Source organism: Oryza glaberrima, chromosome 11 (genome assembly GCF_000147395.1).
Source record: "Oryza glaberrima chromosome 11, OglaRS2, whole genome shotgun sequence".
Taxonomy (NCBI): domain Eukaryota; kingdom Viridiplantae; phylum Streptophyta; class Magnoliopsida; order Poales; family Poaceae; genus Oryza; species Oryza glaberrima.
The window spans coordinates 19073671-19145025 of NC_068336.1; the positions used below are offsets into that span (position 1 = coordinate 19073671).

Consider the following 71355-nt stretch of genomic DNA (forward strand, 5'->3'; position numbering starts at 1 on the left):
AAAATATATCGAAGCAGCGTCCGATTTTTTTTTGAAAAAAATAAAAAAATCGAACGCTCGATTTGTAGACGCCTCGTGTAAATACTGTTCTCACGGGCATTCACAAAAATGAATTCCGAGCAGAATCTGATGGAAATAACATGCTTGGAAACATTGATCATTTCATGAATTTAAATGCCTAATGCTTAGCCGCACGATCAGCATGTGTTGGATGACAAGATGCTTGCATACAACAACCTCTGCTGATCGAGTCAATCACCTGAAGACTTGGTTCTCACGTGAAGAGAGAACATGCGCTTGTGGCCGTTTGGCGGCTGCGTTTCTCACGGAGCCGATCCGGCTTTGACGCGGAGGAGCAACGGATTGAGCGTGGGCTACCGTTCAGTGTTAGCTCTATATAGGAGTCAAGGAGACGTCTTTGAAGGACACAGAACACAATAGCCATCTACTCTAAAATTCCTCAACTGCCGTCGTGTTGCGTCGCCGTCGATCCAAGCCGGCCGTGGTGCTCGTCGTGCAACGAGCATTCCGGCGAGCGGTGTCTCCGAGCCTTCGCCACATTCGCACCTGCACGGGGGCGGTGTAAAGGTTTCTGGGCAGCGTATTTCTACACGGCCGCTCGACATCATCGATTGACTGCACTGCTTCAACTCGCTGATCTCCGTCGATCCATTCAGTGAGTGAATTCTTTCGTTTACAAAGGAAAGTAACCAGTGCATTTCTAATCTAGTTTTTTTCGTACATGAGTTTTGTATATGCATGGTACTGTTTATCTAGATTAAAATATTGCGGCTAGATTACCATTGTGATTAGCCTAATGACCTACTTGGCTTGGTTATTTATGCCTTGTTTGATATCTAGCATGATAGAATTTATGAGTTTTTCTTGTTCTATCATGTCGCAAGTAGGTTATGCTTGCTGTATATGCTTTCAAATAATAATGCTTGGAATAAAATTAATGGCTAAGTATGTATTATTTCCAACAGAATCATGATTCGGACGCACGTGCTAACTGCGAACACATCTGAGATTGATGTGCATGTGCAAGTACACGGTCGAGGATATGACCAAAAATTAAGAGAAGAAAAACGCCTTGCTTACGCCAACTAGACACGTGGAGGGCGATCACCAACTCCAACTACACTTACGTGTACTCTAGCTTTGATTTTGGCGCATCCGGATCGGAGACGACTGGAATCAATTAATTAATCAACGTGCATCTATGATGCTAGACAACATGTACAGTAGCAGCTTAATTAACAAAAACAACAATTAATCACAGGCTGCCGGCTAAGCTAATTAAAGCTAGGGCCTGTGCAGGATCCTCTTGGCGAAGACGGCGGCCTCGACGAGCGACGTGATCTCGTCGGCGACGTCCGTCACGTTGCACTGGTTCCCCTCGAACGTCCTGATCCTCGCCGCCGGCGACCTCACCGCCGCCACGCAGTCCAGCAGGCTCTGGTTGCACAGCATGTTGAGGTAGTCATCTGCACACATGCATTAATTTCGACAGACACATCCCGTTATCAGTGTACACCGTATTAGGGGGTGAAAACGATCGGAAACGATCGGAATCGTTAGCATCTCTTTGAAAACGATGCTCGATCGGCCGGTAATTGACCATATTTATCATTTAAACTACTCAGTATCGATATTAATACGATGATGTAGAAAGAAATTAGAAAGAAACAAAATTCAAAAATAGTCAAAAATGATACAATCGAAAACGGTACCCGTTAAACGGAAACGGCACTTGGTCGATCGGGAATTTTCGTGACTGTTTTCACCCCTACACCGTATGTCGATAGGTGCGGATCCAACATGAGTGCAGGGGAACTCGATCGAGTTTTCCGGCTCTATTCTATTGGATCACTGTTGATAGAAGAAAAGAGGGAGGAAGAAACAATAGGAAGCTGAGGGAGAAAGGAGGAGACAAGCTCCCTCTCTCTAATCTTATTTTGGATTTGAATTTGTCCCTATGTGTAGATGTTCAAAATGATAAGTGAAGAAACGATTTGGTGTGGGATACGTACTGTCGGTGGCCTGGACACAGGCGTCGTGGAGCATGCAGCAGGCGTCGAGGGCGTCGCAGGGGGCCTCGCCGGGGCACCCGGTGTACGACACGCCGCAGTACTTGCCGTACCGCATCAACGGCGCCTCTGCACACGCAACACGCAAATCGTACCATTTTCACGTCAATTAACTTGTTCACAACATCATACTCACTCGGTCCAAAAATATAAAGAGTTTCAGTTTTATTAGAGAGAAAAAAAAGTTTTGATCCAATGAGATGCATCATAATTAATAATATAAATCTTGATATATTCTCTGTCTAGATTTATAGTACTAAAATAAATCATATCTAACTAAAATTTTTTATATTTTAGGACGAAGGGAGTAATAAACGCCCTATCGTCACACACACAAAAATTACACCTAAATTACACCTAGAAAAACTGAGAAATTATAATCGGCCGGCCAGAGAGAGTAGTAGAGGACGTCGTGTATACGTACGTACGTGCATACGTGCCCAGGCAGTGCTCCGACTCACACGTCCGGCTGCACTTCTGCATCATCGATCAGCCCAAAGAAACAAGAAAAGAACATCAGAATTAGCCAGAACGATCGACCAACGAAATCGCCGGCTTTAACCTTTCCAGTAATTAATGATACTATGTCTCTCTAACGTACCTCGTCGTTGTCGCCGGCGGCGGCGGCGGGACCAGACGCCGGCGGCGCGCCGCCGAAGAAGCCGGCCAGCGAGTGGTCTGCGGCGGCGGCGAGCATGAGGGCGACGAGGAGAAGCTGCCGCCGCTGGGCGTCACCCATTATAATTTGGTACGTTTGCTTCGCCTAATCGCTGATCAGCTCGCCGTGATTCGCAGGAGAAAAGAGGCTAATAAACCGCGCGACGGGTGCGTGCAGATAGGCATGGTAGGTGGCAAATTGGTTGGGAAAAAATGGGAGCAATTCAAGTGTGTGTCAAACAAAAGACTTCCAAGAACTGACCATGATGTGCTCTTGCTCACAGCTTCGGTTTAATTTCTAAGAGGAAAAAAAGGTTTATTTAAAAGAAAAGTGTAAATTATTGCCTGCAGATTGAAGGTTGTCAACTGTCATTGTACTTTGGCTGCATGTAAACAATGGATTAATCTGGCGATCATCTCGTTTCATCATTTTGTTAGCTCAACCGCATGGACGGATGTATTCATGTATATGCTGATTTGCATCATTGCATGCATGGATGTGGGGTCAGCCGGTCGGGTTGGTGATCGATCTCTCCGTGGGACCATTAGCCATGCTTGCATATGCATGTTGATTGATTAGGGTAGCATTGTTCATGGATCATGATGGGCGTCGGTTTTGACAGGAGATCGGATGCTCCGGTCCCGGCCGGCCCTTTCTAGGCCAGGTTTCTTTCCTGGGCCCATCCATCATCTTTTAATCCAAGAAGAAGAAGAGGAATAGTTTTGTTTTTCATGTGGATGGCAGGCAAGATCTTGTGTCCACTTTGGCTCATTCATCCTAGTAAAAATTCTGTTATAAAAGTCAGCTTGTGTCCTTTAGTAAAAGATATATGAAGAGTACAAACTCAGAACTGTGTTTTTATGGTGCGGTCCATATAGCATATTCTTTCATTTTTGTTTTCAAATATGACATTCTTTACTTCTTACTATCTCATAACTTCGTTTGTGGCATCGCCAAACATTGATGTTAGCCGATGTGGTAGACTTTTCCACCACGTCAATGATATATAGGCGAACACAGCTACTTTAAACATGGGGTAAATTGAATAGTTTGAATAGCTTAGGGGTGTTTGATATCTGATTTTAGAGTTGAGAAGATTGTTTTACACGGACACTAGAAAACAATAGTTGGCTTAGTTTTAGCTATCTTATCTAAAACAGTGAATCACTAAAGTTTCTTGCAAAATTATCGTGTCACGTCATGAAACAAATATGCATGAGCCATTCCATTTTTATGGAGATGTTGCAAACCTTCTTTTACAAACAGGCCTGGGCTCCTACTCTCCCACGCCCCTGTTGTGAAAACAAAAAAGCTGCAAACCGCCTCATCTTATCATCATCACGCTGTCCACGGCACTGCCTCCAAGGACGATAGACTACTTCACCTTTTACTCCCTCTTCCTTACGGCCAACACGTCTTTCTCCTCGCCCTGCCTCCTCCTCTTAGTGGTAGATATAAATAAATAACTCAGTCTACTTGAGGTTATGGAAAATTAACAAGCAAGGAAGAAGCCATAAGCCAATCTAACGATAAAAGGAGCAAACATAATAGGAGAGCCTTCCTACTTCCTCCGTTTCACAATGTAAGACTTTCTAGCATTGCTCACATTCATTTAGATGTTAATGAATCTAGACACATGTATATGTGTTTAGATTCATTAACACCTATATGTATATGGGCAGTGCTAGAAAGCCTTACATTGTGAAACGGATGGAGTATATTACAAGCACGCATGAAGAAAACATCCTACTATACATAATATAAAGTTTATGGCCAATATTGCAATGGCGTTTTAAGACAATCACAACATAAATTACAATTTCACCAACATAAAAGTTGTTATAATTGTAGTGTTATAAAACAACTTTTTAAAAAATATACATATACATTTGCACTAAATGAAAATCTAAAAACAGACTTCCAGCTAACCAGAACTACAATATTATCTTTTTTTAAAAAAAGAGAGATAGCAAAAACCCCAAATCACCAAAGAGCAAAAAAAAAAAAAAAAAAAAAACCCCTAAACCTATCTTTATCACACCCACACCGTCCACACACAGCAAACACCATTCCCACCCACTAAAACCCCTCCACGTGTCCCCCCCAAACCCAACCCACCTCCCCCCCAGCCACACGCCCGCACCCGCTCCCCTCGCCGCACGGCCCGCTCCCCTTGACCGCCACGTGTCCCCCCACTGACATGTGGGCCCCACCCTCCATCCACGCCCTTCCTCCTCCTCAAATGAATCCCCACCTCCCCCTCCCCACCAAAGCCGCGTTCGCATCCGCCGCCGCAGCCGCAGCCGCCGCCGCCGACGCCGACGAGGAGAGGAGGAGAGGGAAGGCGAGAGGGAGGTAGGTAGGTAGGCAGTCGTCAGCCATGTCGCCGGCGGAGCCGACGAGGGAGGAGAGCGTGTACAAGGCGAAGCTGGCGGAGCAGGCGGAGCGGTACGAGGAGATGGTGGAGTACATGGAGCGCGTGGCGCGCGCGGCGGGGGGCGGCTCCGGCGGGGAGGAGCTCACGGTGGAGGAGCGGAACCTGCTGTCCGTGGCGTACAAGAACGTCATCGGCGCCCGCCGCGCGTCGTGGCGGATCATCTCGTCGATCGAGCAGAAGGAGGAGGGCCGCGGGAACGACGCCCACGCCGCCACCATCCGCTCCTACAGGGGCAAGATCGAGGCCGAGCTCGCCCGCATCTGCGACGGCATCCTGGCCCTGCTCGACTCCCACCTCGTCCCCTCCGCCGGCGCCGCCGAGTCCAAGGTCTTCTACCTCAAGATGAAGGGCGACTACCACAGGTAAGATTCGATGGCCTTGATCTAGTATGTGCGCGCGCGCGCGGCGGGATCGAATTTGATTGCCTTGATCTAGTATGTGCGCGCGGCGAATCGACCAAGAATTCGAGATAGTAGGATTTGTTAGGTCGGTGAAGGTAACATGTAGGGAGTTTTTGGGGGTGTGATTAACTTCTAGGATATTCTTTTTTCCTTTGTTTATTATATGATTGGTCTCTGGGTTAATTAAGGTTGTACGGTAGGATTTGATTTGAGTTGTGCAGGTCCAAATTTAAGATCTAATGGTAGTTTTTTTTATGGGTTGATAGGTGTATGAGATCCCTTGTTACTGTACAGGTCTATGTTTAAGTCGTGGTCTTTATATATGATGTTAACATTTCCTCTTGGCGGTGAAAAAGTCAGAATTAGATGTGATGTCTGTTAATGGAGCGGTTGAATGCTAGTTTTCTTCATATTCTTGGGGATCTTGGCGCTGCCTAGGAGTTTGGTACCGATTAAAGGTGTGAAAATTTTTCATCTTGATGGATGTATGATTTCTCTTGGTGACGATTTGTGAAGGTATCTTGCGGAGTTTAAGTCTGGCGACGAGAGGAAGCAGGCTGCGGAGAGCACCATGAATGCATACAAGGCTGCTCAGGTTGGATTTGTGATAATATGTTTTTTTTTTGTACATGTGGATGCAATGGTTAATTGGTTAGTCTCGTGGTTTGAATTTAGTTTTTTGTTTTGCGTGTGTTGGCAGGACATTGCTCTCGCAGATTTGGCTCCGACCCACCCCATAAGGCTTGGGCTTGCACTCAACTTTTCAGTGTTCTACTATGAGATCTTGAACTCCCCTGACCGTGCCTGCAACCTCGCGAAGCAGGTCTGCTTACTCTACTTCTACATCCACTTCCATTTTCCCCTTTAATTTTCTATTCTGTTAGTTGCATCATGCATCTTCAATGTACATTTCTTTGTATGATATATTTTCATGCCAAGTATTTATCCACTATTGATTTTGTACCATTAAGGACCTGCTTTCTACTGGAATACTGGTTATACTGGAGGTATCATGGTGGATGAATGGAGCTTTTTTTCTTTGCTTTTGATAAGCATGAAAGCTGACTTTTTCTAGTGGAAGTTGTACTTTCATTTCTTTTTATCGAAAAGGCATCCATGTTGCTCATTCTGAAGATATATGCTACTTTGTGAGTGCATGAATGATAAATTAATTTATACTAGAAACTTAAGCTGCAATCAGGTTGTTTCTGTAGCTGAAATCCCAAAACGTACTATTCAAATCCCTTGGCACCTGTCGGATGCATTTTTTGGCTGATTTTCATGATGAGATACAGTTTATGAATGATGTATAACTTATATGTTACATTTTGACTGTAAACTTTCAAGGTGATGTTGATCAAATGGTTGATATTTTTATTTCTTGATTCTCCTGATGTTCATTCTTGTAATTTGTGTCTATATAATTTTCATTTGCCATATACCCATGTTATAATTTTGACAGAAATTTCGCATGTTCCATTTAGACTTTGCATCATGTTGAACCTTCACGATCTTAAACCAAATGGTTAAAGTTAGTGTACCTTTGTTTTGGAGCTTGGAACGGTAAAGAAGTGAGAATTATGCCATTTCTGTGTGCTGATAGAATTCTTGTGACTAACTCGTTCTAAGTGCTGATACATTTCTAGTTGCTTCAAATAAGTAGAATTAGCTATATAAGATGCGAAGGTTGTTTCTGTTCTTAAGTAATAGTGTGATCATATTTTGTTTGACATTCACTTAAAAATCAGAACACGGAACATATGATTTGAATGAATTCATGTTTCTTGTAGGCGTTTGATGAGGCCATATCAGAACTGGACAGCCTTGGTGAAGAATCCTACAAGGACAGCACTTTGATCATGCAGCTCCTGCGTGACAACTTGACTCTGTGGACTTCAGATGCCAATGTGAGTTTCCTGAGCCATTTGATCGTTTCTGTCCTATCTTCGTGGTTCTGATATCAGTTTTTTTGTTTTCTCTTTTCTGCAGGATGATGGTGGTGACGAAATCAAGGAAGCCGCAGCTCCAAAAGAGCCTGGGGATCAGTGAGATGAATTCGGACGCCAGTGAGATGAATTCGGACGCCAGTCTGATGCACCATCTGTTGTTGTTGGGGCAATGGACATTGATGTCTTCGGCTTTCAGTAGCTATCTTCTAGTACACGAACTGTCGTCGCACCATCGTCGCACCATCGTGGAGGAGACGATGATGTTCTTAAATTACTTAAGTAGTTCTGGGTCACGCTTTTGTTCAGTTGATAAATGATGGCTGGATCCTGGTTTTCTTGTTCCACGATGCCAGCCACAGGAAAAACCCTACTATTCTGCACTGTTAGAATGCTGTTATATTAACCATGTTTGACAAGACATTTTCAGTATGTTTGTATGACCGTCTTGGAAGTGTTTGGTTGAACCTGTCTCAAGGTCTTTGGTCCAAGACATTATTCACCTGGCTTGCTTAACTCGTTTTAGAGAACAAAAAAAATATTGTCTGTATGGTGACATGCTTGAGTTCACCGTAATCTCATGACATTGCTGCTTCTGTTAATTTGACCAGTGGGCTATCTGCCAGCTTGTTTCGATGGTGACAAGCCTGGAATTGTTTGTAGCAAAATCTTTCCTACTCTTTCTGAATTCTGGTGGTGATCCCAGTTCTGGGCTGTCTGCCAGCTTTGTTTCGAGTATGAGATTTAGGCCCTTTCTGATGAACGGATGAACAGGTTGACACGTTTCGTGAACTTTATATATAATATTTTTTAAATACTGTTTTAAATCTGATTATCAACTTTATAAATTATAATAGTTAATTCTTTCGATTTTGTCCCTAACAACATTTACAAATCGTTAAGCCCTTGAACACCAAAGAGCATCATGACCCGGAGGAAAGCTCGGGGCGCGTTGTGCACCGAATCACCGATTCTCTCTTCTTTTTCTTCTTTCAGAGACTTGAGATAACATGATCTGATTTTCTCCTCTTTTCTTCTTGCTCAGAGAGAATCACAGGATCTGATGAAGCTGGACGTCGGTGGGGTGTGGTCAAAAAAAGATGTCCCTCTCCATTGAAAGCAGCACACATATGCAGCCTTCTGTTTAGCAGTAGAATCTGATGCCCACAATCTGGGGGCGGCACCTCGCTCGCCGCACGCTGGTGTCCGTGATTCGCTGCATTTGAATCGGAGACCGAGATAGCAAACGCCGCAAATATATAATCTGCACATCGGATACCTCATACCTCTGCCTTCTCCTTTGGTACCTGCTTTTCGGGCCGCCTCGACAAGCGCCCAGAGATGCTGGTATAGATGTTTAATTACTACAGGTAGCAGCACAGAGTGTACACAAACCTTAAGTTTTATAAGAACAAGATTACCACACGTGTGGCATATCTCCAAGCAGGTTTTGTCCTACAAAAGTCCTCGCTAACTTGTACTTGAAGAGAGATTATTTTTATCTATAACCGTCCAAGAATATGTGTGCTTTGGAACAATGGAACATGTACTAATGGGTAGTACATGCATTGACACAAATTGCATCAGAACATATGGAGCAGAGATATGCGCAAACTGAAGAAAAAAAAAAAAAAAACTAGAACAAACCTTTATTTCATAACTTTTTTTTCAGATCTTTTTCCTAACTTCTAAGGATGAAAACTACCAGTAATCCTCTTTTTGTTTCCTTTTTACTACTATTACATAGGGTTGTGACAACAACAGATATCAGTAATAATCATAGGATCTAAATAAATAAGAACAAGCAATGGAGTTGGGAATCACTCATCTTCGTCGGGCCTGCTCGCGAGGCACAGCTCATGGAGCTCATTGAGAATCCACTCCTCCCCAGTGTGGCCACCCAGGACAAGAACCCTGGTGCCGCCAACCACGCATGTGCTATGACCCCAGGCGAACTTGGGTGGCTGGCCAGGGACGTTCAAGATCCTCCATGTCGGCTTCTCCTCCGCTGGGTCGAGGAGGAACAGCTGTGAGGGCGAGTGCAGCCCAGCGATGGAGCCACCGAATATGATTATCCGTCCACAGGGGAGGCTGACCGCGACATGATCGAGCCTCGGAGGTGGACCGATGCTCGGGAACCCGGTTGTCGCCAGTTGCCTCCATTGTGGGCTGTCTTCACCAGCGTCCATAGTGTAGGCATCACAGGAGCGCAGCCGGAGAGAGCCGCTCTTTGCCAACCCACCAAACATGAAGAGTTTGGTCTTACCAAAGACGGACAAGGTGTGGCCGAGGCGGGATGGTGGTGACCAGGATGTTGGGATCTCCTTCCATGCTGGTTTTTCCTTGGTGAGGTCAAGCAGGAATGTGTCACTGAGGAGCACACCGGATTCAGTGCACCCCCCTGAGACAACAAGCTTTGATCCATCCAGGGTACATGAACTGTGCCATGACCTCGGCAATGGTGGGCCCTCGCTTGCAACCTCCCTCCAGGTGGGCTGCTTGGCATCAAGGTCAAGGACAAAGACATCATTGAGCAAACCTTGCTGTCCACAGCCTCCAAAGACCACTAGCCATGAGCCATTCAGCCATGAGAGAGTGTGCCCCCACCGGCCGGGTGGAGAAGCTAAAACTTTGACACGGCGCCATTCAGGCTTTGCAGATTCCAGGTTGAGCACAAAGGTATCATCCATTGGCTGCATGTTGACTCCTTCACCTCCAAACAGGACAAGGCGATTACCAACAGCACAGGCACTGAAGTTGCAACGGGAAGGCTCAACGCGACCTCCAACTGTAAACTTCCTCCATGAAGCTGCCTCAAGGGTTGTAAGCTCTCTTGCAAGACGACCCCATCCTAACATCTTGGTGCTCATCTCAAGCCTCACAGTGACGTCTCTTCCCCACGCGTTTTGACATACCATCTTTCTCAGGTGATCATTCTTGGTCAACTCATGCATTCTAGTGCAGACTGATCCGATGGATGCAACATCTCTTGGCGATAAGCGAGACAATATGTTGTGCGCCAGAACTTCATCTGAGAGCTGGAGGATGCCGCAGTACTCGGAACTTTGAATCTTAGGAATATGTTCATGAGAAGCAGGGTTGATCTCTTGAATGTTGGGTCTGTGGTTGGACTGTTGTTTATACACTGGATATGATACATTGCTAAGATCAATGTTAGCTTCAGAGAACAACTGGATTCCAATGACGTGAGTCACAAAACCATCATCCCCATGCATTGGAATGAGCCTTAGCCTGTTGTACAGTGGAGCACCGTCCTTCCGAAAATTCAATAGCTCACCTTGGAACTCAATTCCCTCATTCAAGCATCGCCGGATCTCTGAAACAACCATGGGATCAACAAGCGGATGTCGTCTTTGGGCACGTGGATCCCGGAATTGTAAGAATCGGCTGAAACAAGTTTGAGTCAACAGAGTAATGTGAGAAGCTTCTCTAGGCCCTCTGTCAAGTTATGTCACTGTTAGCTTGATGCAAATATGATACAGTTGAACAACTCGTATAAATGAAAAATGATAGTAGAATAACAGCAATTCAAGCATAGAGAACATGCATTTGTCTATTAGCTTTGTCGCAGACAACGAAGAAGAATGTGGCTTTTTGTTTGGTTTCAAATGTATTCTGTTAAACTAGTGCTAATTGCTAACATTGCTAAACATTAGGCAGAAACTAGTCCAGCTATTTTTTTATGCTTTGTTGGACTTTAGTCGAAATGCAAAAAAAAAAAAAAAAACCTACATTGAATATATAATTATGTTAGCCAATGCCTAGAGCTTATGCTGATTGCTGAATGTCCAAACTACTCCCTCCATCCCAAAATATTTGACGCCGTTGACTTTTTTAAAAATGTTTGACCGTTCGTCTTATTCAAAAAATTTAAGTAATTATTAATTTTTTTCCTATCATTTGATTTATTGTTAAATATACTTTTATGTATAGATATAGTTTTACACATTTCACAAAAGTTTTTGAATAAGACGAACGGTCAATTTAAAAAAGTCAACGGTGTCAAACATTTAGGGAAGGAGAGAGTACTTATGATGGAACACAGGTTTAACTAAACTCATCCAATGAATCTTTTGGAAATAAAATTAATATGTTTGGAATTGTTTGTGATGGCATGATATGTCAAAATGTAATATAAGAGACAAGTTCTTGCATCATGTAAGCAATTCAATAAATTGTTTTTCAAGAATTTTCATAATCTGACAAAAGAGAGGCTAATTGTGCAGACTGCACACAAGAATATTTACCGTTCGACGTGGACAATTAGAGCAAATCACCACAAAATGGTAAAACGACATTTACGGAATGAGTCCCTAAAAGACTTTCCCCTTCTTTCCCAACTCACATCCCTCGTTTTCTGCGCGCACGCTTTTCAAACTACTAAACGGTGTGTTCTTTGCAAAATTTTCCTATAGGAAAGTTGCTTTAAAAAAATCATATTAATCCATTTTTTAATTTTTTTTAGGCTAGTACTTAACTAATCTCGCTCTAATCGCTTACATTGTTTTCCGTGTCAGGAGGTAAACCTTGCCTCCTGAAGACAGCCTTAAGCAGTACAGCACGAAAATCAAGTTCAAACATTTACAACCCAAGTCAAATTTCTCAAAGTTTATCTTCATATTACATCCAGAACTTCCATTTATGCTCAAAATTGAGTTCCGAATTCTGAAACTGACCATAGTCAGCTACTTGTCAACTGAAAACCCTTGCAGGTGTAGTACTGTAGTACACTTATAAGGTTGTCACCAATAATAGCTTTCCATATTGTTAATACGGATCAAATTTCACAGTTGGTGTCCAAATTCAATGTTAATTTGTCATGTGAATACATTCATAGTTAATTATTTTCCAGTACCATCCAAGAGAGGAGGAAAAAGTCTTACTAATCCAGTATAATATATCCTCCTAGAGCACTAGCAGGCGACCACTAAATATGATATATGCCAACGGAAGACTAAAGTTACTAAGTATTAATTGGTAGCCCGGTGGTAAAAAATAAAAAGGCCTGGCTAAAACCGTGATGCTCCCTGTTGTAAATTTTTGTACCCACATGCTACAGACAACTGTGCTATATTCCAATTAATGGCCTACCCATCTCATTTTATATTCACAATATATGCTACAGTTTATTCTTCCATCATCCCTTTTTCTATGTGCAAGTGGCTACTTTAGTAGAGCAAGAGAAGAAGAAGATATATCAGGGGAAAATATCTAACGGGTAGCCATCACCCTTGCTTGCCCAGCCTCTTCCCACCAGAAAACAAAAATGACCCAGAGCCAGAAAGAATATATGAACATTTCGTTGTTCGCCTCTAAGGTCCAATGCAAATATGCAATATAGAACTTCCATACACAAAATTTGTTTCAAAAGCCATTTCATAAATTTAGCAATAACATGAATATATCCAAACTAGATCGCATAAGCACCTTTCAGGCTTTTACTGTACTTGAACAACATTATCTACAATTTACTTCGATTGTTGGCTTGCTCGTGCTGTGCTTAATGTGTAGATGAAAAATCAACAATGTCACCATTACTCAGAGATTGGCTCTAAAATACAGATGGTCTAACAGAAACAGTACACTTCGAATTCTGGCTAAATCTCATATTGGCATGATACCCATCTATAAATTTCAAAAAAAAAAAAACAACCAATCAAAAGTGAGGATAAAATGCTAAAATTTACAGCAACTAGTCAGGAATCACGCATCATCGCCGCAATTGCAAGCATTAAGGCAGAGACAGAGTGGTGCGCACTCTGCACCGTACGCCTGTACAGGAACCCCCTAATTCTAACAAATGCGCATTAAAATCTCAAGGTTTGACTGCACGGCAAAAGCTCATTAAATTCAATAACACAGCCATCCACAACCACCATCAATCTCGCCAACATATCGAGCTGGAATCGAATCGAGAGCACCAAAAAAAAAAAAACAAGCAGCATTTCGCCATCCCCATCCAACCACACCAGATCAGAGCAGAGCGGCATCGATCGGGGAACAGCTAAGAGCAGGGCGCGCACGAGGGCTCACCAGTTGCGGCCGAGGACCTCGTCGGCGCGGTACCCCGTGGCGGCCTCGAAGGCGGCGTTGACGTAGATGACCGGGAAATCCACCTCCACCGCGTCCGACACCACGATCGCCGCCGCCCTCCCCTCCCACGCCGCCGCCTCCTCCTCCCCCGCTAGCCCCCCCGGCGGCCTCCACACCCACCCCACCTCCTCCTCCTCCTCATCCACCTCCATCCCCTCCTCCTCCTCCTCCTCCTCCTCCTCGCACAGCTTCATCCTCTTCACCGCCACCACCCCGCCGCCTCCGCCGCGATCCCCCGCATCAAACATCTCTCCTCTCTCCTCTCTCTCTAGAACTTTCTCTCTCCTCGATGTGCTTCGAAATGGCGGAGTCAGAGCTGAGCTGAGCTGGGATGAGACGGTGGGGGAGATATTTTCGCGGCGGGGTTTATATCCGCGCGGGGTGGGTGGGGGAGAAGGGGCAGGGAGTTGGGGGTTAATTACGTGATCTGCCACCAAAATATCTCGCGGGGGGTGGTGGTGGGGTGGGGCCCGCGCGGGCGGCAAAAGGACGGCGCACGGATGGGGGCCACTTGGGGGGGAGGGGGAAGCATCCAACGGCGCACCTTGTTTTGCTTTTTCCACTCGTGAGAGAGGTGGAGACGTGGAGTGGAAGGGAGAGTATCTCAGATTGTCAGCTTCAGTACTAGTGTAATTATTTTTTTTCTTTCCCTCTCCACCTCTCTCTTTTTTTTATAGGAAAAGACCAGATATTAGGGGGTATAAAAATCTAAGAGCTTTAATAGTAGAGCAAACCACTATCTATAAGTTAATCTAAGAGTTAACATATATATATATATATAATATATTAGGCACCTATCGGATGTCCTAATCAGCCAAGAAAAAAAAATCAAAATTTAAATTCTTAAATTTAATTTTGAGGTATTTTCAATGTAGTTTCTTTTTCAGCATTGACTTTTAAGTCATCAAAAACATATATATAAAAGTTTTGTCTAAAAATTTATATTTATTCTCTAATAAACTGTTTTGGCTTATCCATTATATACTAAAAGTCCATTAAACTTCCTACAAACGCTCCTAAACCGTCATGTGGCGCTCCTATAAACGCTCCTAGATTGCCACGTGGCGCTTTAATAAATCCTAGAAATTCTAAGAAAAAAGAAAAATATCTAGCCATCGATTTTCATTTAATCTGGTGGACCCACTATTTTAAACCATTAGATCTTTGTTAAGAAAAAACCCAAATCAATCTATAAAAAAATCGCACTTTACCCGCGCGGTGTCCCCGTACGTGGACCTGTACGTATGTACGTACATACGTACGTACGTATCCCCTGTAAGTCTTTTCTTTTTTTTTCTTCTTATATTCTTAGATTAGATAAAAAACTATGTTAAATTAAAGTTGTAAAAATATATGCTATTTCAAGTTTTATTCTAAGTAGCGCATCGCATCAAAACATCCATTAAAAATATTAATAAATTAAAATTGTAGATTATATGATTGTATATCTCTTAATAACATAGTTAAATTATTGGACTTATATTTTCAAAAAATAAAAAGAATTTAAATTATGAGCAGTGTTCTAAAAATTTACTCACTCCCTACTGTATAATATTGATATGCCCAAATGACATTATTAAATTATCATGAATATGTTTTCATATATTATATGTTCCTTTATTCATATATTTTTGGAAAATTAACGATCATATATTTTTTTACACCATGTGGATGTATTTTTTTTATTTCTTAGGCTTCATTCGGTCTACCTCATTAGATGAGCTTATCTAGGACACGCGAAAAAAAGTATGTCGTCAGCGTAAGATTAACTAAGTATTAAATATTACAAACTTGAATATGGTTTTATTTGATATTTTAAAAAAACTTTGCATAGAAAGTATTTGAAAACATGCATCATTTCAAGAAACATCTCACCATAAAGGGAGTAGCCAATCCGATAAGATTTTAGAACTCAACCTTAAATTTACTATAAAATATATAGTATATAATATATTTTGTCAATTAGAAATAGAGCTAAATATATCAATCATATATCCCTACTAATTCCTATGTGTATAAGTTTCATATACAAACCACTATCCACCAATTATCAAGTCATATTAATTACTTATGAGACTTCCGTGCTTAATACACCTAATAATTAGATGACATCTAATATGCAGTGTGTTATCAAGTACTGATAATGGATAATACTAAGTGAGAAACCATCAACAAATGATAGGTAAGAATTGATACTACCAAGCCACAACAAATAATACTTCCTCCGTTTCACAATGTAAGTCATTCTAGCATTTCCCACATTCATAAAATGTTGCATGTAACCACATTATATCTTTTTAATTATATCATTCCCATCTATATAATAATATGCTAATTATTAACATTACATATTATTCCATCGTATATTACCCATGAACATACATAGGTGAATCAAATATATAATAAAAGAAAAGAAAACAAAAAATATATTAAACAAAACAAAAAATATATTAACTCATATGTTAGCGAACGATGGTGATAGATGAGTTTAGATATAACCGGAACAATTCGCACTGTCATTATAGTTTAAGGGTGTAATTCAGACTATTTCCTTTAAATAAAAGTCACTTCCACATGATAAGGATTCATAATACAAATTTAATCAATACTAATTTAATTTAGTAAAGTGCCCACGCATATGCGCGGGCCACCTTCCTAGTTAGTGGAAAAGCCAAATGATGGGGCCGTTAGTTACCAGGTTGTATCTAATGTTCTTTTTACGAGAATGTGTATAGCTAACTCTTGCATAATAGCTGGGACTCATCATTATCCTTGTTTTCTCTCCTTCACATAAGTATAGTTAGTTTATAGTCTACTATTGAACTTGCTCTAGTGGGATTAGTGAAAATTTGGTTTCTTCTTGTACTAGAGTACTGCATAGAGCATTCAATTACCCCTCAAGAAAATAGTAGAATCTAATAATTGCGTACGCTAAATAAAAGACTTAGGGTTTGTTTGGGAAGCTCGAAATTCTGGGAAGCAATTTTGAAGCAAATGGTGGATAACTAATAGTTAGAATTAAAAAAATAGATTTATTAGCTTATGATTTAATATCTACAAATTTTTAGAATCTAAGTGAAAATTTGAACGGTTTAAGCCAAAGATTCCAGAAGTAGCTAGCGGTTATATGCCACTTGATTGAATCTCGATATGTTTTTTTACACATGCAGAGAAAATGTGATAAAAGAAGTAATTGACGTTTATTGGACACGACTAATTCAGCATCGAAAATACAACACAATACCTAAATATTAAGTTTATAACATGTACACTTATTTTCGTAGTTTGATTCATCGAATATAAGTTTATTGTGTGGATGTTTCTTTTAAGATGGAACATTTTGATCCTGATTCCATGCAGATACATCTGTACGCATTCCAGCCAGAACTAATGCAGAATATCTCAACCATCCAATCTGAAAGCTACTCATCCAAACTTTGGAAAATATCATGTACCAATAGCGCTAGCCTTGTCAGCAACCAAAATATCCTCTCTCTCTTTTTCCCAATTAGATTTCCAAGTCTACATCGGAGTCACTGTTGGGAGAAATCATTTATATATCATTCATTCTGTGGCGTCCACTTGTGCACCTAAACGCCTAATGAGAGGACAGCCAAACCCCAGATCTTATGTACATGTGGATGGCTACCTTAAATTTTAATTAAAAAGTTTTTTTTTGTTGTTGTCGTTGTGATCACTATATATCGCGTAAAGTTATTAAAGGTAACACAGTGTATTATAATTAGACTGTAATATTGTTTGTCAATTGAGTAATATAAATATCAAGCATCATATAAAAATGCTTAACATACAAGTTAGGTGCAGAGTCTTGTCATAATCTGATAATAAGAAAAATAAGTAACATGAACAAAATTAATTAATAAGTCAATGTCGTAAGCAATTCAAAATATTAAAAAACCTTAGCAAACATGATAAACCTATATCACACGTCATGAATATAAATCTAATATCTTCCTAGTACAATGTGATTTGTCTCTCGGTAACAACTAATCTAATAAGAATCTATTCTACGTCACTTTCATAGTCTTTTATTGTCCTTTATTGTAGTCTTGTAGAATAGTAGTAGCTCATAGCAAACACATGGTATCTCCATATCAACATAGCTTGTCACCTGCTCAAATCAAAATTTATTCACAATTTTCCCCCTTTTGCTAGGTTATGCACCTAGTTAATTACCCCAAAGCTAGGTATAAGATTTCATTATTACGAAATGGGCATGTAACCTAGTGGTTACAGTGACATGAGTAGTACTCTAATTAAGATCCTGAGTTTAAATCTCCTATAGAGTGAATTTCATATTGGGTTGTTTGCGGAGCTAAGTTCCCTATTTCAATGGCTGTATATATTCGGTTGGATGTAGAGGCCGGGTAAAAAAATACCCTTCTCTAAAAAAAAGATTTCATTCTTTGCTAGATTGGGCCTGTTCGGCTGTCTGTTATGCGGCTGCTTGGTAAAACAACTTTTCCGGCAATGTAACAGATATTACCACAACATTTGGCTGGTTACCACTTCCAACTATATCAAAGTTTCACGCCACGGCAAATCTTATAGTAAGAAAAATAGCAAAAAAGACGCATGTTAGATATCACACTGGACCAAAATGTATCCATAGTAGTTCCTAACAATTTCTTCACATAGCTTTTGAAAAGCATTACATAAAGTATCAATTATCAAAAACTATTCCTATTATCATGTACCATCAACCTGCCAACCTTTGCTAATAAAAGCCTTCTCACGTGGCTGCAGCTGTCTGCTGCCCAACACCAAACCCCTGAAACGCAAAAAAAAAAAAGAAAAAAAAAGAAAAAGAGAGGGACGAGTGACCAGAACCTTCCAAAGGCCAGTGGGTACTGGGTACTGGTTAGGCAGCAAAATATCCAGGATGGCAGGGGTCCGTAAATAAGACGCCTAACCCAGGGGCAAATCAGTCCACGCGCTCTGACGGGGAACAATAATATCGTGCGCCGCTGCCGTCCTCCTCCACGCGCACACGCGCTGTTCAGTTGCGGCGCGCGAGAAAAGATCTGCGGCGTCGCCACGTCATCACTCGCGCTCGCCGTTCGCCGATCAGGCCCCTTTTGTAGAAAAACCGGAGAACTTTTAAGGATTTAGATCGGATAAGAATAAAAAAGAATATATGAGATTATTTGGATCGAAGGATTAGATCCTTTGATTCTTTGAAATTCGTATGGTATGCCATGTTTTTTACTCCATTCAAACGGTTTTCCTACTATTTTTCGTCCATTAGGATTCAGACATTCTTTTTTTCTTTTACATGAGGATTCAGACATTCTTTTTTCTTTTACATGAAAGAGAGAGCTTTATTAATGATTAAAACAGGGGTTATATTCCTGGTTTAGCAGGTCTAGGATCTTGCGTTTTAACAGGGGTTACCCTAAACCCTACAACTTTACTATTTTTATGTTTTAAGAATCATATGTTACAAAGAACCCTCGATAACTTTACTGTATGCGTTTTCCTGCGGCATTGAGAATTGTCGTTAAATTATGAAAAAGAAAAGTACTCAAACCCCAAAAACTTGCCTATCTTGATTCCAGAGACTCAAAACTCTGAGAAGGTTGCATTGAAAATCAAAACAACAATATTTAGCCTCCAAATTTATTTGACAAGAACTTGCGCAACAATGGGTGGGTGCCTGAAAGCACATTGAAAGAAGTAGCCAAACATAGTCAGCAAAGAAAGAAGCAAGATACGATACATATACACACTGATTTTTGTTACTAACGCAAAAAGAAAAAAAAGGTGCACAGCAAAACAACCAGTGGTCTTAGGTGTATGAATTTTGGTGTCCACAAATATTACGCATATACAAACTCTCAACATAATTTTAGTGAGATTAGAGATTTGCAGTTGGTTTTCATCTCTTATAGCATGTTTTATGTGACATATTTGTGAGTATGATGTTGTGTATAGGTGTGGGTCTACTGTGTAATTAAAAAAAAAAGAAAAAGCGCACAGACCAGTCGGTTGATCACTCGATCTCGCGTCTTGGAAATTGGAAAACAATGGCCTCAGGTTTGAGGCTTGTGACGTGGCGTTGTTAAATAAACTTTTGTCAGCTTCATGTAGTGGGCTTAAAATCCAACCAACTGGTCGACAGAACAAGGCCACACGAAAAAGGAATAAGTTCACTCCAAGTCCCTCAAAATTGTCGTAAAGTCTAAAATTTCATATGATGCGTCTCTCAACTTCTAAAACCAGTATAAATAAGGTCCCAAAATGATTTGGATGATGGTTTAAGCTAATGTAACATCTACGTGGTACTTATATTCAAGGAAAAACTGTGGGACCCAAATGTAAGTCGGTATCAAGTTAAAAATAAAAAATATGCAGTGGGTCCCACCTTCCTTCTTTCCTTCTCTTTTTTGCTTCTCCTCCTTCTAGGCATCCGGCGGCCAGCCGCTAGGCCGGTGTCCGACGAGCCACGGGGTGGGGGAGGGGAGGGGACCTCGGTCTGACGGGAGCCGCCACTGCCGGGACCTCGGCTGCGTAGCAGCTGCTGCCGATGGAGGCGGACAACTGGCAGTAGACACGGCGGTGGATGCGGAAGGGATGCTCTTGTGCGGGCATCGCTGTGCTGCGAGGACCGCCCGGATGAGAGGACATCGCCCGAGCGCTCGCCGCGCTCTGGCTTCGCGCGCGTCGGGCCGAGATCACCATGCTCGATCGGCCGCCGCATCCGGAGCATGATCCTCATCACCGCCGACAAGCAGCAGCACGAAGACGATGTCCAAGCCATCTTCTTCATGGGATGCATCGGGCATCGCCGCCGTCAGGCAAAAGCATCGACAAGATGACAACTACAACAATGGCGAGTGCGTGACGTCTCACCGGAGGGCGGAGGCACGAGTGCATGGCACGCGTGGGAATTTCGGGCGGTGGCAGCTGCGGGCGCTTTGTGCTGGTTGCGGGCGCTTTGTGCTGGTCTCCTCGGCGTGGTTGCTAGAGGCATTCATCATCTTCTTCATCCTCTCCTTCTCTTCCTCTCGCTGCCTCTAGCGCCGGCCTCAGGCGCTTCCGGCTGCTGTCGTAGTAGAACCTCGACGCACCGGTCTCAATGCATCGTCCATCTAATCTGAAAATGCTACTCCCTCCATCCCAAAATATTTAACGCTGTTGACTTTTTTTAAAAATCTTTGACCTTATATCTTATTAAAAAAATTTAAGTAATTATTAATTCTTTTCCTATCATTTGATTTATTGTTAAATATACTTTTATGTATGCATATAATTTTACACATTTCATTAAAGTTTTTGAATAAGACGAACGGTCAAACATGTTTTAAAAAGTCAACGGTGTCAAACATTTAAGGAAGAAGGGAGTATTTTGTTATAGAGATTAGTCTCGTATACGTACTGCCCCCCCCTCTCTCTCTCAGGTCTGAATTCTACATGTCGATGCCATAATTAAGGCCCTGTTTCTTTCAGCTTGGGATTATTATAATTCAGATTATTGAGTCAGATTACTATAAGCTAGATTGTTATAATCTGTAGTAGAATAAGCGGTTAGTTGTTTCTTTTCTAAATTATTAGAGCCTAGATTATTGGGTATGCATGTCTAAAAAGGGAGTGGGGTGGCATGGTGGGTAATTTTTCATCCAATAATCTGGAAAAAAACTCACCTAAATGAGCTTATCAGATTATAATAAGTTGGGCTCCAGATTATAATAAGCTACTTCAATAAGTTGTCTGTTTCTTTCAGTTTACTCCCAATAATCTGAATTATAATAATCCCAAGCTGAAAGAAATAAGACCTAAGGCATGGTTGTTATCATAATCCTACTATCATGGCATTGCGGTAGTTTGTCACTTTGTCTGAGTTAACACGATGGAATTTTCTGTAGGAAGCGAAGGTATTTTGCACGAGAATTACAGCACTGACCAATCATGCATCCAGCGAAGAAGATGGCATGGACGAGGCCTGGACGTCGTCGTACGTTGCGCTGCTGCTCGTCGGCGATGATGAGGAGCACGCTCCAGGCGTGGCCAAAGAGCGTGGTGATCTCGGCCCGGCGCGCGTGGAGCTGAAGCGCAGCAAATGTCCGGGCGATGTCCGGGCGGTCCTCGCAGGACAGCGACGCCCGCACCCGGCACCACTGCGTCCACTGCCAGCTAGCTAGTCCCTCTCCGTCGACGGTAGCTACTGCGCCGCAGGAATTTCGGTCCCCTCCGATATGATATTACTTCTGTCGAAATTTTTCAATTTTTTAATCTTTTCATAAATTTGGTAATATTTGTTCAAATTCAACTAAATTTTGTTCAAAATTTCAGACCGAAATTTCTGAAATTTCGGGATTTTGGGATTTCGGTGACCTCCGATCAAAAGCCCTAAATCGATATAGTGAACCCTGCTGCGCCGCCGAGGTCCCTAGCATCAGCGGCCATGGTCCCGGCAGCGGCGTCTCCCGTCGGACCAAGGTCCCCTCCTCTCCACCACCCCATGGCTCATTAGCACGGAGAAGGACGCTAGCCTGGCGGCGGCCGACCGCTGGATGCCCGGAAAGAGAAGAAGCAGCAAAGAGAGAGAAAAAAGAGAAGGAAAGAATGTGGGACCCACTGCGTATTTTTTATTTTAATCGGATACTCACTGACATATGGGTTTCATGGTTTTTCTTTAGGACATTTAACTTTTGGCCACTTTTAAGATGTGGTAATTAATTATTTGCCACTTGCTGCCTATGATATATGGGCTCTCATGTGTCTATGACGTGTGGGTCCAATGGTAAATCATTTAGCACCACTCGTAAGAATGACAAATAATTAATTATTCCTTTTTCAGGACTTTAAGTGCTATGTCAATGTCACGTAGGCGCCACATCAGCCGAAACTACTGCCCAAACCGTCTTGGGACCTTATTTACGCTGGTTTTAGAAGTTGAGAGATATATCATATCTGGTATTGTGGTTCAGGGACGAATTTCAGATTGGATGACAAATTGAGGGATCTAAAGTAAACATATTCCTCGTTCTTCTCCATAGAATAAGTCTACTTATCCTCCCTCATCTCTTTGTGCTATGTCATATATGGCTGGAGTAAATCTATTTTGCTTCCCTGTTATCTTTGGGCTGTGCCTTATATGGCCGATTCAAGTCTATTTTGGGTCCCTCAACTATTTTTCTTTGATCGTGGCGTGCGAGTCCGACTCATCGTGCCAAGGCATTGGCCTAGGCACGACCCAACTATCGGGCTAGGCTGGCACGGGCCCGAAACCAGTCGTACTGTGCCAAGCATGGGTCGGGTCATCGGGCCTCGGGCCTTATGGCCGTCTGTACTAAAGATAATAGAAGACATTCTAATTTAGAGTTGGACCTGATCGAGAAAAAAAAAGTACGCTATCTGAAAGATATTAGGAGCTTATGTGGCATTGAAATCTCACTTCAAAACACTAGAATACACAGCATTGCATTGAAATTTTCTAGATTTTCAGTGGTAGTGCGTCACCTTTGCGGTGATGCTCTGCAGCCACTTGACAGATAGATAGACCCAACTCAAAAAGAGTCCAAAGTGGACTAATAGCTAGCCAACATATGAATGGATATTGTAAGCCTTGTTTAGATTCCAAAAAATTTTAGCCAAAAATATTATATAAAATATTTGGACACATACATGGGGCATTAAATGTTGAAAGAAAAACCAATTGTATAGTTTGCATGTAAATTGCGAGACGAATCTTTTGAGACTAATTACGCCATGATTTGACAATGTGATACTACATTAAATATTTGCTAATGATGGATTAATTAGACTTAATAAATTTGTGAGAATAAATTTGTCTTACAGTTTACAGACGGAATCTGTAATTTGTTTTGTTATTAGTCTATGTTTAATACTTTAAATATGTATCTGTTTACTTTAAAAATTTTACACCCAAATAACTAAACACACCTAAGCAGTTCAATTTCCTGCCATGCTACACTAGCTAGTTTGACCAGTGACTCTGGGAAACAATTTTTCGGAAATCCGTCAGTCCGAAGGATTATCCTCTAGTGGACGGAGACTTCGCAGAGTGGACTCGACCAGAGGACGGAAAAATCGTACAAATCACAAATTTCCTCGATCTTTCTGACTTCTGAGGCTGAGCTCAGATCGTGCAACCGCTGAGCACAGCTCGTACGTGTTGTTTGACACCGTCACGTCACTATTGCTGGCCATCCGCAACCACCCCACTCGCATGTACAGTTGCACTATAGGAGTAGTACTTTGACGTGTTGCGGTGTCCCCGGTGAAGAACCAAACATCTCTCATGAAGTGCTAGCTCACCTCTGCACACGTACGTACGTACGCTAGCTCCGGCCATCTCAAACACTTCTGCTGTGTTCTTTTTTCAGCGTGTTCTAGACTATCTCTCATTTTTCACGTGCACGCTTTTAAACTGAAAACGATACTTTTTTTTGCAAAAATATAAAAGTTCCTTAAAAAAATCATATTAAACTATTTTCTAAAAAACTTAATTAATCATAAAAAAATGCGTCACTCCGTTTTATGTGCACGGAGGTGAGTTTTCCTTTTTCATGTACATACTTTTCAAACTTCTAAATAATATGTTTTTGAAAAAAAATATACGAAAGTTACTTTAAAAAATTATATTAATCATTTTTATAAAAGTAAATACTTAATTAATCATAAGTAAATACTTCGTTTTACGTGCGCGTGAGGTGAGTTCCCAACCTCACCTCCCAAACACAACGTGGCTATCTATAGCCTATAGCTATTGTTATCATGGTGCCATCATTCTCCTCCGCGGCTATCCTCCTCTTGCTCTTCCTCGCGTCGTTCGCATCAGCCACTAACTTCACCTACACTGGGCCGGCCACGTGCCAGTCCGCCATCCTCTGCACACCCCCCGCCGCCACCGCCTACATCGAGCCCCTCACCAGCTTCGAGAGCACCACCCTCCACGACCTCTTCGGATGAGGCTCAGTGTCACTGACATGTGGGCCCCACACCTACAGGGCCCACATGTTAGTGACAGTGTCCCTCTAACTTTAAGTTAGAGGAGCTCCTTCCCGACCTCTTCGATGCCAACGGCCTTCCGCCGAGCACCCTGTCCCACACGGCCATCACCGACACCGTTATTGTCACCATCCTGTTCCACTGCTCCTACGTCACCGGTGCCAACTGGCTAGAGAGCCAGCCCTTACACATCATTCAACCAAATGACAACATGACTTCTATCACCGTGCAGTTTGATAACTTGGTGACCTACCAGGAGATTGCCGCCGCGAGCAACATCTCCAACCCTGACCTTGTGAAAATCGGGCAGGAGCTATGGATCCCGTTGTGCCGGTTTTCCGGCCGGCACCAATTTGTCATTGGTGTTGTGCTAAAAAAAAAAGAGAAGCCGTCTCCAAGTCGAGCCGATGCTTTCGAGCCAACCCATTCAACCCATTCCCTGGTCAACAACAATCACAAATCAACGTAGACCAATCACAGGTCAACAACAATCCATCATAGATCCATCAGGAATAAACAATCCATCAAGAACTACACGAGTAGGAACAATCCGTGCACGAACTTATCGGTGATGTCGCCGCCGGAAACCCTTGGCCACCCGCCGCTGCCTCCCTTGGCCACCGCCGCCAACCCACCCCAACCGGATCTGCACGCCACCGGTTGGAGGCTGACGGAGAGGGAGAGGAAAAGGTCGCCCGTGCGGAGGCCACCCGCCGCCTCCATTGGCCAAAGCCACCCCACGTCGCCGCCAACCCACCACCCTGACCACCCCCTCCCTAGATCTGGCCGACAGAGAGGGAGAGGAAGAGGGGACCGGATCTACTGAGGTGGCGCCGGAGGGCGATGGCTGCGCAGGGAGGGCTTAATGTATGCACAAGTCTTCACGCAATCAAATTTGGTATTTTTTATTGGGATGCTTGGTATATTTCTATCTAATCTAGGTATGGACCACTAGAAAGTAGTTATGAAAGTATTACGTTATTTGCAAGGAACTAAGCATTACATGCTCACATATATAAAAGGTCTGATAAACTTGAGGTCGTAGATTATTCAGACGCTGACTTTGCAGGGTGCTTAGACACTAAGAAATCCACTTTGGGTTATATTTTCACTCTCGTGGAGGGAGTTATTTCATGGAAAAGCTCAAAACCGACGCTCATTGCATCGTCAACAATGCAAACGGAATTTGTGGCATGTTATCATGCAACAGGGCAAGCTGTATGGCTTAAGAATTTTATCCTGAAATTAAGAGTGGTTAATAGCATAACCAAACAATTAGTAATATACTACGATAATGAGGCTGAAGTCAAGTGAAGCGGTTAAACACATTGGCATTAAATTTCATTTTGTGAAAGATAGAGTTCAGGATAAAAAAAATAAAGTTGAGTACATTAGTACTAAATTAATGCTCGTGGATCCATTAACCAAAGTCTTAGGCCTTGTTTAGTTCGCGAAAAGAAAATTTTTGAGTGTCACATCGGACGTTTAACCGGATGTCGGAAGGGGTTTTCGGATACGAATGAAAAAACTAATTTCATAACTCGCCTAGAAACAGCGAGACGAATCTTTTTAGCCTAATAAACCGTCATTAGCACATGTGGGTTACTGCAACACTTATGGCTAATCATGGACTAATTAGGCTCAAAAGATTTGTCTCGCGATTCCCCCCTAATTATGCAATTAGTTTTTATTTTTATTTATATTTAATGCTCCATGCATGTGTCCAAAGATTCGATGTGATATTTTTGGGAAAAAAATTGGAAACTAAACCGGGCCTTACCTCCCAACTTATTCAAATAACATGTAGTCGGCATAGGATTAAGTCATTGCCTTTCATTAATATCCTAGAAATAGAGAGGATAAGCATCAATCAACACCCATTAAGTAAAGTTAAGTTTATTTAAGTACTACAGTAAACTATAAATCTTGTCGTCTCAATAAGGCTTAATGTTGTTGTGATAGATTGTTTTGGGGAGCTATGTTTACTTAGTATATTTGTCAGTTAGTCTTAAAATTAAGGGGAGAATGTTGGTTGATTTATTGGCTAAGTCCGGTAAGTTAGAAAAGGATAAATCCCACAGCCCGATTCTAACGAGAAAACAAAATAAGAGATAGATTGGTTCTGTGTTCGGTAAAACTCAATTTTGAATCCTAATTGGAGAAAAGCTCCCGAGCCCCACAGTGCTATATATATAAGGGAAATCAGAGGAGGGAGGACGCTCAATTCGCTTCTGATAACACTAAAACCCTAAACACCACCGATCAGTTAAGCACTGGAAGGGGTTCATGTTGCTGTATCAGGATAGTGCCAGTGGAGACCTGAAGACCAATGCACAGTGTATAGTGCTAGTTGAAAGGAAAAAAAAAACTCTTAATCCCTGTAAAACATACATTGTGGATGCTATTACAACACAAACTCAAAATAACTTTTCTATTTATCAGTTGCCTAGTTTTGTATCTTATCCATCATCAGTCACCTAATCTTGCACGAGCTATATACTAAACTTATACAATATAGAAACTACCTAAGTACAACTTAATTTTTAGTTTGCTTATTTTTTTTAATTTTCTAGACTAGAATTAGTATGCTTATATATTTCATATTTATAAGAATTTACACCTAAGAATATATATTTTCTACCTTTAGGTTAGAACACTATATATTGGCTTCACCACATGGGAAATAATATGCGGAAGTGTGAGTTGTTGATTTGAGCTAGTGCTAAAAAAGTTACTGATAGATAAGAAAAATCAGACACTTGACAAATAGATAGCCCCAACTCAAAAGTAGTCAAAATTAGACTAATAGCTAGAGCCAATAAATGAATAAAGTATAGTCTAGGAAAAGTTGGTCAATTTTATATTGCACGCTGCACTATTTTGACCACTGACTTTGGGAAACAATTTTTCGAAATAAAAACCATCAGGTCCAGACGTCCAGTGGATGGTAACATCAGACCTCGGTTATCCAAAAGCTTATTATAAACCATTACGACTTATTATCTTTTTATATATGTACTGTTAGTGTGATTTAAATTCCTACGCTGAAAAAGAAAGTTTGTCAAAAATATATTAAATAAATTTCAAAGGTAAGTTTTAAAATTAAAATTTTAGCTTGGATTTAAGCAACCATATCGGGGCTCTTCGATCGTAGAATTAATGGACTCGATGAGACGACGGAAAAGACGAACAAATCGCAAATTTCCTCGATCTTTCTGAGGCTGACCTCTGTACACATCAAACCGCAGAACACGGCTTGTGTTGTTTTTGACCGCCACCCACCGTCACACGTCACACTACTACCGGTCATCCCGCCACAGGCACATCACACTTGCCCTATGGTTTTTGACTGTTGTGTCCGCGCGCACTCCTCTCTCATGAAGCAAACGCTCACCTCCGCAAACTCACCGGCCATCCCAAACACTTCCCTCTTGCATAGCATAGCTATAGTTACCATGGTACCATCATTATTCTCCTCCGTGGCTATCCTTCTCCTCCACCTCTTCCTTGTGTCGTCCGCATCGGCCACTAACTTCACCTGCACCGGGCTGGCAACATGCCAGTCAGCCATCGTCTACACATCTCCCGCCGCCACCACCTACATCGAACTCCTCTCCAGCTTCGAGACCACCACTCTCCACGACCTCTTCGACGCCAACGGCCTCCCGCCGAGCACCCTGTCCCACACAGCCATCCCCGCCAACGCCACCGTTATCATCCCGTTCCGCTGCTCCTGCGTCGCCGGTGCCAACCGGTCGGAGAGCCAGCCCTTCCACATCATACAGCCAAACGACAATATGTCCTATATCGCCGCTCAATTTGACGACTTCGTGACCTACCAGGAGATCGCTGCCGCGAGCAACATCTCTAATCCTGACTTCTTGGAAGTCGGGCAGGAGCTCTGGATCCCACTTCCCTGCAGCTGCGACCAGGTGGAGGGGAACAATGTGACGCACTTTGCCTACAAAGTCCGTGCCGCGGACAACGTATCGAAGATCGCCGCGAGGTTCGGGGTCAAGGAATCTACGCTGCTGAAGATCAACGGGATCACCGATCCCAAAAACCTCACCCAGGGGCAGATTCTTGATGTCCCGGTACCTGGTACGAACGATCGAGTCTTTTACAATTCATATATACTTCATCTGTTTCACAAATTACAGTTTTCTTTCTATGTCTTTTTTAAATCATATATTCTAATCTTTGGCCATCAATTAGTGCTATACGTTGTTATAATTTAACATCGTAAGATTTATATTTTATTTTACAATATATTATTTACATGTTGTTAAACTACATGGCTTTTTTAAAATTAGTGGTCAAAGATAGACATGTTAAACTTCGAACGAATCTATAATTTGAAATGAAGGGTGTAGTAGAATTGGTAAACAAAATAGCCTCATAAATTTATTATTGAATATCTTGAATTCTTGATCATGATCTTCGCAAGAATACCTTGCTAATGTTGAAGTATAAAGGGTGCCATAACATGTCTTTGAGAGAAGTTAGCGTAAATATAGCAGCAATTTAGTTTCTTCATTTTGATTTACTATCTGATATCAAAGAATGGCGGAAACGGTGCCCGGCCTGTGATTTCATTTATATAGGTAGGAAAGACCCTACCGTGGTTTACAAGGTGATAAGATTATACATCAAACTCTGAACATATTCTATCTTATCTTTGAATATCACTAACAAATTCTATCTTACCTTTGAACATATTACATCAAACTCTGAACATTGTAACTACTAAGCCTTATCACTAACAAATATCTTTTTTTTAATAATAGAATATGATTCCGGCCTTTGCTCAAAGAGCTACAGCCAATTATTACACCAATTCAACAAAAACTCACACCTGGATAAACAAAAGTACACACAAACTAATAAAAACTCACACAACATAAAAAGATCACAAAAATTATTGAATTCTACTTGTGAATCTCCATCCATAGTTAGTGAACAGCTGCATAACCATTGACTCAAGATTACGACATGCAGTTTTCATTGACTTGATTTCTTCATCACATTTTAGTAGTGGAGCCCAGGACCTGAGCCAGTATGTTGCCCTGAAAAAAACATGTATATAGGACATAGATGGTGAATTATCAAAAATCATATCATTTCTACACAACCATATAGCCCAACATATAGCGGATGCTCCAACAAGAATAAGTTTGGTAGATTTTTTATCAACTCCCACAAGACAATTCTCAAAATTATGAGATATACTATGAGGAGTATATAAACCAGTAGTAAACTGTAGAGCTCTCCAAAAATATATATATATATATATATATATACATATATATATATACATATATATATATACATATATATATATATACATATATATATATACATATATATATATATATATATATATATATATATATATCCCCTGGGCTGCTGACTGCTGTTATGTACTTATTTTTATTCAACAGGGTCATTTAATCAAGATGACTTCAGTCTTGATCTCCGAACTTTGCAGACAGCAACAAATAACTTCGACGAGCGAAATAGGCTCGGGGAAGGTGGTTTTGGTATGGTTTATAAGGTATCATCATAATATAATAAAATATGGACGAAATGATCTACATTTAATTAATTGGGTAATTTTATCATTTTTAGAAGGTATTAAAATTTAAGAAGGTCTCATATTTTCTAGTATAAATGATGGTAACTCCACATACCAAAGTTTTAAAGGTATTAAGGTACTTTCTTAAGTACCATAAAATTGATCTTACCTTTTCATTGTTTTGTTTGGATTTTGGACAAGTTCACCACACACTAGGACAGGAAGATAAAGTAGCTCATGACCAAGGTATAGGAAAATTCATTTAGGGCCCCTTTGAATCGTAGGAATGAAAAAACGGAGGAATAGAAAAAACATAGGATTCTGACAGCAATGTATATGTAAAACAGAGGATTGCAAAACACAGGAAAAACACAGGAAAAACACAGGAATGATCGTTTGATTGGATCACAGAAAAAACACAGGAATCAGATGAGAGAGATAGACTCAAAGGATTTTTACCAAGAGGTTGGACCTCTTGCTAAGTTTCCTCCAAAACCTATATGCAACAAGCCATTTCATAGGAATTTTGTAGGATTTGGAAAACTTTAATCCTTTGAATCAAAGGGCTATATAGAAAAATTTTCTATAGGATTTCAATCCTATGAAATTCCTTCATAATTCCTTTGATTCAAAGGGGTCCTTAACATTAAGATCACTGTTTGCAGAATAGGATAATTGACGAGATAGCGAGCATTGTACGTTATATGTGTGAAGCTCATAGGTATCTGGCATTGCTAGTTGATGTGAAGTTCATTTAGGCTTCTGGCAAGAGATATATTGCACACATTATATTGATCTATTTTATCAATTATTTTTATATTTTTTATGACTTTTTAGACAACATGTAAAAACAGAAGAGAGGATGTTCCTTCAAGGCATAAATAGCCTTTCCCTTCTGCATAATAATTTCTTGGACCCTCATACCACACCTTGTGTGTGAGGAATTGTCTCCTAATTAATGAATTTAACTTTTCCCTTGAAAAAAATTGTTTTACCACACAAAGACAATACATTTTATGATCATACAATTTGTATCCCTTTTCATGTTCTTCACACCAAGTTCTAAATATATACGTGCAAACTAAATCACACACTTGCAGGGAACTCTTTTAGATGGTCAACAGATAGTAGTGAAGAGACTATCACATTGTTCGAAGCAAGGGTTAAATGAGCTGAAAAATGAGCTAGTTTTGGTTGGCAAGCTTCAACACAAAAACCTTGTACGAGTACTGGGTGTTTGCGTGGAAAAGCAAGAGAAGTTGCTTGTGTATGAGTACATGCCCAATAGAAGCTTGGACACCTTCATTTTTGGTACGTTTCTTTCTTCTACACAAGTTTGTTGGTTTATCTTAAAAACCTTAGTTGGTATATATTTTCATTCAAAATCCCAGAAATTGACATATATACACATTTCTTACTCGAGTGGCAGATCGAGACAAAGGCAAAGAATTAGGTTGGGAGAAAAGATTCAAGATCATAATTGAAATTGCTCGAGGTTTAGAGTACCTGCATGAAGAGTCTAGATTGAAGATAATCCACCGCGATCTCAAAGCAAACAACATTCTGTTAGACTCTGATTTAACTCCGAAGATTTCAGACTTTGGATTGGCAAAGTTGTTTGGAGAAGATCAATCACATGTTGTCACAAATCGAGTTGCTGGGACATAGTAAGTAGGATATCATATCACACAATTCGATATGTTTGTATGCTAGCAATTATACTGAGATTTATAGAGATATAATTAAGATAGAAGATCTAGTGCACTCAGTGCATGGAGAACGATCAGTAGCCTATTAGGATTCTTTTTATACTTAATGAACTTATGGAGGTAATATGATCACATATATTTGTTTTAACAGCGGATATATGGCACCTGAATACGCAATGTTTGGACAATATTCCGTCAAGTCTGATGTATTCAGTTTTGGTGTTCTTATTCTTGAGATCATCACGGGAAGAAGAAGCATGGGTTCCTTCAACGACCATGAGCAATCTTTTAGCCTTCTGGACCTTGTGAGTTTAACCATGCATATTATTTTCCTACTATGATGAATTACAAACTGTAAAAGTTGTTTAATTATTCTTGAAATCCAAAAAACAAAAAAATTTTCTCCGATGATTATAATTCTTTTCTTGAATAATAGAAACAAAAGCCTCTGATGATTAATGACATGACAAAGTAAGTGCTCTAGTTTATGATTCAAGCTAAGATGCATGTCTTCTAATACAACAATTATAAAATGAGTAGGATAAAAAAACTATCAAATTTAAGGATGAGTCACAAACTAGGCACCTTCCGATATCTCATTAGTAAGGTTCAGTTCGATAGTTCAATTAGCTTTTAGAACTCTCTCATTTATCGTGAGTATGCTCCATAAACTACTAAACTATGCATTTTTTAATAGTTTGTAATAGTTGTGTCCTCCATTTAAAAAAAATACCAAATCCTAACTACTCCCTCCGTATACAAGTATTTTTAGAACGGTACTAACTCAAACATTTTTAACTTTGACTATCAACAGAAAAAAAAACATCAATTATGTAAAATTGATGTTATTAGATTTATTATTAAACAAACTATCATAATATGCAACTCTTTTTATTTAAAACATCTTAATTTTATAGATATTATTGGTCAAAATAACATCTCGAAAACTGTGTCGAAGTCTAAAATGCTTATATTTTAGGATCGAGGGAGTATGAATCTGGACTAAAATTTTATTTCTTTTAACAAAGGAAGTAAATACTGAATTAACCATACGCTAATGATATTTCTCGTTTAATGTGTGGGAAAAAAAAGCTGAACGAGTTTTCAATGGCATCCCTTATTCTAACATCTCTTCCTCGTTTTCCGCACGCACGCTTAAACTGCTAATCGATGCGTTTTTTTAAAAAGTTTCTATACATAAGTTTCTTAAAAAAATCATATTGGTCCATTTTTTTTAAAAAAATAGAGATACTTAATTAATCACGCGCTGATAGGTCACTCCGTTTTCTGTGTGCATTGTGCGTGTTGGGAACACAGGCTAACGAAAGCGGCCTAAGTTTAGAGACGGAAAGTTAAAGTTCCGTTCTTTACAAATACACTACATGCTCCCTCCGTTTCATATTATAAAACTTTCTAGCATTACACATATTCATATAAATATTAATGAATCTAACACATATATATGTCTAGATTCATTAACATATATATAAATATGAACTATATTAGAAAATCTTATAATATGAAACAGGGGAAGTAGAAATTAGAGAACAAAACTTAGGCTGCATATAATTGGAGAAGGGTCACTCAACGGTAGCTATTTTATTCTGAAAAAAGTTCACCTGAAACTAATGCGTATATATATATATATATATATATATATATCTGGTGGATCCTTCGCTGTCCAGAGACGCCGGCGGCCAGCTGATCCAGAGAGACCAGCTGCTGGGGTGCATCCATGTCGCCCTGCTGTGCGTGCAGGAGAACCCCGCCGACCGGCCGAAGCTGTCGGCGGTGACCACGATGATCGGCGGCGGCAGCAACAGCACGGCGTCGCTCAACCCTCCGTCGAGGCCGGCGTTCTGCATGCACCCGGCGGATGCCACGCGGACGGCCGCCGGCGGCAAGCCGGCGACCGCGTCGGCCAACCGTGTCTCCCTCACCGAACTCCAGCCAAGATAGGGTCAGATTGGGGAAGTGTTGTCAATGACACTAGTCGCGCTTTGCGCAACAATAAATATTCAACCGTAAGTGTTAACCTGTATATATATGTTCCTAAATTGTCTTTAAGTGTTATATATCTACACTATTTAATATACATAAACACTGTTATTTCAAGAAAAGTAGAAATCAGTGGCACATCGTTTTGTTGCCCAATATTAGAATACAACCATTCAAGTATTTGTTGTTGCTGCATATCACACACCCTTCTCTCGATCACTTTATTTTCATCCAACATATTGAACTATCATCAATATATATATATATAGGAAAATTATATACTAATACCGGGAGTAGTTACTCCCGTCTCATCCACCATGCGGTATATATATATATATATATATATATATATATATATATATATATATATATATATATATATAGGTAAATTCTGTGGTGCTTAGTGGATATTTTCTCTCCAACCGTTGGGGGTTGAGACCCGAAACATTCATGTGAGGTGGACAGGTGTCCGTTGGTTACAATAGGAGTAGCTACTCCTGGGAGTAGTATATAGGCTTCCTATATATATATATATATATATATATATATATATATATATATATATATATATATATATATATATATATATATATATATATAGATATATATAGACACACACACAACACACACACTATAAGTAAGATGCTTTTGACACTACTAGAAAAAGCATTTCGCCAATGTTGGGTATTTATTTTCACAGGCGAACATGACCCTCAGAGCTAAATAGTCGCCTACAAAAATACAAACCAGGGGGAAGCTTGCTGTCGGACCACTTAAGCGGTACGCCTGCAAAAATACCCTTCATTTTTGCAGGCGGAACTCTTATGTGGTCCGTCTCCGAAAATAGACTTGGAAATATAAATAGAGTCAACCTAGGGGCGATTTTTTCTAAGTCCTCTTTCTCCCTCACTCCTCTCCCGCATCCCTCCCCTCCACACCTCTCCTCCCCCATCCCCTCCCCTCACCTCTCCTCTCCCCGGCCGGAGGTGGCGGCGGCTCCCGGTGGCGGGTGGCGGCGGGTCTCATTGGCGGGCAGCGGCGGCTCCCGGCGGCGACTCCCGGCCCCTCCCTCCCTCCTAGATTTGGCCGGAGGGGGGCGGTGGTAGGGTGGACTGGCGGCAGGGCGCCCGGCGGTGGCTCCCCTCCCTTCCTCCCTCCCTCCCAGATCTGGCCGGAGGGGGGAGGGAGGAGGCCGGCAGACCGGAGACGGGGCACGGCGTCGCGTGCGGGTGGCGCTGGGCGGCCGGCAGCGGCTCCCCTCCCTTCCTCCCTCCCAGATCTGGCCGGAGGGGGTAGGGGGAGGCCGGTGGCCGGCGGCGTGGGGCGGACGGCAGCGGAGTGTGTCCGTGCGAACATTTGTGATGCGTTTGATTTGATTGTGAACCAATATGATGCTTCTATGTTAATCTGTGATGCTTTTGTGCATTTGATTTGGTTCGATGGTGAATCTGGATGGTGAATGGGAAGCTGCTGCTACTGGCCGAAATAGTGGTGGGCGGTGGCTGCCTTTTTTTTAATGCTGGGAGCTATTTTTACAGGCGGACCAGTTGTCCTCCGAAAAACCTGTTTAGTCCGCCTGAAAAAAAATGTTTTTTTCCAGCGGTGTGAGCTCAACTATAAATACAACACTTAAGCGTATACTCCCGCTAACGACGACACCACTGACTTTTGATCATAGTTTTGACTATTCATAGAGGTTAAAATCCACTCTCGCATTTACTCTCTTTTGTCTGCCTCCGAGATCGATGTCACGTGAACCATCACTGTTTCCAGTCGCCGCCACCACTCACACTCCACAGCCACCATAGTTGACACTTCTCCCCGTTGATCACCTCAAGAGCAGTAACGTGTCGCTCCCCACGTATACGCCTCCCATGGCTCTCTAATCAATATACACATTTCTCTCCCTAGTTAGCTCAACTGACGCTACATGTACACGGCGCCGGCCGGTACGCCTCCATGACCGCCATGCGCCGGCGATCCCCGCTGGCTTGGTCGTATCGGCGCATACACATCCTGTTCCTGCTGCTACTGGCCACGTCGTCGTCCTCCGCCTCGGCCGCTAACTTCACCTGCACCACCGTGCAGGCGGCCTGCCAGTCCGCCATCGGGTACACAACCCGCAACGCCACCACCTACGCCGAGCTCCTCTCCCTCTTCAACACCTCCACCCTCGCCGAGCTCCTCCGCGCCAACGGCCTCCCCCCCACCGCCACGCCGCCCGACACGGCCATCCCCGCTGCGGCCACCGTCACCGTCCCCTTCCGCTGCCTCTGTAATGTTGCTGCCAGAGTCGGCCGGTCAGACTACCGGCCCATCTACCTTGTCTGGCCGCAGGATGGGCTCGACGCGATCGCGCGCAACGTGTTCGACAGCTTCGTGACGTACCAAGAGATCGCGGACGCGAGCAACATCCCCGATCCCAATAGGATATTAGTCGGGCAAGAGCTGTGGATTCCGCTGCCCTGCAGCTGTGACCAGGTGGACGGCCACGACGTCACGCACTTCGCTTACAAAGTCAGCGCCGTGGACACCACGTCGGCGATCGCCGCCAAGTTTGGGGTCCTCGAGTCCACGCTAATGAGGATCAATGGGATAACCGATCCCAAAAACCTAGTCCAGGGGCAGATTCTTGATGTCCCAATACCTGGTATGAACTTTTCTCTTCATTTTTTCTCGATTACACAGAAGATGCTGCCCGCGAATGCTTCCCCTAACACATGATTAAGAGGTGAAAACCAGCAACAAAAGCTTTGTCAAGTGATTGATTTTTCTTATTTATCGATCATTTTTCAAAATTACTATATTATAACATTCAATAACTTACATCTTTTTGTTGAAGTGAGACAAATATTGTTCTAGATTAACTTTTTGAAGAAATTGTACAGTAGTGTTGATCTTGCTAAAAAAATCGATCTAGATAAGCATAAAAATACATCTAGATTAATCCAGCAAATGAAAACAAATAAAACTAAAAGTTACACTGAATTTGTTGTAGTAGTTTCTAAATTACCTAAGTTTAGTTGATTGACACATAAGGAAAAAAAACTCAGAAGACTAACGAAACTTAACGGTCGTTTTATATTCTTCCTTTAATTTGATTATCTAACAAATAATAAGGATTCTTTTTCTCATTTTGACCTACGTATAAGGATTTCAGAAAAAAATTATGCCTGGGTAGAGTGAATTGGCGGGCACCTTTCATTTTTCTGCTTAGACCAATTTCGTGTTGACATGTTATCCAAACCGAAAGTGATTGCACTATAAACAATTGCACACTGCGTTGAATAATGTAGTATATATGTGTGAGAAAGTTTGAAAATAGTGACAAAATTCTAGCATCGAGACTTTGAACAGTAAATTGCTATACCTCTGACTTTAAATAAGTGCATTTCTAATATTTGAAGAACATAACTACTATAAAGATAAAAATGACATAGATACCCTCAATTAAATCAGGAGAAGTCAAAGGTGAGAACGTAGTTGGGGTATGGTAGGAAAATATCTGAATATAAAATACTTGATATGATTAGTACTCCCTCCGTCCCAAAATATCAACATTTTTAGACTTCGACACAGTTTGTGAATATCTATAAAATTAAGATGCTTTAAATAAAAAGATTGCATATTGCAACAGTTTGTTTAATGATAAATCTAATAACTTCAATTTTACATGATTGATCTTTTTATTTGTTGGCTATTAATAATCAAAGTTGAAAATGTTTGACTTAGCACTATTCTAAAAATACTTATATTTTGAGACGGAGGGAGCAGTACTTTAGAAGAGTATTTATTTTGGAAAAAAGTTAAAGTGTTAACTATTTAGGGGTGGAGGTAGTAAAAAAAAGTACTCCATCCGTCCCAAAATAAGTTTATCTTTGTCCCATTTTGTTTGTTCTGAATGAGTTTATTTTTAAGTCATCATTGGATTAAACTTTATAAAAATAAGGAATAAATACATTATAAGTAAATAAAGTGACGGATAATTTCATTAAGATTTGGTAAAGTAAAAGGTATTATTGTCATTTTACTTTTGTATTGGTAGGTGTGGGATGAGCAAACTATAAACTTATTTTGAGATGGAGGTAGGGATAGAGGTAGTACTAATTAAGGATGAACAAAAGAGATTGCACATTAATCTTAATATTGGAAGGTACACATGGTTGGTAAAACCTCCAACCTTTAGGGGAGCTGTGACTCAGGAGTCCTCTTTAGCGCGTACACACTAGGGGCCTGTTTGATATAGCTCCAACTTCAAAATTTAGCTTCAGGAATTGGGTCTGGAGTGGAGTTGTGGAGCTGTCAAAACCCAGCTCCATCTAGTTCATTTTGTGAGAGAGTTCCACCCAGCTCCACTCCCATTTTAGGCGGAGCTGAAACTGTTTGGTTAAGCTCCAGCTCCAGGAGAGGTGGAGCTGGAGCTGAAGCTGTGCTAAACAGGTCCTAGGTAGGGAAGAAGCGCACACCTTTTTCAATCTCCTTCTTCCATTATTGAAAATTTTTAACTCAGATATGAAAACTTTTAACTTAGATTTCAAAATTTTCAAGTTAGTTTTTAAAACTTTCAACTTTATAATTTAAAATCTTTGGACTACAAATTCAAAAATTTTAACTAAATTATTTCTTTTTTTTAAAATAGCACTATACATATTACCATTAGCGTATAAATCAACGCCATTAGTTAACAAGAAAGAAGAGGGGGGAGGGGGGGGGGGGGGGTTACGTGTTGCTGCACGAGTTATGTAGCCAGTGCGCACGCGCCCATTAGCCACCCACGCTGTGGCTAGCTGTTGTGTTTACAACGCAGTAGCTAAAAAGAAATCCTTTAATTAGTTTCCATTTACTTGGCATTCTTGAGTCCATGAGCAAGGCAACAATACATATCTACCTATGACTAAATGTCCCCAGAGAATGTGCTATTTAAAATCCAAGAATATTTGTAGATTTGTCTTAAGTTCTTTCGTAATTCCATAAAACTTACTATTTTTTTATAAACTTGTTCAATGAAGGGAGTATATATTTAGAATCTAGAAAAGCGGTTAACAATGTCAATTAAATAAAAATGGAGAGAGTTCCATTACATCCATAATTGAGAGACACATGTTACCAACTTTTGAGGAAGTTTCCTCACGGCGACGATGCACACCACCTTGGAATATTAATTTTCATGTTCAAATCATCCGCTATAGGTCTGTAGTCCCGGTTGGTTTACGATCTTTAGTCTCGGTTGGTGTTACCAACCGGAACTAAAGATCCCGGGGGGGCCTGACACCAACCGGGACTAAAGATCAAATATGCCCGTTACCCTTTTGAACCGGGACTAAAGATCATCTTTTAGCACCGGTTTTTATTGCATCCGAGACTATTGTGGAATTCGGCCGACCGACGAAAGATGATTTCTCCACCAGTGAATACTGAAAGTATAATTCAGTTAGAGATTTTCTTTTACCATTACGATTTTTTTTCAATATCATGGAAGATGCAAACACCATCAGATATGCACGGCACCGCACACACGTCCATGAGTGCGCCACATCAACATACTTAAATAGACAGGGACCAACGGAAAACTCCTATCTCCTGACATGACCTCACTAATTAAATGTCTAGACCCTGTTTAGATGGGACTAAAACTTTTAAGTCCCTATCATATCAGATGTTTGGACATTAATTATAAATATTAAACGTAGACTATTAATAAAACCCATCCATAATCTTGGACTAATTCGCGAGACGAATCTATTGAGCCCAATTAATCCATGATTAGCCTATGTGATGCTACAGTAAACATTCTCTAATTATGGATTAATTAGGCTTAAAAAATTTGTCTCGCAAATTAGCTTTCATTTATGTAATTAGTTTTGTAAGTAGTCTATATTTAATATTCTAAATTAGTGTCTAAATATAGAGACTAAAGTTAAGTCGCTGGATCCAAACACCACCTAAATTCTTAAATGGATTCAAAAGCACTCCCACATGTGTAATATTCATGGGTATCAGATTGAACCCTGTGGGGTAGAGTTATATGCTCCCATGACTCCAGTAGTAATACATACATAAAAGTGTACAATTCACATTTCATACCTAATTGCTACTTATTTTGCACAAGCAAAGCTTATATTTGTTTTTGAAAGCTCTCTTACCATCTTTGCATCAAGAAATTTCACATTAAGTTTTTAGGGCTCCTTTGTAATGCATGATTAATTGAGAAAAGACTAGAATACTATAAAATAGATTATTACAAAACATAAAGAAAAGCAGCAAAGACCGTTTGATAAAATGCAAAAAAAGCCACAAGAATTTTTGAGGGAGATAAAGACTAATAGAAAAATATCCATGAGGTTGGAGACCATGTTAAATTTCCTTCAAAACTCTGATGGATTGAGGCATTTATAGATCGATTTCATATGATTTAGTAGTGCCCCAATCATTTATTCGAAGGGCCATTTAGGTAAAAGAATCTATTGGATTCAAATCCTAATTTTTTCCATGTATCCTTTGTTTTGTTCTTTTTCTTGTTTTTGGGACAAACATGAAATCCTTAGTAATAGTGGGTTATGTTCACTTTATTTTTTAATATCAGCCTCCTTTACCTTGGGTTACCTGTATTTTACATATGTTTCGGATATATTTACTTACTTTTGATGGATACCTACTTGTTCACTTTTTGAACTATAATATTACTAAATAGAATTCATTGTATTCATTATCTTTATGCGGAAAAAGCTATCTAAAGGAGCCTAGACATTTTATTTTTGAAATGGCATCATGTCTCGTTTTAGCTAGTTACTAGCATATCCTCTCCTTTAAAAAAGAAAACTCAAATATTTTGAATTTACGGTGTTAATTGCTTGCATGGCAGGTAATGATACAATGGCCCGAATGGCTCGGAAGCATGAAGGTACTTGCCCTCTCTTATTTGATTTTGCTGAATGCGCATGTGGGAAATAAGGAGCACTGAATCAAGTTACTACACTAATTAAATTTAGCCTGACAGTGAAAATAACGTGTGGTGTGTGTTGTGGTGGATATGCGCGTACATCTTTTATTTAATCGCTGAAAAATAATAATTGGTGATTTTGCCAAAATCCAATATTGGATAAACACGATACTGGTGAGAATTTACTAAGAAGACATTCAGATGTTTTAATAAAAAAAAGTCAAAATTTATTGTAATATATTCATTGATTTTTTCCTCCTGAAAACACCACATTAGAACACAGTTTTGCGCAACATGTTATATACTGCTTCATGGAGATAACGATTTCGTAGCCAGGACAAGCAATGTTACAGTCTGTTACTGAAGGAGCAGAGCATATTGGTGCTTACTGAATTTGTGTTTTCATATTTTTTTTTTGTATAATCTCCATATGGATAAGACATATTTTATCTAGCAGGAAAGTCGAGAACAATTCTCACTATTCTTGGGATTACACTGCCAGGAACTGTTGCTATTTTAGCAGTTTTATTTTTCTTCCTTCACATCTGGAGGAGGAGACGAGCAAAAGAACCACTATCATGTAACTCCTCTTGCCTCTTTCATTTCTTTTTCCAGGTTTGAATGATTACTAATTTATGCTTTTTACGAAACTGAATTGGGACTGGTTTACATAGAAGAATTCTTGCGTTAAATGGATGTTTTGTTTCTTTATGTACTCCCTCCATCAAAAAAAAAACTCAACCTCATACTAGGATGGGACACATCCTAATTAAACGAATCTGGACATAGTGTACGTTCAGATTTGTTATACTAGGATGTATCTCGTCAAAGTATTAGGTTGAGTTTTTTTTGGGACCGAGGGAGTACTAGTTAACGTCCACACCTCTCTTTTTTTTTTAAAAAAAAGGAGTTAAAGTCCACATGGAACATATGGTTTCGTACATATAGCACTTCTAGGATGTTGAGTGGAAATGTAAAGAAACTGTTGGAAATGTGCATGAAAATACTTTAGCCGCTGCAGAAAGTCACAGTGGAGAAATAGATCTTCATGGTTCTCCATGCTACTTATAAAACTGCTAAGAAATATTATTGATGAACACAAATCCACAATGCTAGTAAGGATGGTTCTGTTTTATTGGTTGCCTATTAATCATGTAGAAGTGATTATTATTTCTCAACCATCCAATTGTAAGAACGAAATGCCATAATGTTTTGTATCATTCATGTAAAGTTTGAACTCATGCCCACCTCATGATTTATACCAACTTCAACAAAATACAATTACACAAAAAATAAACACAACAATACTTCTTTATTAATATGTGGCATCATATTAATTTGAAATGGACCAACGAGTTGATTGTTTTGAACAAAAATAGGTATTAAGATAGTTATTTGATCAAACAAAAGGTATTAATTTGATCAAAGAAGATGATAATTTGATAAAGAAAGAGGAATTAAGATATACACATGCTACAAGTTACATTACATATTATTGCATTCAGACCACATTTAGTGTTATTTTTAACACTCAATGGGAGTCTGTAAAACCATCTGATCAGGTCACATAATCACATTTATATCCTATATGCGGTTGTTAAGATAGTTATTTTCATTTTGACAGGGTCGATTAATCAGGAGGACATTAATATTGATCTCTCGACTTTGCGAACAGCAACAAATAACTTTGATGAACGAAATAAGCTCGGAGAAGGTGGTTTTGGTGTGGTCTACAAGGTATCAACATTATTTAACAAAATCCGGCGTAGATGATTTGTACTTAATTGATAGTAGAAGTTGTCGGCACGTCATTGCTTTTGTTTTGATGTTCAAACAAGTTAACAAAATGAAGCAAATCCTTTTATTATTCATACACAACCTATAACTCATTTTCAAGTTTTTTTTATATATAATGTAAATGGTTTACATCTCCGGCTTATGCCCTAATGCACACAACCATAAGTTTGTTTACCAAATAAAAAAGAGATAATAGATGATAAAACAAACCCTCAACTCCCCTTTATTAGTAACTAGCGTTAAACCATATAGATTTAACCAGTAATTCTAATAGAACTATGCCACCCATACTGGAATAAGAGACCCTTCGCTACCAATTCCAAAAGTATAGCACCATGGCACATAATATCCTACTCCTCATGTGGTTGCATCATAGATCAAAAGTGGAGCTAATACGAAAATATGAAGATAACCTGCATCGGGTTAGACAATTGCTTACCATTAAAAACTTTATCATTGCGGCACTTCCAAATTGACCAACATAAAGCACTAGCTCAAATTAATATCATCTTTTTCATGGACCTAGGTATTCCTCTAAGCCAATTACCAAAAATATTTTTGGCATTATGAGGTGGATGAATATTAAAATCAAAGAACACACATCTCTAAACAAATCGAGCAATATGACACGCAAAGAAAAGATGATGGATTGTCTCTTTTGCTGAAAAGAAAAACAATATTTGCCCCCCCTCCCCCCCCCAACACACACACATTCGTTTAGCCAGTTTACCTTTTCAAGTTCTTTACAACATGTTTTACATATATATTTGCAAATTCACACATGGACAGGGAGCTCTTCCAGATGGACAACAGATAGCAGTGAAGAGGCTCTCAAATTGTTCAAGGCAAGGAATAAATGAACTGAAAAATGAGCTAGTGTTGGTTAGCAAGCTTCAACACAAAAATCTTGTGAGACTTGTTGGTGTTTGTGTGGAAAACCAAGAAAAGTTGCTCGTGTATGAGTACATGGCCAACAGAAGCTTGGATACCATCCTTTTCGGTATGTTTATTTCTTTCAAAACAAATTAGTTGTTATTTCCATTAAAAAATTCCATAGTAGAGATATCTATACTTCTTCTTCGAGTGGCAGATCCGGATAAAAGCAGGGAATTAAGTTGGGAGAAGAGATTGAAAATCATAATTGAAATTGCTCGAGGTTTAGAGTACCTGCATGAAGAGTCTAGATTGAAGATCATCCACCGCGATCTCAAGGCAAATAACATTCTATTAGACTCTGATTTGACTCCGAAGATTTCAGACTTTGGATTGGCAAAGTTATTTGGAGCAGATCAATCTCATGTTATCACAAATCGAGTAGCTGGGACATAGTAAGTAAAATATCACAATTCAATATATATAATCGACAGAGATATAATATAGAAAGTACACCCAGTGAATGGGAATGATCATGAGCCTATATAAAGCTGGATTCTATTTATTCTTATGACCTTTTATGAGAATAGATGATAATTGTTTTCAATTTTTACAGTGGATATATGGCACCTGAATACGCAATGTTTGGACAATATTCCGTCAAGTCTGATGTATTCAGCTTTGGTGTTCTTATTCTAGAGATTGTCACAGGAAGAAGAAGCATGGGCTCATACAGTGATCATGAGCAATCTTTCAACCTCTTGGACCTTGTGAGTTTGACCATGCATATTATATTCCTACTAAGAATATGGGTACTAAGAATATGTTTTTTCAGTTATCCTTCATATCCAAAAATTAATATATTAATGCTCCGACGATTATAAATTCTTTTAGATAGAAGAAACATATTGCGGGCCAGCCTCTAAAGATTTGTAAATGATACTACCTCCTTTTTAATATATGATGCCGTTGACTTTTTACCAACGTTTAACCATTTGTCTTATTCAATTTTTTTTGTTCAAATATAAAAATATTTAAGTCATGCTTAAAGAATATTTGATGATAAATCAAGTCACAGTAAAATAAATAATAATTATACATTTTTTTAATAAGTCGAATGGTTAAACGTATCTCAAAAAGTTAACGGCGTCGCATATTATAAAACGGAAGGAGTACTATACATATGTATACATATGGTTTAGGTAGAGCTAAGATGCATGTGTTAGAACACGCAAGGATTAATTTGTGTGTGCATTCGTAGAGCGTGCGCCGGATGCGAGTCTTTGGCATTATCTTGAAGCTGGAAATTAGCTTGTGAGCATCAATTTGATAATAATCTAGAGAACATACCTATCTATCGGTTACTACTACATTTAAATTCTGTAGCTACTAAGAATGGAGTAAAGAATGTGGACTACGAAGATGGAGATCGCAATTCTAGTAGCAGCTGAAGATTTTAGAATGGCTACATTTATTAGAAGTTCCCTAGATAGAATCTTAAGCTGCATACTTTCTAAACTAGTATTTACATATCAAAATCATTGAAAACGATCCACTTTACTCCCTAATATAACTATTTTTCTGTTTTATTTGTCCCTATATAACTCGTATTTTGCACTATAATTTGATTGGATGATGATATATTTTATTACAACTTACGTCGCCGCATTATTTTTAGAAATTTTTATCATCGTTTACATAGGTCGAAGCAACCTAAGATTGATTAAAACATTGTACATATGAAGTTCATGTAATAATGAAATAAGTTTTGAACTTTGTTAATGGTGTCACCAATAGCTCTACAAAATTGCAGCTTAAAATACAACTTAATTACACAAAGGAAAAAGTCCAAATAACCCCCTAAACTTTAGATGAAAGTCCATCTAACACCCTGAACTTTGAAACGGGTCATTCAACCCCCTAAACTTTACAATAACATTTATATAATCTCCTAAGATGGTTTTGCATAATGGTTTTTATCTAATTTATATATAAGCTAGATGAGTTTGATCATATGTCATACACTTTTTGCTTATTATTAGCTTTCATTTACAAACAAGTACCAACATAATAATAGTATGATGTCACTCTACAAAAATAAATTGATAACTTATAACTAGTTATAATATGCAAATATGTTATATTAGTTATTCAAAATTGTTTGTTTAAGCTTCCAAATTATGCAAAACCATCATCCAAAACCATCTTAAGGAGTAATATGGTTGATATGGCAAAGTTCAGGGGGTTGAATGTCTAATTTTAAAGTTCAGGGTGCTAGACAGACTTCCATCTAAAGTTTAGGGGGGATATTTGAACTTTTTCCTTATACAAATAGAGAAAAATAAATATTATTTAGCAATTGAATGAACCAATGTTTTACGGATAAAATTAAAAAAATTACAGGGTGAAGTGCTCTAATAAAATGGTTCGTGGGAGTAAAAATTGAAACTTTTTTTAAAGTAACTAGCAAAATACCCATAAGTTGTTACGGAATTTAGAAAACCACATCGGCACATTGAAAAAATAATATATTTTGAATTTAGAGCTTAATTTTAGAATTAAATTAGATGTTTTTTATAATATTATATTTTAGGGTAAAAAGGTGTAAACAGATTCGATAGATTTGTCATGACTGCATAACTCCCTCCCTCAAAAAATTGCATATTTGATTTTGAGAGGTATGAACACGTAGATCCCTCATATCATAGTTTTAAAGAGTTAAGTGATAGTAGATTCACCACCATCACTACTCTCTTCTCGATAGTTATAGATACTTAGATTAACTATCAGCAAAGAATTCAGATGGAACTAAGGCCCCCTTTAATTCAAAGGAAATTCATAGGAATTTTAGAGGATTTTATTCCTATAGGAATTTTTCCTGCAAAGCCCTTTGAATTAAAGGAATGAACCCTACGGAATCCTATGAAATTCATATGGAATGCCTCTTCCCATACAAGTTTGGGAGGAAATTTAACAAGAGGTAGAACCTCATGGAAAAAAAATCATTTGAGTCGTTATCTCTCATCAAATTCCTATGTTTTTCCTGTGGTCCAATCAAACGGTTATTCCTACGTTTTTCCTGTTATATGCAATCATCTGTTTTAGGCCCCCTTTGATTCAAAGGAATTCATAGGAATTTTAGAGGATTTTATTCCTATAGGAATTTTTCCTACAAAGCCCTTTGAATCAAAGGAATGAACACTATGGAATCCTATGAAATTCCTATGGTATACTTCTTCCCATACAAGTTTTGGAGGAATTTTAAAGAGGTAGAACCTCATGGAAGAAATCCTTTGAGTCTTTATCTCTCCTCAAATTCCTGTGCTTTTCCTGTGGTCCAATCAAACAGTCATTCCTATGTTTTTCCTGTGTTTTGCAATTCTCTGTTTTACACTTACATTCCTGTCAAAATCCTATGTTTTTCCTATTCCTCCGTTTTTTCATTCCTGTGATTCAAAGGGGCCCTTACACTTATATTCCTGTCAGAATCTTATGTTTTTTCTATTCCTCTGTTTTTTTATTCATGTGATTCAGAGAGGCCCTAAATGCATTTGTACTGTGCAGATTTGGCAGCACTGGAACAGGGGAACACTTCTAGAGCTGGTGGATCTGTCACTGACCAGAGCTGGCCATGGCACCACCAACCAGTGCTCTGTCCAGACTGACCAGATGCTGGGGTGCATCCATGTCGGCCTCCTCTGCGTGCAGGCGAACCCCGCCGACCGGCCGAAGCTGTCGGCGGTGACCACGATGATCGGCGGCACGGCGTCGCTCAACCCTCCGTCGAGGCCGGCGTTCTGGGTGCTCCCGGAGGAGGATGCGACGCGGGCAGCCGGCACCGATTCTTCGCCAGGCGGCAGGGTGATGGCCGCGTCGGCCAACCGTGTCTCCATCACCGAAATCGAGCCAAGATAGGTTACTTGATAATATAGCAGAACGAATTATCTATATATTCGTCGATAAATTGCTCTAAAAATTTATGAAATATAAATACAATATTAAAATGTATTATTACCTGTAAGTTTTATGTAATTATCTTTCGAAAACCTCGCGTTAGCACAACGCTAGCATCACGTTGCTTCCACAATCCATCACCTTTGCAGTTACTACACGCTTACTATGTTCTTTCTTCCGTGCACAAATCTCGGAGGAAATCAAATGGTCTAAAACTACATGAATGAAAGTTATAATATTGTAACTACAGGCCATTACCACGCAACTACACGGTATATTTTGGATGAAAAATTGTCGATAGATAATGTATAGACAAAATTCGTTACAAAATGACTCAGGTACTATGATATTGGCGACGCCGTGTGAGAACAAAAAAATATGCGTGAAAACGTACATCTCGTATAGCCTTGTAGGCTACAATTGAATCTAAAATAAATCTGTAATTATTTTTAAAAATATTTTAATAAATAAAATAAAAAATAAAATAAATCATGAATCCAGTGTGCTCAAGCAGTCAAGGGAAACTGGGCGGCATGCAGAAGCGCAGCAGCAGATGAATCGAATAAAGTAGGAATAAGATCACTTCGTGACCCTCAAAAGTGATCGAAATCTAATCCGTGACCCTAAACCATAAAACCGGATATCTCGACCCCTAAACTCTTAAAACCGATGCAATGTAACTCACTCGGCGGTTTTAGAGTGCGGTTTCGCTGACATGACACATACGTGGCATCCCAGTCATCAAATAAATTAAAAAAATAAAGTGGGGCCCACCTATTAGTGACTCCCCTTCTATATTCTCTCTTTCTTCGTTTTTCTTCGTTGGCAGTGGTGGCGGGAGGACGAGGGGAGCGGCAGCGGCTGGCGGCATCGGGGCACAGCGAAACCGGGGGCAGGCGGTCGGCGGTCGTGGCCTCTCTCTCCGACGACGTTCCTGTCCTCGCTCGTCCTGCCCTCGCCGCTCCGGCCTCACTTGCACGCCACCGCTGCGAATCAGTCGAGCAGAGGGGGATGAAAGAGGGGGCGACATGGCGTCGCCACTGGTCTCATCGACTACTCCGCCACTCCTGCCCTTGCCCGTCCTACCGTCGCCGCTCCAGCCCTCACTTGCGCCGCCGCTGCGAATCAGTCGAACAGAGGGGGATGAAAGAGGGGGTGACATGGCGTCGCCACCGGTCTCGTCGACCACTCCGCCACTCCTGCCCTTGCCCATCCTACCGTCGTTGCTCCAACCCTCAGTTGCGCCGCCGCTGCGAATCAGTAGAGCTGAGGAGGACGAGAGTGGGGGCGACATGGCGTCAGCTGAGCGCCTCGCCTCCCTCCTTCGCCAGGCTATCCGCGCCGACCTCTTCGAGCGCCCCGCCCACCGCATCCTCGACGACACCGGTAAGGCCCTCGACAAGGCCACCACCCTTCTCGACCGCTGTCGTGGCCACAACCTCATCCGCCTGCTCCTTCAAGAAGACCTCCAACCAGCTTGACAAGTCCGTCGGCGACCTCTCCTGGATCCTCCACGTCTCCAACTACTTCAACACCGACGACCTCGACGACCAAATCGGCCTCCCCTCCATCGCCCAGAATGAGCCCATCCTTTTCCTCATCTGGGAGCCGATCGCCGTCCTCTACACCAGCAACCCGAAGGCGCGCGCTGATGCCGCCGCTAGCGTCTCCCTCGCCCGCGACAACGACCAATACACCCGTCCGCCGCTTCTACTGCCTAGCGCAGCTCCACCCCTCGCCTGCTCTCCCGCCTGTCGCCGCAGCTCTAGCCTCACGCGCTCGCCGTCGGCTAAAGAGGAAGAACCGATGAGAAAGAGACGGAAAAGGGAGAGGGAGGAGGAAGAAGGGATTTATGTGGGCCCCACATTTTAGTGGGGCCGACAACCTTTTTTGTGAATGACAAATGGGCCCCGCATATATATTTTTAATTCTAATGCCACTTAAGTACCACGTCAACGCCACGTAGTACGAAGACCTGGTCAACACTGCCTCGTAGGCGCCACGTCAGCAAAACAACTCTTCAAAACCGCTGAGGGAGTCAAATTGAACCGGTTTTAACAGTTTAAGGGGTCAAGATTTTTGGTTTTGTGGTTCAGGGTCATGGATTAGATTCGGGTCACTTTTAAGCGGGGTCAAAGTGAACTTGTTCCAATAAAGTAGCAGCCTTTCCTGTTGGCGCCTGAGCTGCGGGTTCTATTGTTGGGCCGCTGGCGAGACCGCTGTGTGGGCTGTGCCTATTCGTCGCGTCGGGGATTGAGATCCTCTCTGATTGAGTCAGGTGACTTTGAAATTATTGACATATGGGTCCATATCAAAGAGAAATTATTGACATAAGAGTTCATATCAAAGAGAGTTCATACGGTTAGTGAGTAGAAAATATCAGGTAACTTAAGTCACAGGATCTAAAATCCCCGCGTCCGTACATTGGTTTGTACTTGTGGGAGATAATACTCCGATAGTAGCTAGCCCTTGACATATTTTTTTTTCTGATATTAGATTGCTTCTACACTTTTTATTTAACCATTGGATTTGAGTGAGTATTTTTTCAATTCATAATAAATCTGTTCACAGTAAAAGTTTGGCCTAATTTATTTGTTAGTTTTTGATTAACCCAGGTTTTATTTTACGTCTATCAGTTTTCTCCTTGCAGATTAGAGTTTTCTCGGAATCATCTATACATTTGTCGACAAATTTTCTTTTAAAAATTTGGTAGATGTAATTACAGTACAATCGCGATGTAATTATACTGTAACTTGCATCTAAATACAATTGCAAATGTAACTTGTGTGTGACATTTAAAATCTCTATGTAACATGCTATTTTAGTGAAACAGAGGTCGTGGGAACGAATCCTCTCACATGTGTGCGCGCTGTGACTTTTTTCCTTCATCACTTGCATAAATCTTGAAACAAATCTAGTGGTTCAAATTATATGAAGGTTACATATAAGTTACATTGTAGTTACATGCAAGTTACAATGTATTTACCCTATGATTGTACTGTATTTACATCTATCAAATTTTAGGAGAAAATTAATCGATAAATATATAGCAAAAATGGTGTAGTAATTATATTTCATCTGTGGTATAAAACGGATTTGATTCGGTGAAGTTCTGAAGAATTTTTTTTCAATGCGTCTTTCTGTTAATTACTGTTCAGTTACTTTATCCTTTCGTAGCACCGTATTTTCATGAGCCTCCGAATATTTCTAAGGTCAATTTAGTGTTAGACTAACATTATTGTTTCCAACCAATGAGACCGTGCGCTGGATTGTTGTAACCAGTTAGCTCAATCTCATACCTAGTTGCTACTGGTACACCTAAAATTACATGCATTGTTTTTCTTCTTATAAAATTTTTTCCTAAATTACTCATTCGATTTACGATTCGATTACACCATTTTATTCGTTGCAATTAAATCTTTATAACAAGATCTTACATCACTATATTTTGATTAAAGAAATATCTATGTTGTAAATTACTTTTATTATATACGTAGTTACTTTAATCATATAGATGTAGTTACTTTAATCATACGTATAAGTTACTTTTCGATTTGATTAAATTACTTCTCATACATTCATAATGTTGTGAGTTGTTTATTAGTTCTATAATCATTTTTAGTTAACAACATAATTTGTGCTGATTAAATTTAGATTCTGAAGATGCACTTAAACCCCCTAGTGGGTTTTGGTGATTAATGACAAGGTGGTTAAAGGGGACTAACGTGTTTATCATGTTTATTCACAGGAGTTTAGTCCTAAAGCAAGTTGTGATGGCTAAGAATGTAAGGAGACCCCCCATTTTGAATGTTCCTAAGTGCGAAAATCACCGGAGGTGATTAGACTAGGTTTTTCTCTTTCAAAATTGAGTTTAGGAAAAACCGTACTATTAAGAGGGGTTTCAAGTGTGGTTCTGGGGTATACAAAGTGCTCTTAGTCTTATCCATGTGTCAAAATATTTTTGGAATGATTTTTGAAAAATCACTTTCTCCCCGGGACAGAGAAGGCTACCCGGAGGTTCTGGCCGGAACTTCCGGGCTCCATTTCAACAGCCAATTTTTCCTAAGTGCTGCCCAGAAGTTCCTGGCACTTTTGCCTGGAACCTCCTGGCAGACTTCCAGTTCAAACTTGTGAGTAACGGCTAGATGACGTCACCTAGCCGTTATATATATGGATTTCGTCCCCAGGTCACCCTTTGGCTATTCCATTTCAGCTCTTTCATGTTCTAGGGTTTTCTAGCCACTCCCAAGCTTCCTTTGCTTCCTCCACTCAAATCTAGAGCCTATCTTGTGAGATTGAGAGATTAGATTAGAGTGTAGGAGTGTTTTGGAGATGGCTTGAAGATTAGGTTTGTTTGAGCACTTTAGATACCTTGTGGGCTGTCACTTGGGCTTATTACTCTTGGAGATCTTCTCCTAGACGGTTAGGTGTCGCCCGTGAGCTTCCAAAGATCTTGTGGATGTCCCGGGAAAGTTTGTGAAGGTTTTCCTCACCTCCGCAAGGAAACGAGGTAAGTGAGTAAAGATTCTTGTGCTGAGTTTTCAGAGGTTGTCCTAGGTAGAGCAACTTGCACTTGTGGTCTTTTCTAGAAGGAATTGTGAGTTGGATCTTGGTGGTCACTCAATTCTAGAAAATGACCTAGAAGTGTTGAGTTGAAGGCTATGGACTTCTTTTGGGATCTTTGCATAAGTGAGGCAAGGGGTTAATCGAGACCCGGCTCTTCAAGCACCTCAACGGAGAGTAGGATTCGTGTGATCCGAACTTCGGGAAAAAATCGCCTTTGTCTCTCTTGTGCATGATCTGTGTTTGAATCTGCTAGTATCTTGTGATTTACATCTTGTGCAACCTTGTACCTGATTGTCTCTAGCTAGGACTTGTTTTTCATCCCCGAGTTCATTTTTCTCTGTCGCCCAGAAGTTCCTGGCCTAAGAACTCCGGAAGTTCCGGGCAGCTCATTCCTGCCAGGAAGTTCCGGTGTTCTTCACCAGGAGGTTCCGGGCCCTGTTATTTAACCGCTGCGATTGTTGAGAAAATTTCAGGAAAGCCTATTCAACTCCCCTCTAGGCTACATCTCTGCGCGTTCAATTGGTATCAGAGCTAGGTGCTCTTGATTCAAGCTTCACCGCTTTGAGTGATCCACGATGTCGGACTTAGGGGGAAAGGATGGGAAAACTGGAAATGAAGATGGAGCGAGCAGCAAGGGAACTCCATTACCCAAGGGAGCCACTATACCTTTTGATTACAGCAAACTTACCATTCCCTCGCACAACTTCGTCTCCGTGCCTTCCGGGCGTGCTCCTCAATTTGATGGGACACATTACGCCGCTTGGAAGCACAAGATGAAGTTGCATCTAATCTCTTTGCATCCAAGTATTTGGAAAGTTGTGTACAGGTATTGACGTACCTTATGAGGACATGGAGCTCACTTCGGAGCAAGAACAACTCATCCACCGCAATGCTCAAGCTTCCAATTCAATTCTCTCTGCCTTGAGTCCGGAGGAGTTCAACAAGGTTGATGGACTAGAGGAGGCCAAGGAGATATGTGATACTTTGCAATTGGCTCATGAGGGATCACCCGCCGTTCGTGAGGCCAAGATTGAATTATTGGAAGGAAGGCTAGGAAGATTTGTGATGGATGACAAGGAGACACCACAAGAGATGTATGATAGGATGATGATCCTTGTCAACAAGATCTTTAAGGACTTGGGAGTGAGGACATGACAAATCACTTTGTTGTCAAGAGACTTCTCCGTGCTTTTGATCCAAGAAATCCCACTCTTGTATCAATGATACGGGAAAGGAAAGACTTCAAGAGACTCACCCCAAGTGACATCCTTGGAAGAATTGTGTCTCATGAGATGCAAGAAGAGGAAGCTCGTGAAGTGAGACAAATGGTGAAGAATGCCGCCATGATAAAAAATCAAGAAGTTGCTTTGAAGGCAAAACAAGAAGAAGAGTCAAGTGGAGAAGAAAGTGATGATGAAGAAATGGCTTTTATTGTCAAGAGATTCAAGCACTTTCTTCGCAAGAGTGGCTATGGCAAAGGGAGGAAGGATGATGACAAGGGAAAGAGACAATCAAAGACAGTGTGTTTCAATTGTGGCGAGTTTGGCCATTTCATTGCCGATTGTCCCAAGTCAAATGAAGCTAAGGCTAAGGGAGGCAAGAAGAAGCCGGAGCGTGCTCATGTGGTGGAGGCACACATGGCAGAAGTGTGGTACTCCGGAGATGAAGAAGATCCCGAAGTCAAGCCCAAGCCAAAGTCAAAAGACAAGGTTGAAGGAGAAGGTGGTGTTGCTACCGTCGCCTTCAAGTCATCCTCTTTAAGCAAGGAGCGTCTCTTCAACAACTTGAGTGATGATGACGACGACTCCTACCACTACTGTTGCTTCATGGCCCAAGGCCGCAAGGCATACTCCTCCGGTGGTTCAAGTTGGGTTGTGGACAGTGGTTGCACCAATCATATGACTGGAGAGAGGAGTATGTTTACAAGTCTTGATGAGGAGAACGGAACTCGTGAGAATATTGTGTTTAGAGATGATGGTAAAGGAAAGGTAATTGGTCTAGGTAAAATTGCCATCTCCAATAATCAATCTCTCTCTAATGTTCTTCTTGTCAATTCATTAAGCTACAATTTACTATCCGTTTCTCAATTATGTAAGTTGGGTTACAATTGCTTGTTTACCGATGAGGATGTGACCGTCTTTAGAAGGGATGACTCCTCCGTAGCATTCAAACGCAAGTTAAAGGGTGATCTCTATCTTGTCGATTTCGATGTGGATAGAGTGAATCCGGAAGCTTGTTTGATTGCTAAATCCTCCATGGGTTGGCTATGGCATCGTAGATTAGCCCATGTTGGAATGCGGAATTTGGCAACTCTTCTAAAGGGGGAACACATCCTCGGGCTCACTAATGTCACATTTGAGAAAGATCGTGTGTGTAGTGCTTGCCAAGCCGGGAAACAAGTTGGGAATCCACATCCTATCAAGAACATCATGACTACAACACGCCCTCTTGAGCTTCTACATATGGATTTATTCGGGCCCGTGGCCTACATAAGTATTGGAGGTAACAAGTATGGTTTTGTCATTGTTGATGATTTTTCCCGTTTCACTTGGGTATATTTTCTCTATGACAAGAGTGAGGCACAAGATGTCTTCAAGCGTTTCGCCAAGCAAGCCCAAAACCTCTATGATCTCACCATCAAGAGGGTGCGAAGCGACAATGGAGGAGAATTCAAGAACACTCAAGTGGAGGTATTCCTAGATGAAGTGGGAATCAAGCATGAGTTCTCCGCTCCATATGATCCTCCTCAAAATGGCATTGTTGAGAGGAAGAACCGAACTCTTATTGAAGCCGCAAGATCAATGCTTGATGAATACAAGACTTCGGATATCTTTTGGGCGGAGGCCGTGAGTACCGCATGTCATGCCATCAATCGCTTGTACCTCCACAAGATCTTAAAGAAAACTTCATATGAGCTCTTGAGTGGTAAGAAACCTAATGTTTCATATTTTCGTGTCTTTGGGAGCAAATGCTTTATTTTGAGTAAGAGGCTTCGCTCATCTAAGTTCTCACCTAAGGTGGATGAGAGATTCTTACTTGGCTATGAATCAAATGCACATGCCTATCGAGTCTTCAACAAAACCTCCGGTATTGTTGAAGTCACTAGGGATGTGACATTTGATGAATCTAATGGCTCCCAAGGAGAGCAAGTTGTTGTACATGTTGTAGGTGATGTGGATCCAAGTCAAGCTATAGGTACTAAGGCTATTGGAGACATACGACCAGTCGAGACGCAGGATGACCAAGAAGATAGGGATCAACCTTCGTCATCGACATCCAATAGCCCTACATTAAGTCAAGTGTCAGTTGACCCAGAAGTTCCGGGACCATATGGTCGGAACATCCGGACCTCTCTAGGCCAGGAAGTTCCGGGTCCATCTGCCAGGAAGTTTCGGGTAGAGGACAGTCAAGGCGTGCCTAAGGCACAAGTGGATGGGATTGATGCCGAGGGCACTGTAGAGCATCCTGATCAGGCTCAGGTCCCCTCGGTGCACCATCCAAGAATACATCACACTGTCCAAAGAGATCATCCCGTCGACAACATACTTGGTGACATAAGAAAGGGGGTAACTACTCGTTCTCGTGTTGCTAACTTTTGTCAACACTATTCGTTTGTCTCTTCTTTGGAACCAACCAGGGTTGAAGATGCACTTGGTGATCTGGATTGGGTGATGGCTATGCAAGAGGAGTTGAATAACTTCACTCGCAACCAAGTATGGACATTGGTGGAGAGACCTAACCAAAATGTCATCGGCACCAAGTGGATCTTTCGTAACAAGCAAGATGAACATGGAGTGGTTGTAAGGAACAAAGCCCCGTTAGTTGCGTAAGGGTTCACCCAAATCGAGGGTCTCGATTTTCGTGAAACCTTCGCACCCTTTGCTCGCCTTGAGTCAATTCGAATCCTTTTAGCCTATGCCGCTCACCATGATTTCAGGTTATTCCAAATGGATGTCAAGAGTGCATTTCTCAATGGACCTATCTCGGAGTTGGTCTATGTGGAGCAACCACCGGGGTTCGAGGATCCAAAGTTGCCAAACCATGTGTACAAGCTCCACAAGGTGCTCTACGAGCTCAAACAAGCCCCTAGAGCTTGGTATGAATGTCTCCGAGATTTTCTTTTGAAAAATGGTTTTGAAATTAGGAAGGCGGATACTACTCTCTTCACTAAAAAATCTAAGAGTGATTTATTCATATGCCAAATTTATGTCGATGACATAATATTTAGTTCTACTAATGCCTCTTTTTGTGAAGAATTTAGTAGTATCATGACTAAAATGTTCGAGATGTCTATGATGGGAGAGTTGACTTTCTTCCTCGGGCTACAAGTGAAGCAAGCACAAGAGGGCACTTTCATCTCTCAAACCAAGTACGTGAAGGACATTCTCAAGAAGTTTGGGATGGAAGATGCCAAACCCATCAAGACTCCTATGCCTATTAATGGCCACCTAGACCTCGACGATAATGGTAAATGTGTGGACCAAAAGGTATATCGCTCCATGATAGGATCCTTGCTTTACTTATGTGCATCTCGTCTCGATATCATGCTTAGTGTTTGCATGTGTGCTCAATTTCAAGCGGAGCCTAAAGAGTGCTATTTGATTGCCGTCAAGAGAATTCTAAGATATTTAGTCCATACTCCTAATCTTGGCTTGTGGTATCCTAAGGGTTGTGACTTTGAGCTTTTAGGCTATTCCGATTCGGATTACGCCGGGTGTAAGGTTGATAGAAAAAGCATAACCGGGACTTGCCAATTTCTTGGTTGGTCCCTTGTTTCTTGGTCCTCCAAGAAGCAAAATTCCATTGCATTATCCACCGCCGAAGCCGAATATGTCGCGGCCGGTTCTTGTTGTGCCCAACTCCTTTGGATGAAACAAACCCTAAAAGACTTTGGCTACAACTTCACCAAGATCCCACTCCTTTGTGACAATGAGAGTGCCATCAAAATAGCCAATAATCCCGTTCAACATTCTCGAACCAAACACATAGATATTCGCTACCACTTTTTGAGAGATCATGAGACCAAAGGAGACATTTGCCTTACACATGTGAGAACCGAGAGCCAATTGGCCGACATTTTCACCAAGCCTTTAGATGAGAAAAGATTTTGCGAGCTTAGGAGTGAGCTCAATATCTTAGATTCTCGCAACATTAGGTGATGGGTGGTTGGCTAATTTATAGCCAATTATATGTCACTAAAATGTAAATTAAAAAAAATGAGCTTTTATGTCTTGAGATCACTTCTTGTGTAGAAGATGGTCTTGATATCAGGAATAAAGCTCAAACATTCCAAAAACCCCTTTTGTGAAAATTTTTGCAAAATCCTTGTGTGCCTTTTATTGCGAAAATTTGGCTTTTATTTTCTTCTTGTGATGTATTGTGACCATAGTTATGTAATGTTGTTTGTTGGCTGGTCATATACATCATAAGTCTCTTCATGTCCATAGTTCCTAATTTCCCATCATTGAATTCTCTCCTCCTCCTTGATTTTGGGCCTGACTGCCCTTTTTCTGTCAGGCCGGAAGTTTCGGGCCTCCCTGTCCAGAACCTCCGGGTGTCGGGGAGTATATATTCTCAGGGGGAGTTAGAAACCCTAGTCTCTCTCCTCATTTTTTCTCCCAACCCGACATCAGCCCTAGCCGCCGCTACAGTACTCCTTTGTGGCGATTTTCATCTCCAACCGTGAAAGTTTGATTCCTCTCCATGGAATCAACCACATTGGTGGCTAGGAGGATCTTCCCGTGATCGATCCGCAATTTCCTCTCTCAAGGTAGCTCTTTTGATCTTCTCTTTTGGTTCATCATGTTTTTGCCCCGATCTCTAAATATGTGAACCTAGGGAGAAAACCACTTGGATAGTCTTGTTTCTGCTACCTTGTAGATCACCGATCTATAGGATTTGTTCACATGCACTGGCTATTTTTGAGACCACTGTTCTTCATATTTGCCGGCCGGAAGTTCCGGTGTTCTTCTCCCGGAACCTCCGGGCGCTGTCCAGCCAGCCTGCTATTCTTGATTCTCTCAAATTTTGCCTAACTACTGCACTCCAATTTGTTGATTCCTGTTGCAGTAAGCACTATGCCTCGTGAGAAAAGACAGAAAGCCTCTCAGGATGTGTCCGGTGATAATAGTCCTCCTATTCGTTTTCCCCGTGGCCATTTGGGTAAAGAGAAAGTGGTTGAAGGTGGCAGTGGCAGCGGCACTCGTACCTCTCCGAGGTTTACAAGGCAAACCAGCAATCGCCCTGTTCAGATTCGAGATGTTGACAGTGGTCAGGGTAGTGATGCTCCTTCTTCAAGAGGTCATGGGAGAGGTGGTGGTCGCTCTTCTGGGGCTGGAAGGGCTTCTCATGATTTCCCTGTTGGATCTCGTGAGAATCCCGTTCGGATCTACAAGACTATTGGTTTTGACACCACTCCTATGCACCACATTGGGAGACCCAAGTCCAACTACCTTCATCAGCTTGCCAAGTGCCGAAGGGACCGATTGATTGATCCAAAGACTCAGCCTGAGGAGTCACAGGATCCTCATTTCAGAACCTTAACTCAGTTGGATTGGTACAACTCAGTGATTATGGCTAGAGACAATCCAGTGGTTGAGATGAAGTGGATTGATTGGACTTACATGAGGAAGAAAAACAATGAAGTGTTCAATCAAGCAATGCAAGTTTGCCACCACAAAAATCTTGGGGATATTCTTGCCTTGGAGTATGATTGGAATGAGGAGGTCATTGCACAGTTCTATGCGACAGCATTCTTTGGTTCTACTAGGAAGGGTATTCCTTATGTAAAGTGGATGACTGAGGGTGTTTGGCACAAGATTTCCATAGCACAGTTTGCTGAGATATTGGGCTTGGAAGATGAGGATCTCAATAGGCCTAATATTCATAGTGAAGCACCCCTCCCCATGATCAAGACCAAGTTCATGTATATTAAGGATGCTCCTAGAACTTGTATGGGAACTACTCATGGTTTGCATCCAAACTACAAGGTGTTGTACTCCATCTTTCGTTGGTCTTTGCTTTCAAAGGTTGGAGATGCCACTGCTTTGCCTTCCAAACATGCTCATCTTATCAGTCGCATGCGCTACAATCAGCCACCTTTCAGTGTGATGAAGTTGATTTGGTATGAGATTGCCAACACCATTCTTGAGCCTAAGCGATGTTGCATCTATGCTCCTTTCATCATGAAGATGATTGAGTCAGTCACCGGGGTGTTCTACATCAAAGATGGGCGCCACAATCCTTTTCGTCCTCGTGTTCCACCTTCCTCTTCTCCAGTGGCACCCAGATCCATCCCTTCTACCTCGGCTGGTCTTTCTAGTGCTCCACCGCCATCCTCGAGCTCTTCTCCCATCAAGAAGGCTCTTCAGGCAATCTTCTGTATGTGTGCTAAGACTGCCAGATGATTCTGAAGGAAGATAGAAAGGCGACAGAAGGAAGATAGAAGAGAGGCTGGGAAAGAAGTGTCAGATGATTCTGAAGATGAGGTCTATGTGGATCCTTTTGAGGCTTATGAGGCAGCCCGCAATGTTGCCGGTGAAGGTCCATCCACCTATTTCAATGAAGAGTCTTCTCAATTAGATGATGATGATGATGATGATGAGGATGACGTTGAGGCAGCTACTGAGGATGCTCCTACTAATGTTGAGGACGCTGTTGACACCGCTGCACAGTCCGATGAGTCTCATCTCTCCGGCGATACCGAGATTGTTCCCTTAGATGGAGATGGAGATGAGTGATCCTCTTCTTCTCTTCATGATTTCTTGCTTTTTGGTGCCTTGATGCCAAAGGGGGAGAAATTGTGAATTGAAGGGGGTCATTTAAAACCTTTTTGCTGCCTTGACTGCTGTCTGGTCATTTGGCCGGAAGTTCCGGGTCCTGTGATCCGGAAGTTCCGGCCAGGCAGATCCCCTCCCATTTATCTTTCTCTCTATGGACATGTAATCGTATTCTATTATGGTTGGATGTAATGACTGTTAGATGCTTTATTATCCTTTATGTCAGTAAGTTAGACCATATGAATGTTGCATTTTGATGTGATGTAGTGTTATTTTCATCTTTCTGAGTGATTACCATGTCATCTAGTCCTTCTTCTAGCATATCACTCATCATTTAACCACTCACATCTGCATCTTATTTGATTCGGGATAGTGTGAAGTTACCTTTGAGCTTACCTTCATTTTTATGCATATTGTATTCATCTCATTTCCTTATATGCATATCTTTAGGGGGAGCTTCACACTTCTCTCTTTATTCCAAATTCAAATTCTATTATCTTTTTGTGTGCTTTAACCATGTTGTCATCAATCACCAAAAAGGGGGAGATTGAAGATGCACTTAAACCCCCTAGTGGGTTTTGGTGATTAATGACAAGGTGGTTAAAGGGGACTAACGTGTTCATCAAGTTTATTCACAGGAGTTTAGTCCTAAAGCAAGTTGTGATGGCTAAGAATGTAAGGAGACCCCCCCATTTTGAATGTTCCTAAGTGCGAAAATTACCGGAGGTGATTAGACTAGGTTTTTCTCTTTCAAAATTGAGTTTAGGAAAAACCGTACTATTAAGAGGGGTTTCAAGTGTGGTTCTGGGGTATACAAAGTGCTCTTAGTCTTATCCATGTGTCAAAATATTTTTGGAATGATTTTTGGAAAATCATTTTTCTCCCCGGGACAGAGAAGGCTACCCGGAGGTTCTGGCCGGAACTTCCGGGCTCCATTTCAACAGCCAATTTTTCCTAAGTGCTGCCCGGAAGTTCCTAGCACTTTTGCCCGGAACCTCCTGGCAAACTTCCAGTTCAAACTTGTGAGTAACGGCTAGATGACGTCACCTAGCCATTATATATATGGATTTCGTCCCCAGGTCACCCTTTGGCTATTCCACTTCAGCTCTTTCATGTTCTAGGGTTTTCTAGCCACTCCCAAGCTTCCTTTGCTTCCTCCACTCAAATCTAGAGCCTATCTTGTGAGATTGAGAGATTAGATTAGAGTGTAGGAGTGTTTTGGAGATGGCTTGAAGATTAGGTTTGTTTGAGCACTTTGGATACCTTGTGGGCTGTCACTTGGGCTTATTACTCTTGGAGATCTTCTCCTAGATGGTTAGGTGTCGCCCGTGAGCTTCCAAAGATCTTGTGGATGTCCCGGGAAAGTTTGTGAAGGTTTTCCTCACCTCCGCAAGGAAACGAGGTAAGTGAGTAAAGATTCTTGTGCTGAGTTTTCAGAGGTTGTCCTAGGTAGAGCAACTTGCACTTGTGGTCTTTTCTAGAAGGAATTGTGAGTTGGATCTTGGTGGTCACTCAATTCTAGAAAATGACCTAGAAGTGTTGAGTTGAAGGCTGTGCACTTCTTTTGGGATCTTTGCATAAGTGAGGCAAGGGGTTAATCGAGACCCGGCTCTTTGAGCACCTCAACGGAGAGTAGGGTTCGTGTGATCCGAACTTCGGGAAAAAGTCGCCTTTGTCTCTCTTGTGCATGATCTGTGTTTGAATCTGCTGGTATCTTGTGATTTACATCTTGTGCAACCTTGTACCTGATTGTCTCTAGCTAGGACCTATTTTTCATCCCCGAGTACATTTTTCTCTGTCGCCCAGAAGTTCCTGGCCTAAGAATTCCGGAAGTTCCGGGCAGCTCATTCCTGCCAGGAAGTTCCGGTGTTCTTCACCAGGAGATTCCGGGCCCTGTTATTTAACCGCTGCGATTGTTGAGAAAATTTCAGGAAAGCCTATTCACCCCCCCCCCCCCCCACTCTAGGCTACATCTCTGCGCGTTCAGTTTCTATATAGACTCACTACCAGAAACTCGATTAGCCTTGACGGGCCAAAATTTTCCTGACGGGATTTCCTTTATTTCTGACGAGATTTAGCCGTCAGAAGTAATACAGTTTCTGGTAGTGACTCATGCTTTTACCTTCATAACGGATTTACTTTTAATGACGTGACAAAGTTACTTTCTTTTTGTTTTAAGTTACTTCTATAATATATGTAAATTACTTTTAGGCTTTATTAAATTTACTTTTATATCCAAACATATTATTAATTTAAAAGTAATTTATTTAAATTGTAGAAGTAAGTTAGATATGCAATAGAACTCTCTATAACATTAGAAGTAACTATATTATGACTAAGTTGTAGAAAGAGACTATGTGGAGTAAATTTACAAGCATAGTGTAGAGAATATTTTCAAGTAACTACATTTGTGAAAGTAAGTTCAATAAAATCTGAAAGTAATTTACATAAATCATAAAAGTAACTTAGCATGAAATGGAAGTAAGTTGTTACAACATTAGAAGTAAATTTGTTGTAGGGATAAAACATGAGTCTATCTAAAAACTAAATTTAATCAGCATAAATTATAGAATTGACTAAAACCAATAATAAAAGTAATTAACTCGGAGCATCACGAATATATAAGTAATTTAATCAAATTTGAATGTAATTTATATATATGATAAAAGTAACTTACATATATAATAAAAGTAATTTACAAATATAAATATTTTTCATTATAATATAATCATGTAAGATCTTGTTACGAAGATTTAATTGCAACGAGTACAATGGTATGATCGGATTGTAGATCGGATTAGTAATTTAAGAGAAAATTTTATAAGAATGAAAAAAAACATGTATGACTTAATAACAAAAAGGAAGATGTGTAGTAGTACTTTTCTCTCTCTTTTTTTTGCCCTCTCATGCTCCTACTATGTGCATGTGCGTCTCTCTGTGATGCTACAGGCTAGATAAGGAGATCGGAAGGACTTTCTCGATTTAGATTTAACGATATATGTTTGTTCTTTGAAAAAGAACAAATGATTACTCACCTCCTTCCTCTGATCCTGATCCTATAATTCGGACTCTTGCTGATATTCTATTATGATCACTAGATGTTACCCTGCCCTGCGTTTTACTGTGGAATACGTACATGAATGAATAAAAAATATTCTAAATATAATGTATAGATACATATTGAAATATTGTGGAAATAATGTGGGACGATGATTTGATGCTTATACATATTAAGCTCAAGAATAATGTGGTATACTTCTATGATCTTTAAGATAATAGCTAAATGCCTTTGCTTTGCTACAGATGAAAGAAAAAAATATTATAATATTACCTAACAATTTAAAGCGTATTTTTCATGAAATATGTTGCCCATCTTTTTGCTATATAGAATACTTTAAACTCAACGTAATTTAATTTTCTTTGTGACTACCATTTAGATTTAGTTGTTTTACAATATTAAGAATTTTAAGGGCTAATATGTAAAAGTAACAATTGGAGTAAGTGAAGTGACATATTCACTGGCACCATAATTGAAGTATTTTTAAAAGAGTATAGGTAATAGTTGTTAATGGATGATGATGTTGTATGTTTCTATGTTAAGTTTTAGCATGCGTTGGGCTATAATTAGAGTTGGATCATACACTCTTAATCACTACTAATCATATACTACCTTTGTCACAAAAATATATTACTATAAATTTATCTCATCATTACTTCCTCTTTTTTAATAGAAAAACGCTTTATATAATGTTTGATCATTTGGACTATTAAAAAATTTACATAAATATTATTTATTTTATTGTGACATCTTTTAACTTTAAAGCTTTAAACTTTTGAGTATGACTTGTGTTTTAGCATATTAATACTAATTTTTTTAACTGAACAAATAGTTAAATATGTGTTACTCCCTCCGTCCTAAAATATAAGGAATTTCAGGTGGATATGACACATCCTAATACTAAAATCTGAAATCTGGACAGTAAGTTTGGGACGAAGGGAGTATCTATTAAGAAACATAATATTTTTTAAAGTAGGGAGGTAGTAGTAATATGCAACCTGTCCGGAAACCATCCAAGGACACACTACCCACATCAGAGCAAGTTTAATAGTATACCCAACTACTGGCTCCAATTCATTTATAGCCAATCTAATAACTCATTCGTATAATAGTTACATACTACACTATTAATACCTGGTCCCACCTGTCATACACACACTGTGTCTTGGAGTCCGTGCTACAGCTGGCTATAAATCTGTAGCCCGCTGCTCTTCTCTCTCCTCATTTATCTCTTTAAAATATGTTTACAGCTGGCTTATAGCCTGCTATTGTACCTACTCTCACCAGTTCACCACATGTCATGTTGCAAACGCTAGCTGACCTGGACCTTCCAGTCATCCGGTGCTAATCGGGAGCCTCCTAGCTAGCAGCGCGCGGCGCAGATCAGGACACGGTGGGTAGAGCGGACTCCCCGACGGTCAAGATGGTAATGTGAAATGGCTAATATTAAATTGTCGGTATTTGGTAGGGATGAAACATGTAGATTTTATTTGGTTTGCTACATTTATTAAGACTTTGTGAGAAATATTTTAAAGTTACTAAAGTTTGGTAGGTACCGGAGGTAAGTCTTGGCAATATTTGAATTGTTACCTGTAAAATTTTTTATTTTCTTTTGACATGATGTAAAATTTTTTATAATGGTAAAACTAAAATTTGGTAAAATTTCATTTTGGCAACAAAGTAGAAAGCTCGAAGCGCTATTTATTAAGAGGAAAACAATGATAATGGATGTCTAGATAAGGGGTAGATAGGAGATATTGAAAAAAATAAGGGGTAGGTAGGAGGTATTGGCAAAATTCAACTCATCGATTTGCAAATTAGGGATTGTGAGGAAATATTAGTAAACTTTTAGCATAAATGATAGAGGCTAGAAATGAAATTATTTTGAAACGAAGGGAGTGTAAAGAATGAAAGGAAGAGATGCACATGCAGACCTATGTTAACCGATGACTTGGCCCTCCTATCCAATAAATAGCAAACACCACCGAATGAAAATGCGATGTGATATCATTTTCCTGTGAAGGAAATTGACTCGATTACTATAGGGTCAGGGTCAACCGGTGGCTAAAGAGGAGTTTTTTTCTATTTAAAAAAGAACACCTGTACGCAGCTCTTCTTTTGCTTGAATAAAAAAAACCTTAGAGACACTTTTGTAGACGTGATTTTAAATTTGCCAATACATTATGAGTTCTATAGTTTAGAGATACTTTAAAAATCGCTTAGAATACTTTTACTCTAGATACACTTTGAAGATACTTTTAGTATATTTTGTTAAATTTATATTGTTGAGGCATATATATTTTTGACACTTTAAAATTTGTCTTATGTGTAAAGACATTTTAACCTTTGTGGGGTACTTTTCTAAATATTAATGTATGCTCTGCTACTTCATATAACTAACAGAAGGCACATCTTTACAAGTAATGATATCAAGTTGAGATGGTGAGTGCATTGAAGATAAAAATTATCTACTCAAGAGTTCATGTGTTCAAATATTGTTCAAAATGTCTCTATAATACTTAGAGATATTTTAGAACACCTCTACAATATTAGTTAATGTCTTTACACAACATTTTTGTTGTAGTTTTGCTACCTTTATTAAGTTTTTGTGAGAAAGAATTTAAAGTTACCATAGTTTGGTAGCGGAGGTAAGTCTTGGGCAATATTTGAATTGTTACCCATTAATTTTTTGGTAATGGTAAAGCTAAACTTAAGGTTCATTTTAGCAACAAAGTGGAAAGCTCAAAGCGTTATTTATTAAGAGCAACAACAATGTATAATACTGAAGTGTTGATTATTATTGTGGGACCATTTGTTAGTTGGTAGTAGTTAAATCAGGCACTACAATGCATATGGATAGATAAGAGATATTAAGATGGGCCAAAAAAAATATACTATTCCAACTTCTCTCACAAATGCCTCACAGTTGTCTGAAAACTCTGAACAACTATTGTATTTTACTCCTTCCTGCTAGCGGTAGCATAAATGTGTAGTTGCTATCATCCGCTCTCATAATGGCTACTACTTGTATCAAGATATCATTTATTGCTTATTCACTGCTTTAGAGCAAGTACAACGGTTCGGCAAGACCCGTCGACATGCACTGTTTTTTTGCGGAAACCCCCCCCCCCCCCACGGCGCTCTCTTTGGCCCATCCGTCGTCTCGTTCGTTGACGAGGCCAGCGCGTGCTCCCAGGCGACGCGATGGCGATGAAGCCCGTTGTACGACGCGATGTGGGGAGGCGACGGAGGCGCGGGATCAGCTGCGCGGGATCAACTCTCTCGTGCGCGGAACAGGTTCGCGCCTTCCTTGCCCGCCAAAATCTCTCTCGCGCGCGTTGAAATAGCCCCCCCTGCGTTCCCCATCTAACCCTATTTCGATCTGGCCACCATGTCGTGGCAGGCACGGAAGGAGGCGGCGGCGGCGGCGCAAGATATGCTGAAGTTGGATGCGGCTCGGATGCGCAAGGCAGTTGCATCGCAATCTCGAAAGGGTGCGGCGGCGCCGATGCGGAAGGCCTAGGGAGGAGCTCGGGCGGCGTCGATGGTGCCGGAGCAGAGCAGTTCAGGGTTGGCAGCGCGTGTGCCAGAGCACCGGAGTTCGGGATATGGCGCGGCTAGTCCACCACCAAGCTCCTTCACCGACGGTAGCTGCTTCTTCAACGGCAGCGCCGGCGGCTTCTTCGGCAATGCCGGCCAAAGCCCTGGTGGTCAACCATGGAGTTCTCAATCTTCAGATCCTGCAACATGGTACTATCTCTGAACTTTGCTTCTGTGATGAGCTCAATGATGGGAATCATATGGCTAGGAATTAATTTTAGATGTTATTTGCACTTCCCTCGCTTATACAAGATTTGGGATACACTGTCATGAGTTTCAGTATTGTGGTTGATGCAAAGATTGATTGCACTGGTGCATATTTCTTTGATAGTTTAATAAAGCTATGTAACTAGTTTTTATCCACTGTATAACATCAACCAGGATGCAGCACTGAAACAAACATTAGTTCCTACTTTTACACATAGCATTAGTCCCTAGTTGCTTTCATTGCTCATACATATGTGTAAAATATGGCAGGAGGCTTCATAAACTTGATCCAGCCTAACTTGTCTCAACAATTAAATTTTGTTGGAGACCAAAATTAGTCAGAAGATGATTACTCGACTCCTAATTCAGCTAGGGACAATACATATGTTAATGTTGACAGTGGTAATGAGACACCTAGGACTGAGAAAAGAATCTTTTGGACTCAAGAAGAAGATGTTAGGATGGTGAGTCTCACTGTAAATTCATTGTGTTTGTAGTTTTTTTACTTACCATAACAGTCCAAGTGATAATATATGCTAATTAACATTTCCAGATGAGCTCTTGGCTGCTCAATTCAACGGACTCAACCGTTGGTGCTAATAGGAAGAATGAACAATATTGGACTGATGTTGAGGCTACTTACAATGAGACTACACCAAGTCATAGGAGAAGAAATGCCAAGCAAATCAAGGACCGCTTTCATAAGGTAAATAAGTAGACTGACCTTTTCCATAGTGCTTGGTTGAAGGCTAGAATGATTTATACAAGTGGCTATAATGATCAAATGTGGATTGAGAAGGCCCATGTATTCTATATAAAAGACAATGAGAAACTCAATCTAGGCCCTTTTGTGTTGATGGAAGTATGGAACACAGTTAAAACTGAAGCAAAGTGGATCACATACAACAATGGCCTGAAAGCAGCAAGAAAAAGAACAGCAACAAAGGGGTTAGGCAAGGAGAAGGAAGGAGAGGATAGTAGCCCTTTATATGTAGATGAACTTGATGAACAGCCAAGACCAATGGGGCAAAAAAGAGCTAAAAAACTACAATATGCCCAAAGTAAGGAGGTGGACCATATTGATCTTGAGGAGCTAGACAAATTTAGTAAACTCCAGAATGAACAGAATGCAAATAGGCTGAAAGTATTGGAAATACAGCAGAAGCTATCATCCGAGAAGATCGAACAAACAAAGATTTCCCATCTTGCAGCAAATGAGCAAATGGAGGCAGCAAAGGTGCAAAGAGAGGCAAGAAAATTAGAAGTTGAAGCTAGGATGTATGAGACATATAACCGTCTTCTTGTAGTTGACACAAGTCTGATGTCCGATGAAGAGAAAGTTGACCATGGAAATACATTGAAGTTTTTGAAGAAGAAATTATTTACTGATAATTGAGGTGAGTTTCATGTTTACTTCTCTGTCTAGCCTAACTTGTCTGAATTTTGCTATGTTCTATCAATTTTCCTACATGTTATCAATGTTATATATCCTATCAGTTACTATATATTTATTTAGGTTTCAAGTAACTTCAATATTTGTGTGTACTTCAAGTAATTTCAATATTTACTATTTGTCTATCCTAAATTTTGTAATTGGGACCTAGTACTCTTGCAGGTCTTGGAGAAGATTGCTTGCTATGTTACTGTAAGGGGTGAGAAGGCAATGCAGCTTCTGGAGATTGGACTGAAGGTCAAAGAATATGAACTAGTCTCTGTTTTGCTATGTTTTGGAATCCAGGAGCACATGAATTGCTAATTGGAAGTAGTCTCTGTTTTGCTACGTTCTGTTTCTGGGATTATTTTTTTTTTTTTGGCTATTGTGAACTGATTTTTGTGAACTGAAATGTGTCAATGGAATGTGAACTGATATGATGTGAAATGGAATGTGAAATGATAAGGCAATGTCGTGTATGCATTTGTATATAAAATCAACTGCTCTGTGACTTGTATGCATCACAATTGTGGCGATGGAGGCCTCTGGTGCCTCTGGTGGCGAGCATCCTGGTGGCGATGGAGTGCATCCTGGTGGCGACGGCGAGGGGTCTGGTGGCGAGTTCTTCGCCTCTGGTGGAGATGGAGGCGATGAAGATACTGTCCTTGAAGAAATCGATCTAGCGGAAGTATATACACTTGAAGATTTTCTCGCTGAAGATGAAATAATGGAATCATTTCGAAGGAAGATTGGCGATAAATCGAAGGATCTTCTTCTGGTCCACCTCGCCGTCGCCAGCGTCAAAGTGGACCTCGAAGGTATATACCTAGGCCAAGAGAAAAGGGACATGAAGATTTAGTTGCTAATTATTTTTCAGCAAACCCTATCTATACTGATGAGCAGTTTCGGAGGAGGTTTCGGATGAATAAGCCCTTGTTTCTTCGAATTGTCAATGCCCTGTCTAACTGGGATCAATTTTTTACCCAAAGAGTTGATGCAACGGGTCGAGATAGCCACTCACCTCTCCAAAAGTGCACTGCTGCTATTCGAATGCTAGGATATGGCACACCAGCGGACGCACTAGATGAGGTACTCAAGATTGCAGCGAGCACTTCTTTGGAATGTTTGGGAAAATTTGCCGAAGGAATAATTGAATGTTTTGGTAGCGAGTACTTGCGTCCTCCGACAAGTGATGAACTAGAAAAAATTTTACAAGAGAATGAAGCTCGTGGCTTTCCAGGCATGATAGGAAGTATTGATTGTATGCATTGGCAATGGAAGAATTGTCCAAAAGGTTGGGCAGGCATGTTTACCAATGGTTTCAAAGGTAAACCTACAATGATCCTTGAAGCGGTAGCATCTCGGGACCTTCGTATATGGCATGCTTTTTTTGGCAACGCCGGGTCTCAAAATGATATCCAAGTGTTAAACAAGTCACCATTATTCATTCATGCGATAAAAGGAGAAGCCCCCCGAGTGAGTTATACTGTAAATGGAACGCAGTATGACACGGGGTATTATCTTGCCGATGGAATATATCCCGAGTGAGCTGCCTTCGTGAAGACAATAAGAAAACCTCAAACGAAGAAACATAAATTATATGCACAATGACAAGAAGGGGCAAGGAAGGATGTCGAGTGTTCATTTGGCGTGTTGCAATCCCGTTTTGATATTGTCAACCGTCCAGCACGGTTGTGGAAAAGGAATGATGTTGTTAATATAATGCAAGCTTGCGTTATCCTCCATAATATGATAGTGGAAGATGAAAAGGATTTGGTTAAAATCCCATTGGATTTGAATGAAAATCCAAGTGCAACCATTGTCCTACCACCGGAAGTGCAAACAAATGACAATCCTAATCCATGCTTTGTCGACGTGCTTAACAGAAACTCGGCTATCCGGGCTGCCTCTACACATCGACAGCTCAAGAATGATTTAGTTGAGCACATATGGCAGCGATATGGGCCAAGAGGAGGTTAGAGCCATGTGTCCAATGAAATGGTGACTTTATTATTATATCACATCATGTATTTCTAAGATCATTTCATATATAAATATATGTAATTATTATATACATGTTTATTTTACAAGTCATGCGGAATATTTAAATGTACTGTGCATTGTCTTATGTATGCAACAAAATGACTATAAAGATCAATTATACACTAGATCATCATGATTTGTGTGTCAAAGGATGAATTAAACACTCTACAGACAGCCAAACCAACAACCCATTGTATAAGCCGTCTGTTTAAGCTGTCTATTTGTGTCAAAAAGACAGCAAACTGTCTACACGGTTGTACTTGCCCTTAGTAGTTCCGTGTGGATACCCTAATGGCATGCACAATGTATATTACCCAAGTAAGCTGCAACACTTCTCACACTGCTTATATGAGTATAGTGGTAAACAAGGTGGAGTCCACCTAAAAAAAATTATCCATCCAACCCTCCTTTACCCTGATGCTGTAAGGATCTTCATATTATATTTTATTTGGTTGTTACCGGCAATAGCACAAATACCAGGTAGTAACTACTAGTACCTCTTTCCAAGGGGTAGGTAGGAAATATTGACAAAAATAAAAGTTATCGATTTGCAAATAGCATAAGTAGTAGATACTAGAAATGAAATTATTTTGAAACAAAAGGAAAGGAGTGTAAAGGAATGAAAGGAAGATGCACATGCAGGGACCTGTGTTAACCGATGACTTGGCCCTCCAATCCAATAAATAGCAATAAATAGCAAACACTGCCGAATGAAGATGCGATGTGATGGTCATTTTCCTGTGTACTCCCTCCATCCCAAAAAAAGGCAAACCCTGGTTTTGCGTGTCCAACTTTGACTGTCTGTCTTATATGAAATTTTTTTATAATTCGTATTTTTATTGTTGTTAGATGATAAAACATGATTAATACTTTGTGCGTGACTTGTCTTTTTAATTTTTTTCATATTTTTTTTAAATAAGACGGATGGTCAAACATTGGACACGGAAACCAGGGTTTGTCTTTTTTTGGGACGGGGGGAGTAGGAAGTTGACTCGATTAGTCAAGGTCAACCGGTGGCGAAAGATGAGTTTTTTCTATTAAAATAAGAACACTATGCGTAGCTATGCTTTTGCTCGAGTAAATGAAGGGAGACGCCGATGCGGACTCCGACGACGGCGATCACCGTGGTGCTTCCGGCTGTGGCGGCGGTGGTGATCATGGCGAGCTTTTTGGCGGCCGCCGGC

At 40.6% G+C, this 71355-nt stretch overlaps 6 protein-coding genes across 7 annotated transcripts; 4 read left to right on the forward strand and 2 right to left on the reverse strand.

The window, feature by feature from the left end:
- Positions 1-978: 978 nt before the first annotated feature.
- Positions 979-2857, reverse strand: LOC127754774 (phospholipase A2 homolog 3-like). The gene is made up of 4 exons (XM_052280347.1): positions 2692-2857; positions 2519-2567; positions 2034-2159; positions 979-1487 (listed from the first exon to the last, which is right to left on the reverse strand). Exons 1-4 carry the CDS (start codon positions 2827-2829, stop codon positions 1306-1308), a joined length of 495 nt encoding a protein of 164 aa, XP_052136307.1. The 5' UTR covers positions 2830-2857; the 3' UTR covers positions 979-1305.
- Positions 2858-5001: 2144 nt separating this feature from the next.
- LOC127754773 (14-3-3-like protein GF14-D) lies at positions 5002-8009 on the forward strand. Its single transcript, XM_052280345.1, has 5 exons — positions 5002-5547; positions 6103-6181; positions 6287-6409; positions 7377-7493; positions 7576-8009. Exons 1-5 carry the CDS (start codon positions 5129-5131, stop codon positions 7633-7635), a joined length of 798 nt encoding a protein of 265 aa, XP_052136305.1. The 5' UTR covers positions 5002-5128; the 3' UTR covers positions 7636-8009.
- A 1147-nt stretch (positions 8010-9156) lies between these two features.
- Positions 9157-13981, reverse strand: LOC127754771 (adagio-like protein 3). Of its 2 annotated transcripts, none has more exons than XM_052280342.1 (2): positions 13587-13981; positions 9157-10940 (listed from the first exon to the last, which is right to left on the reverse strand). In XM_052280342.1, the coding sequence occupies exons 1-2, from the start codon at positions 13892-13894 to the stop codon at positions 9353-9355; spliced, it is 1896 nt and encodes a 631-aa protein (XP_052136302.1). In that variant the 5' UTR covers positions 13895-13981; the 3' UTR covers positions 9157-9352. The 2 variants fall into 2 exon arrangements, with proteins under 2 accessions (XP_052136302.1, XP_052136303.1); XM_052280343.1 differs by having other exon boundaries at positions 9157-10991; positions 13587-13698.
- A 14115-nt stretch (positions 13982-28096) lies between these two features.
- LOC127755759 (cysteine-rich receptor-like protein kinase 6) lies at positions 28097-33938 on the forward strand. Its single transcript, XM_052281416.1, has 7 exons — positions 28097-28742; positions 30083-30195; positions 31317-31527; positions 31646-31883; positions 32077-32234; positions 32843-32878; positions 33583-33938. The coding sequence occupies exons 1-7, from the start codon at positions 28097-28099 to the stop codon at positions 33882-33884; spliced, it is 1704 nt and encodes a 567-aa protein (XP_052137376.1). The 3' UTR covers positions 33885-33938.
- A 1776-nt stretch (positions 33939-35714) lies between these two features.
- Positions 35715-47448, forward strand: LOC127755760 (cysteine-rich receptor-like protein kinase 6). Its single transcript, XM_052281417.1, has 8 exons — positions 35715-36573; positions 40786-40824; positions 41321-41443; positions 42488-42600; positions 43450-43660; positions 43751-43988; positions 44150-44303; positions 47098-47448. The coding sequence occupies exons 1-8, from the start codon at positions 35883-35885 to the stop codon at positions 47446-47448; spliced, it is 1920 nt and encodes a 639-aa protein (XP_052137377.1). The 5' UTR covers positions 35715-35882.
- A 19049-nt stretch (positions 47449-66497) lies between these two features.
- Positions 66498-68092, forward strand: LOC127755761 (glutathione S-transferase T3-like). Its single transcript, XM_052281419.1, has 4 exons — positions 66498-66639; positions 67066-67160; positions 67250-67402; positions 67496-68092. Exons 1-4 carry the CDS (start codon positions 66498-66500, stop codon positions 68090-68092), a joined length of 987 nt encoding a protein of 328 aa, XP_052137379.1.
- Positions 68093-71355: the final 3263 nt, after the last annotated feature.

Coding starts and splice junctions, on each gene's coding strand:
- LOC127754774 (XM_052280347.1), bottom strand. CDS start 2,829: ATGGGTGACGCCCAGCGGCGGCAGCTTCTCCTCGTCGCCCTCATGCTC. Junction 2,568..2,691: donor CCGCCGGCGACAACGACGAG/GTACGTTAGAGA, acceptor TCGATGATGCAG/AAGTGCAGCCGGACGTGTGA. Junction 1,488..2,033: donor CTGTGTCCAGGCCACCGACA/GTACGTATCCCA, acceptor GCATGTGTGCAG/ATGACTACCTCAACATGCTG.
- LOC127754773 (XM_052280345.1), top strand. CDS start 5,129: ATGTCGCCGGCGGAGCCGACGAGGGAGGAGAGCGTGTACAAGGCGAAG. Junction 6,182..6,286: donor ATGCATACAAGGCTGCTCAG/GTTGGATTTGTG, acceptor GTGTGTTGGCAG/GACATTGCTCTCGCAGATTT. Junction 7,494..7,575: donor TGTGGACTTCAGATGCCAAT/GTGAGTTTCCTG, acceptor TCTTTTCTGCAG/GATGATGGTGGTGACGAAAT.
- LOC127754771 (XM_052280342.1), bottom strand. CDS start 13,894: ATGTTTGATGCGGGGGATCGCGGCGGAGGCGGCGGGGTGGTGGCGGTG. Junction 10,941..13,586: donor GAGGTCCTCGGCCGCAACTG/GTGAGCCCTCGT, acceptor AACTTGTTTCAG/CCGATTCTTACAATTCCGGG.
- LOC127755759 (XM_052281416.1), top strand. CDS start 28,097: ATGGTACCATCATTATTCTCCTCCGTGGCTATCCTTCTCCTCCACCTC. Junction 30,196..31,316: donor GTTTTGGTATGGTTTATAAG/GTATCATCATAA, acceptor ACACACTTGCAG/GGAACTCTTTTAGATGGTCA. Junction 31,884..32,076: donor AATCGAGTTGCTGGGACATA/GTAAGTAGGATA, acceptor TTGTTTTAACAG/CGGATATATGGCACCTGAAT.
- LOC127755760 (XM_052281417.1), top strand. CDS start 35,883: ATGACCGCCATGCGCCGGCGATCCCCGCTGGCTTGGTCGTATCGGCGC. Junction 42,601..43,449: donor GTTTTGGTGTGGTCTACAAG/GTATCAACATTA, acceptor ACACATGGACAG/GGAGCTCTTCCAGATGGACA. Junction 44,304..47,097: donor CTTTCAACCTCTTGGACCTT/GTGAGTTTGACC, acceptor TGTACTGTGCAG/ATTTGGCAGCACTGGAACAG.
- LOC127755761 (XM_052281419.1), top strand. CDS start 66,498: ATGGCGCGGCTAGTCCACCACCAAGCTCCTTCACCGACGGTAGCTGCT. Junction 67,161..67,249: donor AAGAAGAAGATGTTAGGATG/GTGAGTCTCACT, acceptor TAACATTTCCAG/ATGAGCTCTTGGCTGCTCAA. Junction 67,403..67,495: donor TCAAGGACCGCTTTCATAAG/GTAAATAAGTAG, acceptor TGGATTGAGAAG/GCCCATGTATTCTATATAAA.